The following is a 72089-nucleotide window of genomic DNA, read 5'->3' as shown; positions in this document are numbered from 1 at the left end:
ATTCAAGTAGTGCAGAAAATTATAAAGAAAAAATTGAGAAATTGATATGATTCTAACCCCATCAGCAGTGACTATCTACCCTTTGCTTCACACACATACGTGAATATACTAATGTGGGTTTTACAAACATACTTTAAAAATCCTTAACTGCTGGACATACGAATGAATATAAAATAGAGGTCCCTTTGAGGTACTCATGCATTAAACCACTATTTATTGAGTATCTAGCATCTAACATGCAGTAGATTAGGTGCTGGAGTACAGATATGAATAAGTTACAGTTCCTTTCCTCAGGAGGCTTATGGACTGGTAGAAAAATTTCCCTTCGAGAAACAGGCAACGGGAAAGGTGGGATGTGGCTTCAGTGTGGTACAGATTCGGGAGTTGCAGGCAGGGAGCAGCAGTGATGGCCGGAGAATGATTGATTTTCGAAGAGAAAGAGGAAGAGGAAGAGAGAGAGGAGGACAGGGATTAGAGAAGCTCCGAGTGGTGAGAGGGGAGCCGGCCCGTGGGGAGGAGAGAAGAAAGGGCGCAGAGCTGCACTTGATCACCGCGCGCCAGATGAAGGCATCACCCAGGAAGTGATGTTCGGAATAGAGAGAAAGAAGTGTGTTTGGGGGATGGAAGGAAGATGCTCCTGGGGGGACGTGAAAGGTGCTAGCGAGGGAAGTTGTAGTGTAGGAAGTGGCTCCCTTAGGGGTTCGTCCGTCGGGAGGTTCAGTCTCCTGAGAGCTGCCTGGTTTGGTGCCAGGGTGCAGTTGGAATTTAAGGTGCTTAATCCCTGAGGCCTTCCCTTTCCCAGGTTCTCGTCCTTGACTGTGTCTCTTTTAGCTTCTGTACTGAAAATTTCCTCCCATTGTGTGCGCTTAGCTGAAACCACCTCCCACCCGCAGAGACCCTTTTGTCCCCGGTGTCTCGCAGGGCATGGGGCAGGGGGATGGGAGGACATCCTTCTTCTACGCCATCGTTTTCCACCTTCCCAGAAGCATGCAGTTCGAACTGATGGCCACTGGGTTAACGATGCTAACACTTTGGGCCGCACAATATTTTATAAACTTTAGCCAATTCTTCATAACTGGGAGAATTCATATAAAAGTGGGGATTTCTGGCTTCCCTTGGAAAAACCAGTTTTGATGACAGAATTAACCTTCCCGCAGGCAACCGCTGGTTCAAGGTGCGCTGAGGCAGCCACTTTTCACTCACCACAGTCCCCAGGGCTCATCCAACACGCTCATATGCACCCCCCGCCTGTCCAGCTGTTTATGTCAGCTGCCCACTCCTTGTTCCTTTGAAGCTCCTTCTCTCATGAAATCACTGCCACGTCTGGAGCTGTCTGACCGGCTCCTGCTCTTGCATTCATGAATTCATGCAATCCTGTGCCTTGTTAGGATTAAAACAGTACTTACTGTGCCCCAGGCAGTGTTTTCATGGCTTTACAAATATGAGCTTATTTAAACTTCATAATAACTCTCTGGGCAGGTACTAGTATTTCCCTTATTTTCTAGACAGGGAAACCGAGGCATCGATGTTAATAGCCAAGTCACACAGTTAGGATGAAAAGTGCTTATTTTATTCCAACCTCTTCTAGGAACTTGAGGTACTTCGAGGTCTACATAGACCCACCCCCGCCCAACCCGAACCCCAACCTCACTTACTCGTCTCTAGTGGACGTTTCTGTTCCAGCTCAGTCACTCACACGTGGACACCTTGGACCTTGTCAAAAATCACTAATAGATATGCCTCTGATATTTCAGTGCTGAATCCCATTCTGTGACTTCAGGCACCTGTTTTTCTAAGTCTTGAATATTCAACCGCACAGAAGTCTGCAGCACCTGACACACTCCATTTTTACCTGGTCTGTCTGTTCCTCTTGTGGTTTCATTTTTCCCTCCCACCAAGATGGGTTTCCATGGTGACCACATGAACCACTTTATCACTAATAACCACCCTCTCATATACCCCCCCTTTTCCAACATGCTTGTTCAGCAAAACTTCAGTCAATTCCACAATCCCTCTGCCTCAATAAACCAATGAAAAACACGAGGCTGTTTTCAATTTAAGGTTTGTTGTTTCCACGGGACCGTGAACACGTCGTTCATTTGCTCGTTCAACAAATATTTATTAAGTGCCTACTGTGTGTTCCCACTAGGATACACTAGTGAATAAACCAGATAAAAATTCCTGCCCATGTGGAGCTAATATTCTACAGGGGACAGATATATAATAGACAAGTAAATGCAATTTACAATAGAAAAGATGATAAGTGTAGAAACCAATGTGGAGAAAATAGGGTGACAAGGGGTAAAGGGAGGGCTGGGGATGGATAGAAATTTTAAAGAGTGCTGACTGAGAAGGAGTTGCTGGAGTGAAGAATTGAAAGGTAAGTACATGGTGCAGGCCATCCGGGGGAAGAGAAACCGGCAAGGGCAACATCAGGTGCCAAAGGTCTTCAGGCAGAAGCATGCCTGAAACAGAATGGAGTGACGGGGTGGCTAAGAGCAGCAGGTGGGGTCCGAGAGGTCGTGAGTGTCATTTTGTGCAGCACCTTGGCAGCCGTCGTAAGGAACTTTGATTCAGCTCTGAGATGCAACATCATTTAGAGGGTTTTGAGCAGAGGTATGATTTGATCTGACTTACTTTTTCATTTTTATTTTTATTTTATTTATTTATTTTTTGGTCTTTTTGTCTTTTTAGGACCGCACCCATGGCATATGGAGGTTCCCAAGCTAGAGGTCCACTCCGAGCTGTCGCTGCCGACCTACCCCACAGCTCACAGCAACGCCGGATCCTTAACTCACTGAGCAAGGCCAGGGATAGAACCCACATCCTCATGGATGCTAGTTGGGTTCGTTAACTGCTGAGCCACGGTGGGAACTCCTTGACTGACTTTTTAAAATGACTGTTTAGGCTGCTGTGTTGAAACTAGTCTTGGGATATAGGGCAAAGTTTTGAAAGAAAGAGACCATTAAGAGGTCATTGCAAAAATCCCAGATAATACTTTTCTAGGTTGAGTGGGGTGAAGGTAGTGAGAAATTTCTAGTTGTGGGTATGTATTAGAGGTAGAGCCAAGAGAATTTTCTCATGTGGGTCTAGGAAAGAAAGAGGACTCCAGAATGAAGCCAAGGATTTTGGCCTGAGAACCAGGAAGGGTGGAGTTACATGAACTGAGATGGGGAAGGCTGAGGAAGAGCAGGGTTTGGTGGAGACCTCAGGAGTTGGGTTTTAGATCTGTAGTCTGACAATTTTAGACTTTCCAGTGGACTTCTTGGGCCTAGAAGAGAGGTTCTCATGAGAAGTACAATTCTGGGGGTTTTTAGCATGTGAGCTGTAGTTTAGAACGACAAGACTGCATGTGAAGCCTAAGGGAACAAAGAGGCGAGAAGAGAAGAGATCCAAGGATTGAGCTTATGGGCACTGGGCCATTTAGAAAACAGGAGGTTAAGTGGGAACCTTCAAAGGATCCCAGAAGGAGTGATCAGTGAAGTCGAAGGAAAACCAGGAGAATGCGGGGTCCTGGAAACCAAGCAAAAAAGGACTTCAGGGAGGAGGATGACCTGTGTCAAATACTGCTCGCAGGTGAGGTAAGACGAGGCCTGAGATGCTGTCACGGGATGTGGGATAAGAAGAGGACTGACTGATCACAGCAGTTTCAGTACAGGCAAAAGCCGGACTGTAGCAGTCTCAAGTGTAGACTGGGAACTAAAGTGCTGATGTTTGCTACAACGTAGAGACGTCCCCAAAACATTACACTAAGGAGCCAGACTTCAAAGGCCTCATATTATATGATTCTGTTTGTATATAATGTCCAGAATATACAAATCTACACGAAGGTAGGTTAGTGTTTGTCAAAGTCTAGGAGGAGGAAGAAATGAGGGGTGACTGCTAACGGGTATGAGTTTTTTTAAAAAAATTCCAAAATGTTTTGGAGTTAGATAATGTGATGGTTATACAACCTTATCAATATACTAAAACCACTGAACTGTATACTTTAAAGTGGTGAATTTTATGGTCAGTGATCGTATCTCAAAAAGATAATAGGAGTTCCCGTCATGGCACAGTGGTTAACGAATCCGACTAGGAACCATGAGGTTGCAGGTTCGGTCCCTGCCCTTGATCAATGGGATAAGGATCTGGCATTGCCAGGAGCTGTGGTGTAGGTTGCAGACGCAGCTCTGATCTGGCTTTGCTGTGGAGCTCTGGTGTAGGCCGGTGGCTACAGTTCCGATTCGACCCTTAGCCTGGGAACCTCCATATGCCTCAGGTGCGGCCCTAGAAGAGGCAAAAAGAGAAAAAAAAATGAAGTTTGGGGAGACACAGATGTATTCAGACCGTAGTACTGAGTATGGAGGAAGGCGAGGGCATGAAGATACAGAAAATAAGATCTGGGCATGGTCCTGGGGGATTGGAATGCTGTTGGGGTTGGGTTTCCTAGTGAGCAGGAAAGTGAGGGGTGATGGACAGGGAGGGGATGGTTGAGGCTGGGATAACGGAATGATATCTGTTATCAGTATTGCCAAGGTCCAGGCTATGACCTTGGCCGTGGATGATTAAGGTGGGGGAGAACGGGGAAGGTCATGGAGGGATGAAGTAGCAAAGCACCAGGCGTTAGTACATTGTCCACGTGGAAAATGAGAAAATGAATTGCAGTAAGTTTGGCTTAGAGGGAGCAGTAGTGAGCGAGGAACCAGAATCTTAAAAGACTGAGAAAGAATGACCTAGAAGGGAGGTGATAGTCTATTGACAAGAGAGCAACAGATCAAAAGATGCTGGTTTTTGTCTGTGTGTTTGTTTTAGGGAAGAGGGAGAATTGCGGTCTTGGGGCAGCAAGAAGAGAAAAGAGAACTGACAAAGGGCAGGGGCGTGAGAGGGCAGCCGGGCTGGAGCAGGTTGGAGGAGCAGCTCTTCAGGGGAGAGCCGGTTGCAGTAGAGCAAGTGGTGAAAGAAATGCTGGGATTTTGATGACTGAGGGTGGGTGAAAAGTCGGGGTAGGCGCAGCGACACATTGGAGATGGAGTCGGAACGGGGGTACTGAGAGCTGTGTGGGGCATGAGAGTTCAGAGCCTGAGGGATGCCTTGAGCGTCCCGGATGGACTTTTGTGGCACCAGCTGCAATCAGGCAAAGTGAGCATACCTGCCAGTCAGGGCTGTGTGTTTGTGGGTATGGTCTTACCTAGAGCTCTGCAGTTTTTTAAGTAATTCTGTTTTTGCCCATGCTGCTTTTTCTTTCTCATCTGTCTGTTACAGCCTTCCTCACTGGGTCAGTTCCTGTTCATCCTTCAGCTACAGGAGATCTGTAGGAACCCCTTCAGTGCTCCTGTAATACTTTGTAAATAACTCTCTTAAAACTCTTACCACTTTATTCAATTTTCTTTTTTAGGGCTGCACCTGTGGCATATGAAGTTCCTGGGCCAGAGGTCAAATTGGAGCTGCAGCTGCTGGCCTAGCCACAACCACAGCAACGCTGGATCCTTTAACTCACTAGGCGAGGCCAGGGATCAAACCTGCATTTTCATGGATACTAGTTGGGTTCTTAACCCACTAGGCTATGATAGGAACTCCAAAGGTGACTGTTTTTTAATTTTAATTTTTTTTTTGTCTTTTTGCCTTTTCTAGGGCACATGGCATATGGCAGTTCCCAGGATAGGGGTCCAATTGGAGCTGCAGCCGCCGGCCTACGTCACAACCACAGCAATGCCAGATCTGAGCTGTGTCTGTGACCTACACCACAGCTCATGGCAATGCCAGATCCTTAACCCACTGATCGAGGCCAGGGATGGAACCCGCAGCTTCATGGTTCCTAGTTGGATTCGTTAACCACTGAGCCACGTCGGGCTCCTATTTTTAATTTTTGGATATACTTGCAGCATACAGAAGTTCCTGGGCTAGGGATCAAACCTGCACCACAGCTGTAACCAGAGCTACAGAATGGCAATGCCAGGTCCTTAACCTCCTGAGCCACAAGGGAACTCCCACTTACCACTTAACTGTTTATTTATTTATATATGTCTCCATAAACAGACTCTATGCTTCCTGGAGTCAGAGCTGGTCACTTTTACCCTTACGTCCTCTGTATGCTTCTTGGGGTCAGAGCCGGTCACATTCATGCTTATGTCCTCTGTACCTAGAACAGCACATAGCACAGGGTAGGTGAAAGGCACCTGCTTATTGAACTGTTCTCTGCATCCTTGGGAAGAGGTGTGGTTAGAGAGGAAGAGGGGAGAAGAGTGGAAAGAGAACGAGGTGGACACGTGGTAAGGAAAAGATGAAAATAAATGAGAGACTGGGCCCGATGATGAATCACTTTAATATTCTCACTAACGCAGGAGGCAGCGCCATCCATTTGGAGACTAAAGGGGGCCTTGGGAAGAAGGAGCACATCTGACGTCGGCACCATGGAGAGTTGGCTTGGGGGTTAGAGACAATAAATAGCAGGTGGACTAGATCTGCATAAGTGGCATTTTATGGCCTGAAGGAGAAGCAGAGAGCTCTTTGCCCAAGATGGAGATAAGCGTTCGAGACACTGACTCATGAGACCTCATGTGATCAGGGAATCGGAATCAAATTGAAGCCTGTCAGAGCTGTTAAAAATAGGGGGCTTCCTAATTGAATCACAGAGCTCAGGCAATTAAGGCCCTGAAGGGGGTGGCCCAGGTTCCCACAGCTTGTCGGTAGCAGACCAGGTTCTAATGTTGACGGCGTGTCAGAGTTCTATTGGAGCAACGGGAATGGACTCTGGCTTTGCCTAAGCGAAAGGAGCAGACCGGATGCTGGGAACACTAAGAATCAAAGGGAAACCTGCAGAACCAGAGCAGAGCAGACTCTGATTATTTAGATGCCACTTTGTGGTTTTGTCTCTTTTTTTTTTTTTTTTTTTTTTACATTTTAAAAATTAAAGTATAGTTGATTTACAATTTTGTGCCAGTTTCTGCTGTAGGAAAAGTGACCCAGTCACATATAGCCATATATACATACATATACACACGTATATGTATGTATATATATACACATTCTTAAAGAAAACTTTGATAGGTGGTCTTACCAAAACTGCATACGATGTAGGAGAGGCATTTTTTTCCCCCAGAATGGCGCTATTTTCGGAAGGTGATGAATGCAGAGCTGTGAAACTAGCAGGTATGCTGTTCTTGACAGTCATGACCGCGCTACAGCATAGCAGCTAAGATAAAGGACTCTAGAGCCAGACTCCTTCTTCTTCCTTAAGGAGCTTGGGGAAAGTACCCAAAACGCTCCATCCCTCAGTTTTTCCTTTTTCTTTAAAAAGGGTATTGTGGAATCTTACCCAAAAGGGTTGTTGAGATTAAATGAGTTAATACATGTGAAGTGCAGAGAGCCTACCCATTGAATTACAGTCGTGTTTAACTGAACACATACTCTTCCCACCCTGCCACGCAGTGGACAGAGTGTGGAGGCTACTTCTATGGCCACTGCCCTTTGCAGATGCTTGTGCTCATGTAGCTTTTCATTCATCACCTGCTCCTTCCCCTACTCTCCCACCCCATCATGAGCAAGATGGTTGGTGCAGGCTAACGCCCAATGTTTGGCTAATGACAGTATTTCCTTCCTTCCTCCCTCTGTCCCTCCCTCCCTCTCTCTTTCCCTATCTTCCTTCTCTTTTCTTTCTTTCTTTCTCTTTCTTTCTTTCTTTCTTTCTTCCTTTCTTCCTTTCTTTCTTCCTTCCTTCCTTCCTCTCTCTCTCTCTCTCTTTCTTTCTTTCTCTTTTCTTTCTCTCCCCTTCCATTCTTCAACCTCGTAGCAAAGAATATCCCTTAGGCAACTGTGGTTTAGAGCTGTGATGGGAAAATATATAGATCTTAGAGTTTGAGGTTCCCTGGTATTTAATTATCCTTCCATGAGATCGTTCCCACCGGAGAAGCCAATTCTGCTCAGGCATAGGAGATGCAGGTGGTGGGGCCTGCATGCCAACTGGATACATCCCTGGAAGCTGGTATTTTTGGTGGCCTCCGCAGAGGAGAAAACAAGAAAGGTCTTGCTGGTCAGAATGTGCTCACCGTCGTGGTCAGTTAACAAGCAGCAGTCTGCGTTTGCACATGGGCTAGGTAAACGAAAGCAGCCGATGGTCACAGTGCCCGGGACCCTGACCGCGCTCCGTGTACTGGGCAGTTACAAAGGAATTACATTAGAATGTCATTGTGACATTTCCTAAGAATATTTCTATAATGTGTGAATCAGGACTATGAATAATTTGGTTTATAATAGTCTGTATTTGGATGAAATGTAGTTTTTTAAAGTGAAGTATAATTGATTTACACTATTAGTTTCAGATGTAGCTCATAGCGCTGTAGTATTTTCACAGGTAATACTCCATTAAAAGTTGTTTCAAGATAATGGCTATAATTACCTGTTCTTTACATATCTCGATTATTTTATATGCAGTAGTTTGTATCTCATACACTTATGCACCTGTCGTGTAAGTCCATACACCTATCTTGCTCCTCCCTCTTCCCTCTCCCTTTTGGTAACCACTTGTTTGTTCATCTATGAGTCTGTTTCTGTTTTGCATACACATTCATTTGTAATATTTATTGAGATTTCACATATAAGTGATAGCATATGGTATTTATTTTTCTCTGTCTTATTTCACTAAGTATGATATTCTCTAAGTCCATCTATGTAGCCAATGGCAGAATTTCATTCTTTGTATGTGGCTGAGTAGTATTCCATTGTGAATGTGTATATATATAATATATATATTTTGATTGCTTCCATGTCTTAGCTATTGTAGATAGCACTGCTATGAACATTAGGGTGCATGTATCTTTTCCAATTAGTGTTTTCGTTTTTGGGGGGAATATACACATATACCAGGAGTGGAATTGCTGGATCATATAGTAGTTCTATGTTTAGCTTTTTGAGCAACTTCACCTGGAGGGCTTGTTAAACCACAGATTGCTGGCCCATCCCCAGAGTTTCTGGTTTAGGAGGTGCAGGTTAGAGCTGAAAATGGGCATTTCTCACAAGTTCTCAGGTGTTGCTAATGCTGCTAGTCTGGGGATCACACTTTGCAAACCAGCGTCCAAGACAGTTGCTGGCGGACGGTAAGTGCACAGTAGGTGCTTTGGATGCATGAATTCATGAATGAAGGGGAGGCAGATTCTCTTTTATATGACCCTGGGAGACTGGGGGAGGAAAAGGGGATTGTTTATCTGCCCCTTCTGCTTCCCTAGAGGGATGAGGAGAAAGTGAGATTTTTACTGAAAGCACGTGGAAAGCTGCCGCACCTTTGCTGGTCATGGCACTGCCTATTCCTTAGTCCTGAGGCTGTCGGGGAAGCAGGTTCAGGGCTTCCTTCATATGGGAACAGAGGAGACCAAACTTCAGTTTCCCTACTTGCTGTTTCGGGGCAAAAACAGTGAAACTTTGTATTTCCTATTCCAGAGAGAGCTGCAAAGCTGGTTTTCTGTTCTCTTTACCGGCACAGGTCTTTAAGTTCAGTCTAGCCATTTTAAGGGGAGAAATGACTTCTCAGGTATTTTTCTAGTCTAACAAAATCAATCATAAATTAAAAAAACCATAAGCCAAGGGGAATAAATTAGTAGCTGGTTGAAAAAAATTTAAACTCTTTGCTTAAAGCCAATTGAATTAAAAAATTACATTGATGCAGTCATGTGTTCTATAGAGTTTTCCATGATAGCTTCTGATTAATTTCATGGACCAATAGAAATATGGTCTGTTTCAAACACGTTATCAAATGTATATTGATTACTGTAACTGTAGCATTGTGTTAGCAATTTGTTTGCAACACATGGGATTTTTTTGTTTTGTTTTTAAGTTTCCTGGAGTCTGTGATGAGCCGTCAGCTCTCTTATACCTGTTTTTCCAAACCGCTTGAAAAACCGGGGTGGTTGCAAATGGATCAGATGCAAAAGAAGGGGCATTGAGTCAGTGAGAAACCTACTAACTGAATTGTGGAGAAGGAAAGCAGTTGTTGGTTGGTTCTTAGCAATAAATTGGTAGTTGGGCTTTTGGTAGAAAACAGAAAGAAATTAATGGGGAAAAAAGGATCAACGTGTCCAGAGAAAGAGCTACATGTTGATCGAAGCCACGAAGGGGGAACTCAGAATCTCAAGTGGAAGGGAGGGTATTTGGATGTAGAAGGAACCCTTCTTTTGAGTCAAGAGGAAGTGAAAGTGGGCAAGGAAGATGGCAACAGACTGTTTACCTTGTAAAAGTTGAGAGACCTCATCTTAACCTCATTTTATGGCAGAGGAAACCAAAGCCCAGAGAGGGGAAGTGACCTGTGCAAGGTCACCTCACACAAGGTCGGTCCCAGGTTTAGTCCCAGGTCACAGTGCTCCTTCTTCACCCCTCTTAAAATTTCTGAGTCTGGCTGAAGTTTTATCAATTTTGTTTATCTTTTCAAAGAAACAGCTATTAGTTTCACTGCTCTTTTCTATTGTTTTCTAGTCTCTAGTTCATTTATTTCTGCTCTGATCTTTGTGATTTATTTCCTTCTACTAACTTAGGGTTTTGTTTATTCTTTTTCTAGTTCCTTTAGGTGTAAGGTTGGGTTGGTTGTTTGAGATCTTTCATGTTTCCTGAGGTGGACTTTTATTGCTATAAACTTCCCTCTTGGAACTGTGTTCATTTCTGACCGTGTGCGTATTTTTTAAATATTTTCTATTTCCTGAAATTATTCAGTGTTAAATCAGTTCTTTCCCCTAATTCAGTCGACATTTTTATTACCAATGTTTTGAATTCTTTATCTAGTAAACTGCTTATTTCTGTTTTTTTTTCTTATTTATTTTCCCAGGTGTTTCTCTTGCTTTTTCATTTGCGAGTAGTTCTGCCTTTTCATTTTTCTTAACTTTCTCTACCTCTGTGACTTTAGGTAAAGTAGTTACCTATCGTGGTCTTGAAAAGATGTCCTTATGTAGGAGAGAATCTGTACAGTCTGCATGTGCCCAGTGCTTTTGGTGGAAGAGCTGGATTTGATGTGGATACAAGTCCCATCTTTTTCAGGATGTGTTGGCAGCTAACACTGGTGGGGAGTGGGGCTGGAGATGGAAGGGCTGGAGCTGGCGTGGGGTGTGAGGGGTGGGTGTCCTCTGCTCAGGGCCATCCCTGTCCGTAGAGTTTGATCCCAAGTTGCTGGAGCAGAAGCCCTGAGGGTTGTTGTCAAGATGGCTCTGTTTGCTTTAAGCATGTGTTCTTCCTTCTCTCTGTACCAGGACGTTTGCCCCAGAGGAGGGCAGTGTGAAGCCAGCAGGGTCTGTGTGCAGACAGAGATCCCGTGGGCTGTCTGTGTGCGCATCTGTGGCTCTGCTCAGATGCAGCCTCTGGTGCAGGTTCCACCTGTCTCCACCTGTCTCTCGGCTGATGGCCGCCTGCCCCTCTGCTGCCCCCACCCACTGTGGAACTTCTCTGCAGGGCTGGTGGGCTCTGGGTGTGTGTTGGGAGACTGGCTGTGGCAGAGCAGCTGCCCTCAAAGATCTGGGCTGCTTCTGAAGTGCCACTCCAGTAAGTGCCAGCAATAGCCACTGCTTCCCTACCCAAGTTCTGCCTGAGGACTGGCTCACCTCTGTGTCCCATGGTTAAGTCTTTTCCCCCGTTGTGGCGCCCCCAGATCTAGTGCCATGCTGTGTGTGGTGCGGATTGAGTGGGGCTGGGGTGTGTGTGTGAGGTGGTCCCTGGAAACCCAGCAGCCGCTAGATTATACCTCTCTTTGCCGTGTCTCCAGGGCTAGCCAGCCTTGAACACACCTCACAAGCAGGGTCCAGGCTTCCCCAGTCCTTCCCTTTGCCCCAGCAGTCCTCCAACCAGCCCCGGGGTTTGTCTCCTCTGAGGACTGGGATGCCCAGTTTGTGGCTTGACCGGCTCACTCCTCCGGGTGGAGTCACCTGTACCTGGGTCATCTCCCTTTTCCTCTGAGTCTCCTCCAGGGACACAGAGCCTGACTTGACTGCTTTTCTTTTTTATGTGTGTGTACTTCTTACAGCCTTGGTTGCACAGGAATCCGCTGCCAGCTTCCAGTCAGTTTTCAGGGAGAATTTTTCCACATGTGGATGTATTTTTGATGTGTTCACGGGGAGAAGTGGGCTCCATGTCCCCTTTACTCCACCATCTTGTTCTCTCTTTGGATCGAATGTAGTTTCGATGCATTTCCTTACTTCTCCAATGAGGAGATTGGATGGGGTTGTATGTCCTTGGGTGAGTCATTCCACTGCTGAAAACACATTTCCTGATCTGTAGAGAAGAGGGGGACCAAGCATCTATACGCTTCTTCTGATTTCTGAACCTCTTCCTTGTCCCTTTTGAGGTACTTGTGGTTATTTTGTTTTCTCTCTTTCTTTAATTTTTGGATTATCACACTCACTTGAATGTAAGTTCTGTGGAAATTGGGACCATGACTTTTTTGGTCCGCATTCTATCTAGCCAATGCTTATCACATAGTAGATGCTCAATTATTATTTCATGAATAATATTTTTTGGGTCTAATGAAGAGGAGCTATAAATTTTCTGGAGGTTGGTGGGTTTATGACTATTTCGTGCTCATGGTCTTGATATTTTCTGGTACACATGGTACTGCTCAGCAATGGTATTCACTTGATATCTTAAAAAATACCCAGCCCTGAGTCTGTGAAGATACACCATGATTCAGTGGTACATTTGTAGAAGGCCCGTATTAAAGATAAAGACATGGAAATATACATGTCTTAGCCTGGGTGCACTTTGCTGAGCACATGCATGTCAGAACACTTGGCTTCTGCACCTGCGCTCAACCACTAATATTTGAGAATGTTATATTCAGCTTTTATATTTGGCATTTGATGTATGTGTGAGTACTTGAGCTTGTGCCATTGCGTGGTCTGTAAGAGGAAAATGAAATATAAATACATTGACTCTGACCTTGAGTTCATCAATGAAGCCTAAACAGGTTTGCAAAAGAAGCTTTTAGTTTCTTAAAGATATTAAGCTTGCTTAAAGCACTAAAACAACAGAGGCCCAGACCAATTACATCTTATTTTATGAGTCCTGGCAAAGATATATATTTGATTTTTGTTGTTTGTCCTCACAGAGTCCTTTTTTTCTCATAAATTAAGACTGATCAGTCATAGGAACATGAAATTCCATTTATATTCTTAGAATGGCTTGGCTTTTGGTCTTTTAGTTCAAGTTCTGGTGAAATAGAATGGTAGCTATATATAATTAGCAAGTGGACCTTGTCAGGTCTGGTCACGTGCACATCCACAGGGGCTGAACCTGAGCCCCAGTCACCACTTTACTTTTTAAAGGAGCTAATAATAACCCTGGCCATGACTGGGGGAGACTGGGAGGCTGTCCCTGACTTCCTAAGGTGCACCCCAAGCCAGCAGAATAAGAGTCTCTGATGCAGAGTGACAGCGGTGGGACTCTGGCAGTCTATAGTTTGTAGAATAGACTTTTTCCAAAGGAGGGAAATGTCTATTGATGTTCTGTCTGATGTCTTAAAGCCTATATCCTTCTTTTCAATACCCCTCATTCCAACGTCAACGTTTGTGTAATGGGTTTCTTAATATAATTTGTGTAGATGGATTCCAAACCTGGAATATTCCAGATAGACCTTTTGAGCCCAGGGAGGAAAAACAGGAAATACGTAGTAAGATGAAAAGACAATCGGTTGCAGGGCATTAAAGGTTAACATGAGAAAACAATCATCTGGAAGTAAACCCATACTTTGTTGTTGGGTAGTCAAGGCAACAGAATTGCATTTTTTGAGGTTAACCATTCAGTCATAACAGCTTTCTAAATTGTCACAGTCGGAGTTCCCGTCGTGGCGCAGTGGTTAACGAATCCAACTAGGAACCATGAGGTTGCAGTTCGATCCCTGCCCTTGCTCAGTGGGTTGCCGTGGCTCTGGCATAGGCTGGTGGCTACAGCTCCGATTGGACCCCTAGCCTGGGAACCTCCATATGCCGCGGGAGCGGCCCAAGAAATGGCAAAAAGACAAAAATAAATACATAAATAAATAGTCACAGTCTAGGAACCTCCAATCCCAGCTCTATTTCTTCTGCTCTCTCTTGGCAGGAAACTTCTTTAGGATGAGAACAGAAAGGCCCTGGCTCCCGGGGCTGTACCTGACCAAACAGAGCTGGCTGGCGGTGGGTGTTAGCAGAAGAGATGTAAACATTCTTTCCTATACTTTACAACCCAGTACCTACAACGTACTTACGACTTCTTAGGTTCTAAATGTTCTCCTTACACTTGCTTGTGAGGATAGGTCAAGCTAATTGTCATATTTATTGAACACCCTCTAGGCATAAAACAGTTTGTGGGAGGAGGAGATGACATGAGGAAGTTCTCTAGAAATGATCCATTTTGTTGAGTGAAACCGATACGTAAGCCTGAGTAGGTCTACATTTCAGAAGGTCACCCTGGAATAGAGGTGAGTTCAGAAGCATGAAGACTATGTCAGAGGCAAGAATTAAAGGTGATTTGAATAACTCGGCAGCACAAGGGTAGATGGTGGAGCAGCCTGATGAGAGGCTTTTGGGATGGACTCACCAGATGTGGTGATTCAGTGAAAGTGAATCAAAGAGAGGAGTCAACTGAGCTTTCTAGCCATGGAGCCGTATTCCAAAAGGATGAGCATGGAGCCGGTTTAGGAGAGGGGACTTGAATTTTGATTTCAACATGACTGTGGGACATCCAGGTGGTGCCAGAAAGGCAGATGGAAACAACTATCCAGAGCACAGAAGAAAGTTAGAGGTAAGAGAGAAAGATTTAGGAGTCATCAGAGCAGGGCAGAGCAATGAAATAACCATGCTTAAAATGGTTGTCACTGGAGTGTTTTCCCCAAATGGTGGCTGTGCTCATAAATTTTTCCCTTTGTCACTAGCTACTTCTCGCTAAAAGATTATGAAAAGGGGGGACACAGAAACAAATAAGCCAAAACAATCAACAGCAGAAGTTGGAGTTGTGATTATTATCCATGCATGATGGCACTGGAACTGATTCAGCAAGCGTAGCCTCTGGCTGATGAGGACACTGCAAAGTGTATGCTATGCTGGAATCTGCTCTGGATTAAGCCCACATCTGTGGAATAAGTGTCTTGTAAAAAATGCTGCTGCTTTGACCATAGTCTCTATTATTCCAGGAAGCTAAGGCATTGGGAACTCAACTGGTGAGAGCCATTTCCCTCCTCCTGCTTGGGGCTCTATTGTCCTTCTCGGGAATGCAACCAGGTGCTGAGATTCAGTGCTGATGTGCTTGTGGGGCATTCGGGCATAGGGTGTCAAAGCATTTCTACATGCAGCAACTTTCTGGAGGTGGGAATGCTATCAAAATTTTAATAACCCACAACACTGGACCCCAGTTGAAAGTGAACAGTCCTCTCCTATGTACCAGGGACAAACAGCTGAATTCCCTCTCCATCTTAGACTTGAAGTTCTCTCAATATGTTTTCAAAAGAAAGTAAAAGATTGCTTTGGGGTCTGTTAGGATTTTCAGGTCTTCAAACCTATTTTCTGAGATTCATATGATGTGAGGTTTATTTTAAAGGAGTCTTGGCAAAAGGGTCCTGCTATTCTGACAATACACAGTGCCCTGAAACTTGCCATGCAGCGATCCCTTGCTGCTGCTGCTGACCTTGAGGGACACCTTGGATGAATGCATAGAATGATGGACCATGCATCCCTCAAAATCGTAAGCATTGTTTGGGGTTTAAGCGACTGCTTTGAAGGATTCACTGATGAGGTAGCATACCACCTAAAGTTCCTGAAGTGGTTCTCCAGTAGGACTGAACGGGACTCTCAGGGGGGCCTCCCAAATGACACTGCTCTCCTCAACAAGAGGGCATCTTCATGTACTGCAGAAACTCAGGGGCACTTCTAATCCAAAGGCTGTCCACCCTATACAGCTTACAAAGCCAGAGGACTTTGGAAGTACTGCTGCCGATCAGGTTCCACGAAGTACACTTGGTGACTCTCGGGGCTGCCTCAGGGCTCTGGGTGAAGGTGACTTGGTTCCAGGGAACTGGGGCTGAGGAGCACATTTCAGCGTTGTTTCCTCTGAGGGACCCAGGCAGGGCTGCCTCAAGGGTGACCTTTCTGAGACTGCAGACAGCAGAGAATCTGTGTGGCTCCCAGACCCTGGCTCTCTTCAAAGGTTAAAGAAGAAACAGGAGACGGGGATCAATGTTTATAGGGTAGAGCGCGTCCTGTTTAGGAGGGGCATCAGAAATCTCCTTGTCTTAACCTTTTCATTAACCAGAGAGATAAAGTGACTTGCCTGATACTGTCTAGACAGTGGCAGGCCTGAGACTAGAAGTGTAAGTGGCTCCTTTGTCAGCTGAAGCTCGCCTGCTCTTCTAAACCTGATTACAGCAAGAGAGTAAAGACGAAGGCGTATAGGATTGGAACTGGGAAACGTGCATAAAGTTCTGAGTTACTTCTAGCTAGACCTGCTGTAAAGGTGGGTCTCATTTGACTTGCGGAGTTTGTACCTCATAGATTCACCAAATGGGGACAAGGGGCTTATTTTGGAGGTGCCATTTGCTGAATCTCTCTCAGATCACTTATCATGGGCATTATAACAAAGTGTTACAAAGCGCACTGATGGTATCAAACCGCTTGCTGCCAAGAGCCAGGGTACCACTGCCCAAGCAGCTTCCAAGGGCTGGCAGGGATGGGTGGTAGGATCTGCTTGGAGTCTTCTGTCAGGTGGATGCTGCTCTCACTGGGAGGACCGAAAAACCAAATGATTGTTCTGACTCAGTCACTCTTGCTGCAGGGTGTTTCTGTTTGTTTGTTTTGTAATTAACCCTTAGGAAATGATCAAAAAAGTTCTAGAAAGAAAACCAAATGTTTTCCTCTTTCACACTGCATTTGTTTGGAATAGTTGGAGAGACCGAACTATGGTAAAAATAATTCAAAGTATTTTATTTATTTTCCTTCTTTCTTCTTAGGGTTGTACCTGCAGCACTTGGAGGTTCCCGGGCTAGGGGTCGAATCGGAGCTGTAGCCATTGGCCTACACCACAATCACAGCAACACCAGATCCAAGCCGTGTCTGCGACCTACAACACAGCTTACAGCAATGCTGGATCCTTAACCCACTGAGCGAGGCCAGGGATTGAACGAGCATCCTCATGGATGCCAGTCAGGTTCGTTTCTGCTGAGCCATGACGGGAGCTCCAGAATCAGAATATTTTAATGCACTAGGACCTTAGGGGACCCTCCAGGATACCTCTGAACATGACATCAGTGGTTTTGCGTTTTTTGTGTCTCCACATGATCTGCTTTCGCTCTCCCAACAGGCTTCGTCAAAAGCTGTCCTTTGTTACAGGGGCTGAATGCTTGTTTCTAAATGATATCTTTTCCCCCCACCTTATCCATGCTGACTATGGCTATGCTTGCATGACAACACTTGTGCCAAGTTCGGATGTGCTACTTACCAAGCTACTTAGGAAAGCCCATCCGTTATCTCCATGGATGCAGCCTGAACACAGAATCCCTTAAAAACCTGTATTTTTGTGCTCAACTTGCCATCAGACAGCTGCCCAGATCTGTGCTGCTTCTGATGGTGGGTCAGTTGCACCAGTCTGCAGCCGGAGAGAGGCTGGCTCTTGGGACACAAGGACCTTGTGTTGAATTGCACCTGGACCTTTATGAATTCACGTTATTGGAACCGAACTAGTTCTACCGCTGTTCTAGAGATCATGTTTTCATTCTTGCCTAATGAAACAAGCTCTCAATTGCCATTATTTTTCAGCTTTAGGTTTTGAGGTATTTTATGGTAGTCTTTAAGGTGTATTTAGAATTTATAGCAGCAAAAAGGGAAGGAAACTAAAAATCATTGTCTGTCATTTGCTAGTTCACAGCTGTTTAATACAGGGCATAACTACTACTGCTTTCTTTAACTTTTCCTTGGCAGACATTGCTAATCGATCCTAGCACTCTTTCACTGAACCTGAATAAGACTTCACAGTCTTTCTCAGACCAGGAAACCACTGGTCTGAATTGAACATAAAATGAAACCCTTTGTTATTCCAGTGTGAGGTATTTAGTATGTATTTCATTTTGTTCTTGCCACAAAGATTCAAGCAGCCCATATTACTCCATACAGTTGTACAAATTGAAGCTAAAGTTATTTATGTCACTCAATCACATTTATCTTATCTAAATCTAGGTTTCTTAGACAAATTCCATGTTGTCTGTACTACACTATACAGATTCTCATCCAAAGACATGGTTTATGGGGCTTCTGGATCAAAACATATTATCAAATACAGACATCCCCTAACTTTTGAGGAGGTTTTGTTCCAAAAGTTCAGGTAGTAATGGTAAAAATCAACTCCTGTACCCCACTTGGTATCTGTGTTCCCCGAGCTCTGGGAACAGGCAGTTGCAGAAGAAATCAGCCACATCTCAGCCTCTTGCTCCTTGGCTTGTCTGTTCATTTATTCCATAAATATTTACTGAGTGCTTAGCACCATGGCAGGTGTTAAGTAGATAGTAGTGAATGAAATAAGCATGATCTGAACTTGCACAGAACTTACAAGCTAGTAGGGCAGACATTAAAACAAACAAATAAATATATAATTTCTAACCGTTGTGTATTGCAAGAAGATGAGCAGACCTGTGATAGAATATACAGAAGAGAAACTTAAATTTCATGGAATGATGGCTTAACATAGCTCCATGGCAAACACATTTAAGCTGATCCCCAAAGGACTGGCAGGAGTTAATGAGAAGAAAAATGGGGGACACGTATTCCTGAAGAGGCAACCGCATGTGGGAAGACCCTGAATTGGCAAAGAGTTTGGCTTCGTCGGGAGGGTCTTGTTTGTTTCTCTAGGAATCTTGTCTTCGTCTTGCTAGTCCTTGGTAGGGGAGAAAGTGATAAATCTACTCAGATATTTTCACAGATGTTGGCAGAAAATGTCAAAGGCAGCCATGCTTAGAAAACACTCATGACTTCACGTAACACTCATAGCCTGCGGAGGTTTTCTATAGAATGACTTCTCAGGAATGTGGTCAGATAATCCAAACTGAAGAAGACGTTTTGAGCCATGCTGCAGTCTATCTGGTGCCCCTTTGTAAATAACAGGGTACTCTGTTCCAAATTTTCAGGAGCCGATCCTATAAAGTGGTTCAACAAAATCAGAGAGGAAGAAGTAACTCTGACTGTCCACAGCCTCTGTTCTCTGTTCATTCTGCTTCGTGTACCAAATGGATGGAGCAAACAAACCCTCTCTAGCCCTCCACGATAAAGACCAAGGGGTGGGATGGATGATGCCCTAATTAGCAGGGAGGAAAGCTAGAGAGCCAACCAATGCCATCTTTTTGTGTGAGGGGAGGTGCTAGTAACAGACCTTCCTCTGAGCACGTGTGAGTTAAAAGAGGGCAAATATAAAATATATGCTAGATATTTGAAAACAGTAGATGACAGCATACTTTTGAAGACTCATGTCATGAAACAGAATGAAATCAGAGGGAACAGCTAGAAAGCATCCCATAGGCAATGAAATAAGGCAATTAAATAAGAGGTAAGCTAACTAAATAATTCAGCTAAGTCATTAAATAAAATATAAAAAACTGATAAAACTAGAGATATAGATACAAAGGAAGACTTCAGGGCTTAGAAAATCATCTAAGGAAGCAGTACCATTTGTAGAATTTAAAATGGCAGCAGAAGCAATAGAAAAAACAAAATCTGATCTTCTAGAAAACTATATGCGGATACTAAGTTTATGCCCAGGGATGTATTTATCACCTGGATGCTGCCAGTTAAGGAGTGGTGCCCGGGAGAGTACCAGGTATGTGGAGGTGGGAGAGAGGCTTCTCTAAAGATGGAAATATCCAGAGCCCCAGAGACTCTGGGCTCAGAAAGTGAAGGATTGCTCAATCTGTGTTTATTAGCGAGCATCACACGACAAATATTAAGGTAATAACCATGTAGGTAAAGTGGATTTTAGCTCGTTGAAATTTTAACTTAGATAATCCATAAGCAACTGTAAAAAAAAAAAAAAAAAAAAAAGAAGTAGTACAGAGAAACTTTGTGTCCCCAGTTCTCCCCATTGGTAGCATCTTATAAAGTTCAACCAAATATTGACTTCGATACAATACACTGATCTTCCCTGTGCTAATGTGGATTTAACGGTTCTGGAAGCAACACATAAAAATGAGGCTCCCTTTCTTGGACTGGCTCCAGATCTAAGAACCTCCACTGAGTTGAGCATCAAACAATCCTGTCAATATACAGATTCATGATTGTGAAAGTGCTTTGGACAACACCGGCTTGGAGAAGGAACTTCACATGTATCAGCTCAATCTCAGTCTGAAAACCCCTTGGGCATGAAAAATATGCTTGATAACAGTTGTCAGCAAGGGTTCCTCGAGCCTCGAAACCGTACACATTGTCCAAAACACTGTGAGACCGTTGTGTTCTGTTCCCTATTCAAAGTAGATCATGGGATGGAAAACAGGGTAGCATAATTTTTCCATTCCTCAGAGAGTAACTAGCTGTTTAGTATGGCCCAAAGCAAGGTATAAACACTGATCCAAGACTAATTACCCTCACCTTCGAGGGGCATTAAATCATTGTAATCAAAGGGCACAACAAGAACAGAGTGGTCAGCTGCTTAGTCGTATCACACAAACAGGGTTAAGTGGTAGCTCGAGACACAGTGTGCAGTATCGGGAGCTCTTTACGACGTTCTGCTGTGGCCCCACCAAGAAGAAAGATGGAAATTGAATGTTCGCAAATGGCCTTAATTCATTCAGGTGCTCAGTATGACTCGTTCTGAACGTTGAAAGGAAGGGAACATTGAAAATAAATTTCCAACGCAGGAAATCGCAAATATGCTGGGGAATTCACGGATTCTGCATACAGGAAGGCATTGTTAGCAACCAAGCCCTTGATTCATGTTCTTGTGAGTTGATTCACTGGTTTCCAAGGTGCATCTCTGCTTGGTTGAGGGACCCCCTTTTGAGAGTTGCACATACTGAGTGTGGGCTGTTTTTCAGTGTTGGGTCTGTGACTGGTAAAAAATGCCAAGCCAAGTTTAACCGAAAGCCTTTAAGGAATAGTTTCTCTCTTGAAAGTATTGTTTCTCTCAACCCTTTGATTTCACCATCCCTTGTGATAATCACAAAAAGCCTCACTTCCGACGGCATCCACCTAAATCTGATGGGAACCCCCTCCTGCTTTTCCCCTTTCCCTGCCAGTCAAGAAGATTCTAATTGCTGTTTGTATTATAAAAAAATAGTAATTTTTTTTCATTTGTAGACCAAAAAATTACATTACAATATTGCATGTGCTCCTTGACTCAATTCCAAAATTATGGTTTAGGCTTTTGAATCCTGGGTTTTGTGGTAGCCTACAGGAACACAAGCATGAGCTGAGCACTCCAGGGTAAACTTAAGCAGGTTGTTTCCACTTGCCTTGTTTGGCTGAGCTAAATGGTAATATTTCAGCTCACATCATCTCACTGCATTTCCCAGGAGCCCCTCTCTGATCAATAGGCAGTTCCTTGACAACAAGGTTTAATGTAATATCTCACCGTGGCCATTATTCTGGTGTCAAAGAAAATATGACAAAAAAATACAACCCACTGTGGTTTTTTTCAGTCTTTTTAGGGCCGCACCTGCAGCATATGGGGTCAAATCAGAGCTGCATCCACCAGCCTACTGCAATGAGGGATCTGAGCTGTGTCTGCGACCTGCACCACTGCTCACAGCAATACTGGCTCCTTTACCCGCTGAGCAGGGCCAGGGATCCAGCCCTTGTCCCCATGGATACTAGTGGGGTTCATTACTGCTGAGCCACAACGGAAACACCGGAACCTACTATTTTCATTCATCTGCATAAATTTTCTCTCTGGCTGGCACTAACACAAAACAAAAACTGCAGTATCAGCTTCAGGTCTATAGTCCATGTGGGTAGACTCAGAGGGTTAGTCTTGGAAGGGCCTTAGGAATCTATTTGAGTTTCCTCATTTGACTGATGAATAAATGAAATTAGAACCCATGTTTTCCTGACTGCCAGTCCAAAAATATTTCCAATATATCAAGGATTTCCATGTGTATTTTTGATGGTTCATTTTATTTAATAAACAGATAAAATTGGAGTTCCTGTCGTGGTGCAGCGGTTAACGAATCCAATCCAACTAGGAACCATGAGGTTTCAGGTTCGGTCCCTGGCCTTGCTCAGTGGGTTAAGGATCTGGCGTTGCTGTGAGCTGTGGTGTAGGTCGCAGACTCAGCTCAGATCCCGCGTTGCTGTGGCTCTGGTGTAGGCTGGTGGCTATAGCTCCGATTGGACCCCGAGCCTGGGAACCTCCATATGCCATGGGAGCGGCCCCAGAAAAGGCAAAAAAAAAAAAAAAAAAAAAAAAAAAAGACAAAAAACAAAAACAGATAAAATTGAAATGGATACATAACATTTCAAAACATGTCCATAAAAGTGCTTTCACGAGACCTCTGTAAGGTAGAGACTATCATTTCCCTCATTTTAAAAATAAGAAAATGAGGCTTAGATGGTTTATGAGACTTGTCTAAGATTCAGCTCTCCAGGAAGTGGCAAAGCTGAGACTGACCTGAGGTTTTTGACTCCAAAAACCTTAGTCTCTCCACTGGAATGTGCAGGAGAAAAATCAAGCAGATCGTTTCAGGCATCTTGGAACACGGTCTCTGTTTTCATTTGCAAACCATTTGCATTTGTCCATGAAGTAAGCAGCAGGTCTTGTTGTCCATGAAGGCAGCAACATGACTTTGTAGGCAATTCCACCTCGTATTATCACTACAGGTTGCGAAGTTGCCATAGACTCAGTGCTGTCACTTACTAGGTCTGTGATCTTGAGCAAGATCTTTAGGCCTCAATTTCCTAATTTGACAAAGTGGGACACTAACATCCAGTGCACAGGGTTTTTATAAGGACAAAGGAGATGACACGTTTAAAGAACTGGCACAGTGCCTGCCCCGCAGCAGACTGCAGCAAACGGGACTTATTTCCGATTCTAAGGGAGGGAGGGAAAGGCAGTACTTCCGGAGTTTCAGGCTGAAACTGTGCTTTGGAGCAAACTTTTTCTGAGGTTATGAATTCTTAGTTACTAACCCGAGTGGTAAAAGGGCCAAGAGCAACCACCCTAAGAATGTAAACAGGACTTGTAAACATTACATCAGCAGACTAAAGGTTGATGATCCACCAAAGGCAAGCAGGTATAGCAAATGGAAAATATGAGGACAGCACATTCAGGAAAGTGGAATAAACGGAAACTATGATGCTAGAAAGGAGGAATAGTAGGATGGTGATTAAAATCAGTACAGCTGGGTTAAACTCACGGTGGTGGGGTGAAAATTGTACCATGAAGATATTCACATCCTAATGCCTGGAACCTGTGAATTTTACCTTGTATAGGAAAAAAAAAAAAAAAAAAAAAAAAGATTTTTGCAGATGTGGTCAAGGATTTTTCAGAAGGGATTACTGTTCTGGATTATCAGGTGAGCCCTAGGTGCAATCATAAGGGTGCTCTTATAAGAGAGAGGTAAAGGGGGAATTGATACAGAGAGAAGGGGAGAAGGCAGTGTGACCAGGAGGCAGAAATTGGAAGAGTATGGCCATAAGCCAAGGAATGCCAGCAGCCCCCAGAAGCTGAAAGAGGCAGGGACCATCTTAAGAACCTTGATTTTAGTCAATGAAATTGATTTCAGACTTCTAGCCTCCTAAACTGTGAGATAATAAGTTACCATGTTAAACCACCAAGTTTTTGGTAATTTGTTCTAACAACCATCAGAAATGAAAACACTCACAAATTAGAAAAGAGAGTATCTTAGCAAAAAGTTAAAAGTTTGAATTCATAAAAATAATTTTCAAATTTGAGAGTATAATAGACTTGATAAAATTCAAAGAATCAACATTGTGCAGTCTATTTTTGTTGATTGCAATGCAACAAGAATAGAAACTAATCAGACAGATATGGCTAAAAATATTTCCTTTATCTGGAAACTAAAGAACCATCCCCAAATAAGCCTTGGGTTAAAAAGGAATTATAAGAAAAATGACAGAATAGTTTGAACTGAAAGACAATAAAAATATTGCATGCTAGCTTTTGTAGAACATGACTAAAGGAATCCTTACAGAGTAATCTATAGTTCTAAACATTTTTATCAGTAAGAAAAACATTAAGCTAATCTAAGCTGAAAATTCAAGAATTTTTGAAAAGAATGAAACCCCCAAACCAAAAAAGAAAACAAGGGTAAAAAATGATGAACAAGAAAATAGTAACAAAAATAAAAATAGAGGAGTTCCCATAGTGGCTCACTGGTAATGAACCCAACTAGATCCATGAAGACACAGGTTTGATCCCTGGCTCCGCTCATTGGGTTAAGGATTCTGTGTTGCTGTGAGCTGTGGTGTAGGTTGCAGATGCGGCTGTGGCATAGGCTGGCACTATAGTTCTGATTCAGTTCCTAGCTTGGAAACTTTCATATGTCATGGGTGACCTAAAAAGAAAAAAAAAAAAAAAGAGAAGATTATCAAAATCAAAAGCTGTTTCTTTGAAAGAATTAGTGAGTGAATGGATATGGCAACTTCGATCAAAGAAAACAGAAAGTAAAGTTGAGGTCTGGAATGTTCCAGGGAAAATAACCACAGACAGAACAGACAGTAGAAAAATAATAAAAGAATTATGGACAACAAAGTCAATAGAGAAAAAATCAATTGTTTAATAAATCATGTTAGGAAGCTTGGCTTACTATTCGGAAAAAAAAAACAACAACAACCAGATCTCTCCTGACACGTTTGGACTCCGTGTTTCTCTGACTTCACATTAAGGTAAAACTGTGAAGAGAATACAGATTATGTTTTTATAACCTAAGGATGGGAGAAGGACGTCTCAAACCCCCAGGAGGTAATTCATAAAGCAAAATTCCCGTAGGTCTGATTATATTTTTTAAAATAAGGATTTCTAAGGAGGAAACTATGGCCAGTGTTAACAAAGGACAGATTTGGAGACGATATTCGCAGTTTCATCAATTGACAAGCAAAGGCAGTAACCTCAAAGGAAAAACGGGCAAAGGTTATACACATGCACTTCACAGGAGATGAACTGCTAATGGCTGAGATGCTACAAGGAGATGCTCAAACGTGTGTTTAGGGAAATGCGAAGGAAGGTAGAATGAAATACTGCTTTACGTGTATCAGAGGGGCAATAACTAGAAAGTTGGATTATGTTAAACATGGGAAGGAATGCGGAGCTATAGGACCCCTTGTACACCACGGGTGGCTGTGTGAGCGCAACCTGGCAGACTGAGCCGCGGTAAGACGTGTATCCTCTGTGACCCAGGGGTGCTCTTTCTGATTAGACAGCACTCCGGGAAGTGAGAGGTAGTCTAGTGTTACTGCATCAGGTCTGGCTGCTGGCCACTTGGAAATCAGGGGAGAGGGGGGGAGAGGGGGAGGGGAGGGGGGAGAGGTTGGTAGAAAGGAAAGTTGCTTTTAATCAGAATGCTGGCCATCTGGGGAGACGGTGGAGTCTCTGTGCCCCAGAAACCACCTCTGAAGATGCCGCTCGGCTGTGGAAGTTTTTAAAGGGAACAAGGGCAGTGATCTCACTTGATCGTTGAACTATAGGGGGTCAGAGTCATCGCCGACCCTCTCTGTGTCCAGGCTCACGTGCAGGCTTGTGGACTTGTGATTTTTCTTTAGATGCTGTCTCATTCACAGTTTGTTCATGAGCTTCCTGAAGGGGAAGCTGGGGAAGAGACCCGGTCCTCTGTTGGTCATTTATGCTTCATTTCTACTACTTTGATCTGCAGGAAGAGCCGTCAGGTTAGGCAAGATATTGTGTGATCGAAGGATCTGAAGAGTGTGCTAAGGGCTGAGGGTGAATAGAGTACGCTGTGTGTATGTGTGTGTGTGTGTGTGTGTGTGTGCGCACACGTGCGCCTGGGTTACAGTTATAGCGACAAGACCAAAGGGGTGTCCTGCAGAGAGCGCTTTCCCACAAAGAGCTCCTTCCTGCCCAAAGCTGCTTCCACCCCGTAGCCCTCCCTGGGGTGACAGGCGAGTAAAATGTGCCTCGTGGGCAGTAGCTGCACATGCGCAGACCAGACGCCGGCGCAGAAACGCGGATAAGCCTTCCACCGAATTCGCTCTCCCTGGTGTCTTCACGGCTGGCTGCCTCTCCTGGTTGGGATTCAGTATAAATCCTGCCCCCTCAGAGAGGCCTGCTGCGGTGGATTGAACACGGCCACGAATGCTCTGCTTCTCCCCTCCCCGAGCCGGGAGCTGCTGAGTAACAGGTCCCACTCGGCGGGAACACATGCTGGGGGGGAGCCCGCCGTCTGTCCATCATCTCGGAGGAGCTCCCGCCTCACCGGCCAGCCCCCGCTGCGCTCTCATTGCAGCCACAGCGGGAGCCTTGCTGAGCCCATGAAATACAATAATGCCGCCTTCTAGGCTGCTGACGTGGGGCGTTTGTTGTGCAGCCGTATCCAGCGGGATACGCTTCCATAGTCTTTACTTAAATGTACACCCAGGGCCTAGCAGGGCGTCTGCTTCTGATATAACATTTGTTCAATAATTGAGAAAGGTTAGTTGGCCAAAATTGTCTCGAACCTTCTTCTCTGATCTCCCAGTTCTGAGGTCTGACTCTCACCTACAACATCGGCCCCTTCAGACACAGAGGGAGCACTAGCCACATGCATTCTGGAAACTCAGGGTTTTCTGCAGTGTGGTCACATCCGTGCAACTTGGGGTCAGGAAACTACCAGTTCTGCTAGCGATTTGCCATTGCCCCCCTTCTCCCCACTCACCCTCCTCCCAAGCCCATCATTCTTTGCTGCCAGAAGCTGAGGAGAGGCTTCCCTTGCTTGAGGTGTCTCGTGGATGCCATGCATGGTCTCTGATGGCAGGGTCACTCACTGTGCTGTCTGCAGCTGGTGGATGCGCCTCAGCTACGGGCAGTTAAGGGACAGTTTGTCGGGAGGAGTTGGTGATGACTCCTCACCATTTTGGTGGACCCCTCTCTTGCTTGACGTGTATTTTATTGAGTGAAATCCCTTGCATTCATGGGAACAAATGTAAATTCCATTGTTCTCATCATTTGGTGACAGGCAGTTTCCTGCTGAACTGAAAAGTTATTTAGAAGACTCAGAATGTCTCTAGGCGTGACTCATCCCTCGCTTTGGTTTTGCACATCCCTGACATGCACTGTGCTTGTGTGTGCACATTTAGTCTCTGCTGGATGACAGAATCTTGAGGGCAGATTCCAGGTTTTATTTCTTTTTTTTTTTTTGTCTTTTGTCTTTTGTCTTTTGTTGTTGTTGTTATTTCTTGGGCCGCTCCCGCGGCATATGGAGGTTCCCAGGCTAGGGGTGAATCGGAGCTGTAGCCACCGGCCTACGCCAGAGCCACAGCAACGCGGGATCCGAGCTGCGTCTGCAGCATACACCACAACTCACAGCAACGCCAGATCGTTAACCCACTGAGCAAGGGCAGGGACCGAACCCGCAACCTCATGGTTCCTAGTCGGATTCGTTAACCACTGCGCCACGACGGGAACTCCCCAGGTTTTATTTCTTTTTGCAATCCTCAGAGCACCAGCGAGCCCTGTCAGCATAGTGGGTACTCTACAAATATTTGTGGATTTCAAAAGCATAGCTTATCTTTCATCTTTTGATGTCTTTCACATCTATGGATACAGGGAGTGGTTTTCCTTTTTTTTTTTTTTAATGAGAGTTTTGAAGAAAGAGAATTATGGAGGCATTTCTGGTATGTATGAGAAGGTGATGGGAAAGGAAAGAGGATTTCAGGGTTTGCTGAGGGCTCTGCCTTCTTTGCAATTGAAAGGAAAACTCAGAATGTAAACAAAAAAGTATTCTGAAATTACCTTTTTCTTACAGCACATTTTCTCTTGACCCTCTAAGATGGGGTTAAAAGATGTAACTTAGTTTTAAAAATTAATTTACTTATTTTTATTAAAGTATAGTTGATTGGCAATGTTTCATCAAGTTCTGTTGTACAACAGTGACCCAATCTTGCTCATTTCCCTGGGATTCCATTGCTCATCCATCCCAAATATAACAGTTTGCATCCTTAAAACCCCAAAGATGCCCATCCATCCCTCTCCCTACCCTTTCCACCCGGGAACCCCAAGTTTGCTCTTCTTGGGCATAATCTGTTTCTGGTTTTTTTTGCTTGTTTTTTATTTTTAGATAGGATCATCTGTTCCATATTTTAGATTCCACAAATAAGTGATAATTGTCTTTTTCTTTCTGGCTTGCTTTACTTAGTATGAGAGTCTCTAGATCCATCCATGTTGCTGCAAATGGCATTGATTTGTCTTTTTCATGGCTGTGTAAGATTCCATTGTGTGTATATACCACATCTGCTTAATCCATTCCTCTGGCGATGGACATTTAGGTTGTTTCCTTTTCTTGGATATTGCGAATAGTGCTGCTGTGAATATAGGGGTGCGTGTATCTAAAAAAAATGTAACTTAAATGTTAACAGAGTTTGCTAGAGTGGTGTGTGAAATGAATGACTTAGTTTTGAGGGGAACCTGTGGGGCTGTGCTATGCACTAAGTCATGTGAAAAAATCCCATGAAAAAGTTCATTGACTTTTTGTCATCCGTTTTAGCTTTTAAAGAAAACTTACATCCAACTTATGGGTAGTGTTCTAGGTAAGTTTCTGGATAAAACCTTACGGAGAAGTTATTGTATCATAGTTTTCCATTGCTCCTGAAAGAAGTTTCTTTTCCAGATGGGTAAGACTTTTTGTTGTCACATGGAACCACTGGTGAGTTCTCAGTGTGTGGCAGGACCTGCACTGCTGTTGTAGTAGGTGAAGGCTCTCCCTCCCCGCTTCCTTTTTTTTTTTTTTTTTTTTTTTGTCTTTTTGCTATTTCTTTGGGCCGCTCCTGCGGCATATGGAGGTTCCCAGGCTAGGGGTCGAATCGGAGCTGTAGCCGCCGGTCTACACCAGAGCCACAGCAACGCGGGATCCGAGCCGCGTCTGCAACCTACACCACAGCTCATGGCAACGCCAGATCGTTAACCCACTGAGCAAAGGCAGGGATCGAACCTGCAACCTCATAGTTCCTAGTCGGATTCGTTAACCACTGCGCCACGATGGGTACTCCCCTCCCCGCTTCTGATTGGCCCTGGCATACGGTGTGGAGAGAACTAAAGGCGCAGAGTTAAGAGCTGAGTTTTACTCCTGTAACATAATATCCATGTTGTGTGCAGGGAATCACTCTTTCTCCCCTAGTGTTGCGGGAACTCAGCCTCTGCTCACTGGTGCTGAATAGAAATGCGGAGACAGAGTTTTGGGTGAAAGAGGAAAAAATAGCTTTATTGCTTTGCCAGGCAAAGGAGGGTCACAGCAGGCTAATGACTTAAAGACTGTGCCCCCACCCCTCTTAGGAGAGCTTGGAGGTGGTTTTATAGTTTTGGGAGTGAATAGGGCTGCCGATGATAGGGATGAGTAGGCACAGGTCGTTGTCAAAGTCCCAGTAAGGGACCGTAGATAAAGAGGGGAGCCTGGGGGACTTGGGGAGACCACTGTGAGTTAATAATTGCTCAAGAAAGTCATCAGAACCAGGCAGGCTTGCTTGACTAGTGGCGGTGCCTCAGGTGGGGGATGGGGTGAGGTCTGCATTTATGTTCAAACCAAGGGCAGGAGTTTGAGTTCTGCCTTTCTGCTGATTTGAATACACATCTTACCGAATACCAAGGAGGAGCTACTATTCCCAGAAAGGAAGAGGCGGTCTCTTCCAACCCCCGACTCCCCTTGGATGATAAAACTAGCCCACCAGATCCTGGGGCAGAGCTTGCATCACTCACAAGCGTCCTAGCCTAAGAAATCTATTTCTTGCCGATCACTTTGTCTCTTGCTGAATTCCTTCTGCGTGGAGGCATAAAGAACCTGAACCTCAGTGAGTTCAGACATTGGAGGAGTGATTCTAATTTAAAATGTGGGTTCAAGTCCCAACCTGGGTTTAGGCTGGGACCCAATCAGAGTCCTGGCACCTTGGTTCAAGTCCCAGTCTGGGTTCTGGATGGGTTCAGGCTATTAATGCTGTCAGTTTCACAGGTAAGGATCGGTCGGGGTAGAGGCGAGCTTTAATTGTTTTCAAAGCTGGTGTTCAGTGGTCTGGTGGTCTTCTTTCCAGAGTAAAGACTGTTTTATTAACATCTTCCATATATTGGGGGTTTGCCTCTACAGGAGAACTCAAAGATACCGTTATCTGTATTCCCTGAGGAGGCACCAAGACCCTGCCCCCAAGCTGCACTATTGTTTCTTGATCGCTCCTCTCTGGCTGATCCCTGCATCTCCTCCTTTCTCTGATTAGTAACGGTTTGAACCGGCCCTTTGAAACTCAGGGAAGGTCATGGAGGCTGAGGTTTATTCCCTAAAAACAAGCAATGAAGGACCTAGAGAGGCTTGTGTGCCTGGGAGCACTGCAGGCACTAGCTCGGTTACACCAAATGGTTTATTTATTTGTAGAAAGGATGGACGATCCAGGAACTGTATGCTTGTCGTCAGAAGAACATATAATGTGTCTTAATCTCTCTTTATAGGATACTGACACCTGTCCTGGCGATGACAGGCCAGGCCTGACATTGGCTGTGCACGGGACTTGTTGACTGGCTGAACTCCTTCCCTGACTTAACCACCTTGACAGCAGGAACAGAGTTTTGTTCAGAATTTTACTCTTGGTGTTTAATGCCACATCCAGGAAATAAGAGGCATTTGATCATGATTTGATAAATGAATGAAAGATGTGCGGACTTGGTGGGAGACTATATGAGAAAATTGCTTTGGAGAGGTCAGGTGTTTTAGTTAAGATCCTTATTCAACTTCTCTTGTGAATTCTAAATTTTGTCCTCTGTCTTTATAACTAGATTTTCCCAGCTTTGCCAGAATAATCAATGTTTCTTACAATAAGATTGTATGCAAATTTCACATTCAGAAAATTTTGAACTTTTATCAGAGGCCTAATTCTCAGTTTAAAAAAAAACACAGTTGAGATCAAAACCAAAGTTCCTAAATGAACAGATGACTAGCCCTCGGCAAGAGCCTTATAAATTAATTCAGTACATGTTAAGCCCTGAATTAAGTACTAAGACTACAACAACAAATGGGGTGCATTCCTGACTTTTAGGTACCTAAGATCTGGAATTTCGGGATGAATTGTGTTCCCTTAAAATTTGTATGTTGAAATCCTAATCCTCAGTATCTCAGAATGGGACTTGTTTGGAAATAGGGTCTATACAGATATAATGAAGAGGGGGCCGTAAGGGCAGCCCCTGCTCTATTATGACTAGTGTTGTAAAAAGGGTAGTTTTTCAGACACACACCTGGAGGGCAGACCATGCAAAGACGGGAGAAGAGAGCCATTCAAGGCCAAGAGAGAGGCCTGGAGCTTTGCCTTGCCTCACAGTCCTCAGGAGAGCCAACCCCACCTGCACCTGAGAGAAGGGATGGCGATAGGTTTTCTGAAGAATGGGATTTGCTCTGAGACGGGAATGATGAGAAGGAGCTCCTGTGTGGAGCTCTGCCCTGGAATGGAGAGCACAGAAGCCCTGGGCAGAGAGTGAGGTTGGAAAACGGGAGAAGGAGAAGGCAGGCCAGTGTGTTTGGAGCACAGGGACCAGTGAGGAGGGAGCACCTGTAAGATGAAGCTGGAGGGAGAAGAATGTCCCGGGAAGATGCTGACTCATAAGTCAGGGTCTATTCCTGTATATTTGTGACAAGTTCCTTTCTGGTACATGTGAAGGCATTTTATGTATGTGAGAAAGTGGTTCCTCTCGTGTTTTGTTGTTGTTGTTGTTTTGTTTTACTGGTTTTCATAGCTATTTTTCCTTCCTTGGTTTTTATTTGGATGATTTAAGGCTAAACCATGTTGTGACTTGGTGGCTTAGCAGAGCTGTCTGCGGAAAGCCTGTCATTGTGAACGTCTGCAGGTCGAAGGAGTGAAAGGAAGGCCCTCAGCTGGCGGACGCCCTCGGGAAGCGGAGGCTGCGGTGACATCAGAGGTCTCTGCTGCTCTTGTAACTTAATGTTCTGGGCAGCCCAGGTTCCCATTTATCAGGAAGGACAATAAATTGCTAATGACTGCTGGCCTCTGCCTATTCTTAAGTTATCCGCTAACACAAAGAGACGGATTCATTCAATTTGGAAAATGGTTGCAAGATGGCAAAAATGTGTTTCAGGGAGAATAAAGGGAAAGGTTTTTCAAACAACGGTATCATCCTTTCTCAAATTGAATTCCAGCTGTCCCTGTCTGTGTAGGTGAATTAAAAGACTATCAAAACCTGACATGTGTCTATTAACCCAATTAAACAGTGTCTGAACAGAGAACTGGTAGAGATGAAAGGTGTTCATAATCTACCAAATGAACCTCGATGACAAAAGATAATGAAAAAATTGCTCCCTTTCTCCTAAAAATCAGTTCCAATACTTCGATTCGACACTTTGGCTAATACTGATTTTCTAGGATTTGGGGAAGCTGCTCTAAGTAAGTTGGGCTGATTTTTTTTTTTTTTTTTTTTTTTTTTTTTTTACTTTACAGGGATGGATTATAGTATTTGCAATGTCTAGATTCTTGGTGGTGCTTCTGTTTGTCTCACCACCCTACTCCCCCCCCCACTGCCAGAATTTGTGAGCCCTGTCACTCTGTCACCACTTACTGAGAGCCCACTACGCAGAGGGAGGAAAAGCTGCATAGTGGGACAGAACTCAGTTCTTTTTTAAAAGTTTTTTTTTAAATTACTCAATGAATTTATTACATTTATAGTTGTACAATGATCACCACAATCCAATTTTATAGGATTTCCATCCCACACCCCCAGCACACCCCCCCACCCCCTGAACTGTCTCCTTTGGAAACCTTAAGTTTTTCAAAGTCTGTGAGTCAGTATCTGCTCTGCAAAGAGTTCAGTCTGTCCTTTTTTTTTTTTAAAGTTGTAAGCGTTTCACGTTGTTGCAAAAAGAATGTTTGCCATAATTGCCCAAACTGAAGTTTGGAGGTTATAAATATTTCAATGATTTCCTTCAGGCCCAAGTAGTAGTGACTATTCTTACAGAAAAAGTCTCCCAGACGGTGGATCCAATAAGAAGGATGTTGAAGATACTATATTGTGTCATGGCCTTTGGGTGAGGATCTATGCGGTAAATTATCTTTTGGAATTTTATGAAAGGAAAATGTTCTCCTCTCCCAAAGAACTTATTTCTGTAAAGATTTATTTTATTTATTTATTTTTTGGTGCTTTTTTAAAATTAGGAAGTGAGCCATTTGTAAAGCATCTTATTCTCTTTTGCCTTCGCTTCTAGTGCCGTAATTAATGCTTAACAGGTGGTTTAGTGATTGCTTATACGTTTATTAATTTCTCTCCTTTTCTACACAGGTGTTTATATGTATGATTCTTATTATAAACTCCTTGACATAGTTTTTGGAAGTTGACCAGAAACAAGTGAAATAAACACGTGCATATGCAGTATTCGGGCCCATGCCTGCTAGAGAGACTTTTCTACTGGATTTGTATTTTTTTTCTAATACAGTTCACTATGGTAGTGATTTGTTGTGCTTGTTGTACTTGTTTTCTCTGCGTTCTCACATTTGTAGCATGATTCCTTCTTCATCCTGGGAGAACCACTCGGGATGATATTTCCAAGCAGATTATTTGATGATATAGACATCAGTCATAAGGACTTTAAAAATACCCTCATTCCTTTTGATTTCGTACTGTACATTATCACGAGGAGAATTATGGCCATTTTAGTGGGCATGCTGGCGATCAGATAAGATTTGGCGTCTTGATTCAGGCAGTTGGGCCATAGCAAAGCTTACTTCTCCTGACAGTCATGTAAACAACTGGGTGAAATAATGCAGCGCTTTAGCTTTTCTGTACATTGATTTTTTTAAAAAATGGAGATGTCTCGTAGGTATCAGATAGCATAGTTCTGATAACTCAAGTGTTCAGTGAGTCAAGTGGCAGCCCCTCTCTATCAAACTACAGGAAGTGAGTTTAATTTTTATATAACGATTTGTATTTTTTTTCCACTCTGTCTGGTTTACAGTGTTCTGTCAATTTTCTACTGTACAACATGGTGATGCAGGTACACATACATGTATACATTCTTTTTTCTCACATTATCATGCTCCATCGTAAGTGACTAGACAGAGTTCCCAGGGAAGTGAGTTTAGAATGGAGCTGAATTTGTTATGGCAGCTGCCTAACCCACTAATGATTCATTGGCTAAATTGTGATCTTATAGTTTATTATTGATGTTGAGAATTCATGAAATAAGCTTACAACTTGTGACAACCCAAACAGTGGTGGCTCAGCTGCCTCAAGGGTTTGGGGGAGCATAGCAGAAAATTGTGGTTACTTTTTCACTAAGAGGTCGGATTTCTCACTGGATGGCTCCCTGATAAAATATGTTCTAGCCTATGAATGATGAGACAAGAGAAAGTTTGGGCACATTTTCCTAGCTGGAGGTTAAGCTGGAGGAATGGTCCCTCTCTTTGCGTTTTCGTACTTTGCTTCTGCAAACGAAAGGCACCTGTTTTTGAATACTCTCACCCAGCTCTGCCTAGAGGTTTCTGTTCCTTTCTCTTTGTCTCTATGTGTGTACGGGTGATGTGTGTGTGTGTGTGTCTGCCTTCTCTTCATGCTTCCTTTCCCATGCCTTCTCCACATCTTCCTATGCTGCTCTAGATCTTTCTTTCCTTCTATCTCATTTCTTAGTAAGGCAGCTGAGCTTCTCTAAGATACATCACCTTATGTGCTCAGCCAAAGAGCCAGCATCCTCTGCAGCATCTCCCTCCCTCAGACGGTGAGGGGGGACGCATGTACATAACTCGCAACTGAATTGCAGTCTTGAATATTCTTCCTTTATTTTTTGAGCATCCTGAAAGGCCTTTAGCTTCTGACTGTATCTGTAAGATAAATTTTTAAAAACCATCTTTCTCTATTCAACAAGTTGTCTCTTATTCACAAAAAATCTCAGAGAAAAATTTAAAACCGTATGTTCTTTCTTTTCCTCCTCTCAGTCCCTGACCCACTTTCTCCCCAGCTCCATATCTTTCAGGATGTGTGTCTCTTTCTCATACTTTCTTCCTCACCTCTTATCTTTACTTCATCTTTCTCTCTTTTTAAATGATGGAAATTACAAGGCTTTCTTTCTTGACAGTTGTGATTAAAGGACTGTGCACCTGCGCAGGTAGAATAAGTGGGGAAATGCTGAAGCACGTATTTATGCTAATATAGTCTCCTTTTTTGCCTTCAAAAGCAAGCCAGCAACTCAGAAAACCCGCCCCTTAAATAAGCACACAGAAACCTTTTCCATTCATGCTCTCTGATGTCAGGAGAAGTCCTTGCATCTCAGCTCCATGAGGCTTGTTGGGGCACAGGTGTCATTTCCTCAGAGGTGAATGGATGCTTAGCTCACAGGAAAAGGGAGAAATTTTCTCTTCTTTGTGAGAAGGAAACAAGAAGAAAAGCAGAGGAGAGGGCAAAGACAAGAAGGGTTTAATAATAAATGGTTTAGAAACCCTCCTTTCCCTGCAAGAGCTTGCAGACTGCAGGGTTTCTAGGTTGGATTTTAAATACACTTTAAAATTAGAGTGCCAAATGCTCTTTAAGTTTGCATTCTCATTTGCAAAGCCCTCTCTGACTCCACTTCTTATCTCGTTTTCCTACTCTAAGGGGAAGAAGCCGTTCTGCTATGACAACTAGTTATTTAGTAGGTAAGTCTCATTGAATAAACACAGCCTTTTCTTTAAAGGACAAGTTACTTACAAAGAGGACAAAGATCTCATCTCTCTGTTCTTCCCTCCCCATTTCTTGCCACTCCCTCTCTTTCCTTTGCCCTCATAAATAATCCAAAAAAGTTTCATCTTTCCAGCTGGTTAATGTGTCTCTTAAGTCTGATTCCCCTCTCTATTTCTTGTTTTTTCTTGCAATTTTTTTTTTTTTTTTTTTTTTTTTTTTTGTGAAGGACTTGCTTGGTTTGTCCTGGAGAGGTCTCACAGTTTGGATTTTGCTGGTTGCCTCCCTGGAGTGGATTTTAATATATGCTTTATTCTTTGCATTTCCTGTAAACTGATAATAGGTCTAGAGGCTTGATCAGATTCAGCACTGAATTTGGGGGGGACAAACTATGCCATAGGTGGTGGTGTGTGCTTCCAACAGAAGCTATGTCAGGATGTCCGGTTGTCTTTCTGTTTTGAAGTTTAAAGCCACTGATGATCATTGCTTAGATTCAATAATTCTTTACTGGCTGCAAATGATGATATTTAGTTTGATCATTTCTCCATCTATTAGATGGAAGACTTCTATAAAAAGACTTCTTGTCAAATTTTTGTTAAGGTAATTTCATCTTATAGAGGATAGGCAGGATAAATGCTTATTTCTTTCTTCTGGGCTATAGGTTTTTAAAGTAATGAGCTGTACCATATGACCCAGCAATCCCACTCTTGGACATATATCTGGACAAAACTTTCCTTAAAAAAGACACATGCACCCACATATTCATTGCAGCTCTATTCACAATAGCCAAGACATGGAAACAACCCAAATGTCCATTGATAGACAATTGAATTAGGAAGATGCAGTACATATACACAATGGAATACTACTCAGCCATAAAACAATGAAATAATGCCACTTGCAGCCACATGGATGGAACTAGAGACTCTCATACTGAGTGAAGTAAGTCAGAAAGAGAAAGACAAATACCATATGATATCACTTATATCTGGAATCTAATATAAGGCACAAATGAACCTTTCCACAGAAAAGAAAATCATTGACTTGCAGAATATACCTGTGGTGGTGGGAGGGGGAGGGAGTGGGGTGTTTGGGTAGCTTGGGGTTATTAGATACTAACTATTGCCTTTGGAATGGATTAGCAATGAGATCCTGCTGTGTAGCACTGGGAACTATGTCTAGTCACTTATGATGGAGCATGATAATGTGTGAAAATAGAATGGGTCACCATGCTGTACAGTAGAAAAAAAATTGTACCAGGGAAATAACTATTAAAAATAAAAATAATAATAACATTCTGTTTACACACAAAATAAAATAAATAAAATAAACAAAATGTAACATCAAAAAATAATAATAATGAGTTGTTTCCTAGCAGCTTTGAAGGTGACCATCTTAGGTAGGTTTCTGGAAAACCAGGTTCAGAAACAGGGATTGGAAGGGACAGGAAATGTGGAAATAAGACAGAGACAGAAGGCAGCCCAAACAGGGCACAATACTGAGTCAGCTAGCAGAGTGTGTGAGTGGTGTGAAACCTGCCTGGGGGACTGTGGTGGCTAGAATAGACTGCTTCCATGTTGTCCCTCTTGAGGGGCTGGGTGGACGGATGTGTCATACCCTGTCTCTTCTATCCTGTCCTGAGCTCTAGGAGCTGGACAAGCTCTCAGGAAAAGAAGCACCTGGCAGTTGAATGTCAAACCACTATGCCCTGATACAATAATGGTGAGGGAACGTGGATGAGGCACTGACAGAGACCACTACAGTCCACCCCTTTCTGCCTTCACACTGACCCCGTTCAGTTTAGTTGGCCCTGCCACAGAGTCTTCAAGGTGGTATGACTGAAAAAACCAAACCCTCAGCAGGAAGGTGGGAAGTCTACATTTCTACTGCTACGGGAAGACGCGGACACTGTTGATGAGGGAGCAGAAAAATAAAAAGAATGGAGGTCCTTGACGGCGCTAGGGAATCAACCAACACTGAAGTCCGCCTAACCCTTGAACTACCGAGTATGTGAGACAATAAATTATTTTATGTTTAGTCATTTTTGAGTTGAGCTTTCCGTAAATTGCTTTCAAAAGTACTATCTACTGTAGAACTAGTATCAACTCTATTTAACAGATGAAAAAATTGAGTCACAGGTTAAAGGAATTTGCCAAAGATTGATAAGGACAGTTAGGTGACTCAGCTGGCTGGTGCTTGAGCTCAAGTGTGTCTGCATCTAAAAATGTAATTATGTAATCACTATGTCCTTTATAGCAAGATGCGAATCTCTAAGAGGAAGATAAGGCCTCTCCGAAGGCATTTCCTTGCCTCTACAAGCACTCCCAGGAGCCATGTGCACGAACAAAACCAGTGAAGGATGAAGCCTGTCTACCCAGCCAGATTCTAGTCGTGTGAAGACATCCATGAGTCACCAGCTAAGAATCCTGAGATGACTTTGTTGATGGGCCGAGGGTGTGCACAGGGTCATGTGTAAGACGTGCATGGAAAATGCAGCTTGGACTCAAAGCCGAACTGTGGTACCTGCCCTACTCTTACCTCCCCAGAACTCTGGCCTGAGAGGCTCGCCAGTGGGGAGGGCCGACCTGGTTGAGTAGAGCCTTGTCCAGCATGCGGCTCATAAACTCACCCGGCAAAGCAGGGCCTAGACAGGGTGAGGGAGAGAGCTGACCTCTCCCTTTGAGGCCACGTAGTGCCCGCCAGCTCTCACTATGTGGGACGGGGCCCAACCTAGGGTGCTTCTCACCCATCGTTAGCCATTTGTGGCCCAGGGCGAAGAGTGAGAGAGAAAGTGAAGCTCTTTACCCAGCTCTTCTCCAAGAAAGGACCTGTGTGGCTGGGCTGAGGCGGGAATTTAAAGGAAGTATTTTCCCTCAGGTCAGCAAGTTTTTTTCTGTAAAGAGCCAAATCGTAATATTTTAGGTTTGGGGGGTGGGGTCACACATGGTCTATGTTGTATATTCTTCTTTATTTGTTTGTTTCCCCACCTTTAAAAATGTAAAAGCTATGCTTAGTTGGTGGCCAGTCCAAAAACGGGACACAGGCTAAATTGGGCTGGGACTGGGGAGAGTCTGTCCCCTTAACCCACTCATCACCAAACCTGGGGCCGATGTTTGATGCCCTCTGACATGGCTCAGGATGGGACTCTACTTCAAGCAGCTCCAAGGCCACCCTGTACCCTAGGCCAGAACTTCATTCTCTTTTTCTATATCCTAAATGCACTCACTTCTCTTGCCATGCAGTTAAACCTGGTTCATCAGCGATGATTGAAGGAACTTAATTGCCAGTCAGCCTAAATGTAGCTCAGGTGCGGCAGTACGTCAGGGCCTCAGATTTGAAAATGTATTCTCTTTTAAAGTTCAAAAACCCTTCAAAATTAATCTTTGGTTTGTGAATTGAAGCTCCAAGATGAACGCCCCAATTCCTGCTTTGCTGTTTTGCTTTCTCTATAGTAAGAGGAGTCTCCTTCTGCAAAGGCTGGCTTCCCTCTGCAGCCCTGACACCCGGGGCACACACCAGAATGCCCTGTCCTTTTCAAAGCTGACTTAATGTTATGCAGTCGGCAGGGCTCACAAGATTCTCATGGCACCAGCCCCAAGCTCCAAATCTAGAGGAAACACTTGCATGAGAGTCGAAACTTTTCTTTCTGCTAATGAGCACATCCCTCCTTTCAAGCTGGCTCAGGGGCCCCACAGGGGCTCCATGGTTGAAACAAATCCTGCCACTTTCCTTCTCCAAGGCAGGTAGTTCCACCAGGAGGTAGGCTCAGCCTCTAACCCAGACCAGGACTCAGCCTGTCATTATCTGGCCGGGCTGCACTTTATCAGGTCAGCTTTCCTTCCCCGTGTATCTCAGGCACATTTTCTCACCGTGCAGCCCGGGTCGGCCTCCAGACCCTGAGCTTCACTCACTAATTCCCTAATACTTCATCCTGGTTTCCCCGGTCTTTCCTTCTCAAAGCAATGCAAGTGTCCTGTGTGTCTCCTGTTCGTGTCCCCGTCATCCCCTTGTTCTTGTTAATTTGCCACCTGCCCCTTGGAAAAGGTGGCCCTGCAGAGGGTCCTCAGCCCACTTTCCCTCACCCGCTGTGGTCCCCCGTCTTCCTCTGCTGGGTCACCCATCACCCCCTCTGGACTCTACTCATAACTCAAATGTCCCACTCATCTCTGACTGCTGCTTTTCAAGCACTTCGTTCAGAGTATAGCTTTTCCTCCTTTCAAATCTGTTTTGAGATCTCCAGGCTTGTGGTCTCTCACTTTCTCTGACTTTTCTCCTAAGGCAAGCTTTCATCCCTGGAGTTTAATCAGTATGTCTTTATTTTTTGTTTTTCTTTTCCTTTCCCACAGCCAGTGTTCTGACTCAAAGCCTTAAAATTTGTTTCTTAAGCTGATCTGATTCTCCCTTGAGTCCCTGAGTAAAGCTAATTTGTAAAGACAGCCTGTTCCTGCTAAAGTCTTTTTAATTCCTTTCTAAGACTCTGCGTTTGAAATAAGTTCCATGGACTTCCCTGCCCCCTGATTTTCTTTTTAAGAAGATGACTTATTTCCTCTCTGATAAACCATTCCACCCCTCTCGTGTTAGCTGTCCAGTTCCACTGTACTTGCTCGTTGATAAAATCTCCCACTTCTCGTAGACTTCCTGTAGAAGGCTTGCAGGACCTAAGGTGGAGGGACATAGTTTGGGGCAGCTGGTCTAGTGCCTTCTATGATGCCCAGCACTAAGGGTCTGAAGGTCAGAACAGTGATACTCTGTGGCTCGTGGGGGAATGTGGGCGCTCTTCCTAGTTCACAATGGTTCTGGCTAAGACACATTTAAAAGGAAAAAAAGCATGCTCCAATCACAAAAATTATTCCATATAACCTGTAGTTAAAAAGGCTGCATATTATTAAAGCTTCCCTGTTTGGAGGTAAGCCTCTGCCCCAGGGACATACCTCCCCAGCTGGGTCTGCAGTACCCGGAGCCAGGTCCAGCTTCTCTCCAGACACAGACGGAATGTCCACGTGCTCTCTGGTCATCTGCTCTGGCTCCAGCTTGGCACTTGGTATCTCAGAAACTGGCCCTTGTATTTGCTCATAAGATTTCCTCCATAGGTTGGATTCTGGGCTGCCAATCACAGGCCTCCTCCTCGTTAAGTTTTGACCAATTGAGATCAGACACATGGAACCAAATGAGGAACAAACAGCAGCGTCAGCTTGCGTTCTAGTGTGGCAGGTCCCTTCAAGTTCATAATTGATGTGCCACTTCCCACTTGACATGGTGCAGATGCAAACCTCTGCAGGAAGCCAGTGAGAAACAGAAAAGCAGCCTCTGGATCCTGGATGCCAGGCTGGTACTACTGGTTAGGTCTTGGTGTTCTCCTGTTGAATGTGAACAGTGTCGGAAAGTCAACAGCAAGGTGAGGCCACTCTGGTTGTGATGGATCAAGACAAACACAAGACCACTCTACAACCAGTCCAGCTCCTGAAAAACACGAACATTGTCCAGACCACACAATGTCAACTTCCCCTCTTCGGGCTCATATAAGTGATGGCAGTTCTTTACCCAGTATGACTTTAGCCTTGGTCTAGGCGTCCCTCTTTCCAGATAAGATTTATTAATACACCCTAAGATAGGATTGATTCACTTCCACTTCCAGCAACAGCCAGTTCAGAGAACTCTGCTTCCTTAAACCCTCCTCCAAATCAACTAACACAAACCAAAATCCTACAAGAAGTTCTTTATAACCCCTATTTCTGAGATGCATCATGCATAGTGGTTTCCATGCCTTGGCTATTGCCAGTAGCGCTGCTGTAAACATAGGAGGGCATGTATCTTTTTGAACTGTAGTTTTGTCTGGGTATATGCTTGGAAGTGGGTTTGCTGGGTCATAAAGCAACTCTATTTTTAGTTTTTTTAGGAACCTCCATACTGTTTTCCATAGTGGCTGCAACAATTTATATTCTCACCAATGGCATAAGAAGGTTCCCTTTTCTCCAAACCTTCTTCATCATTTGCTATTTGTAGACTTTTTAATGATGGTCATTCTGACAGATGTGAGGTGGTAGCTCATTGTAGTTTTGATTTGCATTTCTCTAATAATTAGGTGTGATGAGCATCTTTTCATGTACCTATTAGCCATCTGTATGTCTTCTTTGGGGAAATGTCTGTTTAGGTATTCTGCCTATTTTTCAAATTGAACTATAAGAGCTGTTTGTATATTTTGGAAATTAAACCCTTGTCAATTACATCATTTGCAAATGTTTTCTCCACATTCTTTGGGTTGCCTTATCATTTGATGGTTTCCTTTGCTGTGCAAAAACTTATAAATTTGATTGGGTCCCATTTATTTTTGCTTTTATTTCTGTTGCCTTGAGAGATTGACCTAAGAAAACACTGGTACAATTTATGTCAGAGAATGTTTTGTCTGTGTTCTTTTCTAGGACTTTTATAGTGTCATGTCTTATATTTAAGTCTCCAGGCCATTTTTATTTTATTTTTGTGTATGATGTGAGGCTGTGCTCTAACTTCGTTTATTTATATACGGCTATCCAACTTTCCTAGCACTACTTGCTGAAGAGACTTTTTCCTACTGTAAATTCTCGCCCTCTTTGTCAAAGATTAATTGACCAGAAGTGTGTGGGTTTATTTCTGGGCTCTCTATTGGATTTTATTGGTCTGTATGTCTGTTTTTGTACCAGTACCACACCGTCTTGACTTCTGTAGCTCTGTAATATTGTCTCAAGTCTGGGGGCGTTATGCGTACTGCTTTTTTTTTTTTAAACTCAGGATTGCTTTGGCAATTCTGGGTCTTTTATGGTTCCTTATAAATTTTAGGACTTTTTTTTTTCCTAGTTATGTAAAAAATGTGGGTAATTTGATAGGGATCACATTAAATCTGTAGATTGCTTTGGATAGAATGGTCATTTTAACAATATTAAGGGATTAACCTTCTGCCAATGACTTTTAGTGCTTCTTCCTTCCCCTTTACCTTCTTGGCCTCCCACCCTCTATGGTTCTGAGTGTCTCCAACTTATGAGTCTTTCTGAAGGTCTGCAGTGTGAAGTGGCTTGATTCCCATTTCATCTCTCTCTGATGACGACATTCATATTTACTTTCCTGTCTCTTCTAATTCCTTGATCCATATTCCGGCTTCTTAGTTTTGTGGACGTCTCTCATCTTCTCTTCCTCGTTATCTTTGATAAGTGGGTTCAACCAATCATCTTTCATAATTGAAATTGAGAGCCTGATTCTTCCTCCTTCTTCTCAAAATTTTATTTTAAAACTAAAGTCTGCTTTGGGTTTTCTTCAGCTCCTGTGGTCCACAGGGTCTTAAAAGGGTCTCACAGGGACCCTTATGGACTCCTAGTAGCACCAGTAGAAAACTCTCATCTACTCAGGCTCCTACCAGCAAGTGTGTCTGCACCTCCTGGAAAGGGCATCCTACCTGTCCACCCTCCATGCCCTGCAGAATAATACAGCTTGAGACGTTGCGGGCTGCAGTTTTAGCAAAAGTACTTTGGAGGGTGGGAAGACAAGAGGAAGGGGGCTGGCATGCTCCAGGAAATTAAAGAATGTCTGAAGAGTGAAGCGACAAGATGGTAATCACCAGCAGGCTGGCTAATTGAGACTTGGCTTACTGGGATGACAGCAGAGGAAGAATCAAGATTAACGGGAGAAAAAAAGATCTAATTGGCAGCTGCATTAACTTTTTGAAAACACATAATGGCTGAGAGACAGGGTGACTCTGTTCATATAGACAGGCTCATAATGGAAAGGAAATAGAAGATTAATCCACTGTGGATTCTCTTCGCTCGGGCTGGTTTAATATCCAAAGACCTCCCCTGAGCCTGCCTTCTCTTTCCTGCCTCTCAGGGTTGTTTTTGAACTGGAAGGGAGGCATTTATGTCGAAAGAAGCTGGTGGAGCTGAAAAGGGGTGATAACTTGGTCGTGCCAGAGAGATGGCTGCGTGTTACTGCCAGGTGCAAACGGCAGAGGCTCAGAGCTCCTCAAGCCTTCCTAGGACCTTGGAGCAGACATTCTCACGGGCTATAAAGGGCGATGGCCTACAGTTACTGCTGAGCCAGGGTCATGGGACCTGAAACAGGTTCACAAGGAATTTGTCAAAATCACTTCGCAGGAGCTACAAGTAGAAGTGTCGGGATTTTAAAGATAGAGGGAAACCACAGAGACGAAAGCATTTAGAATAAGACAAGAGCTTACTTGCAAAGAGCCTTTGCAAGGGAGTCCTTTTAAAAGCCACTCTCCAGTAAAATACATTAACAGTTATGAAAGGAAAAGAAATGTTACCAAGACTACCATAGTAAGTTCATGATGGGAAAACAGCATTTGTCTCACTTGACTGTCAGGTACTCAACGGTGATCTTGTATCTGGAAACTTCAGGGCTTAAGAAGTTGGGAATAAAATCTTTTGTTTTATATATATATATATATATATATATATTTTTTTTTTTTTTTTTCTTTTTGGTTGCTCATGTGGCACATGGAAGTTCCTGGGCAGGAACTGAACGCGCACCACAGAAATGACCAGAGCTGCTGCAGTGACAAAGCTGGATCCTTAACCCACTGCATCAGAGGGAACTCCTGGTTGGTGTTTTTCAGGAGTCATGACCTAATGGCTCAGGGTCTCGCTTATAGGCATACTTCAGAGATATTGCAGCTTTGGTTCCAGACCAACAGAGTAAAGCACACATGACAATAGAGCAAGTCACATGAGTTTGGTTTTTTCCTCAGTGCATGTGAAAGCTATGTTTACACTACACTGCAGTCTATTAGGTATGCAATAGCATTACACCTTTAAGAAGTTACATACCTTAATTTAAAAAATACTTTATGGCTGAAGTTGCCATTGTGGCTCAGTGGGTTAAGAACCCAACTAGTATCCATGAGGATGTGGGTTTGATCCCTGGCCCCACTCAATGGGTTAAGGATCCAGCTTTGCTGCAAGCTATGGCGTAGGTTGAACCTCGGATCCCACATTGCTCTGGCTGTAGTGGAGGTTGGCAGCTGCAGCTCTGATGGGACCCTTGGCCCAGGAACTTCCATATGCTGCAGGTGTGGCCCTAGAAAGAAAAAAAAAACAACCTTTATTGCTGAAAAGTGCTAACCATCATCTGAGCCTTTAGTGAGTCATACTTTTGCTGGTGGAGGGTCTTGCCTATATGTAGATGGCTGTGGACTGACCAGGATAGTTGTGGCAGTTTCTTAAAATAAGAAAAAGTTTGCTGCATCGATTTTCTCTTCCTTTCACAAATGATTTCTCTATAGTATGCGATGCTTTTGGGTAGCATTTTATCCTCAATAAAACTTTCAAAATTGGAGTCAGTCATTCCAAATTTTTGCAGCTGCCTTATCAACTAAGTTTATATAATAGTCTAAATCCTTTTTTGTCATTTCAACAATCTTCGCAGCATCTTCACCAGGAATAGATTCCAACTCAAGAAACCACCTTTTTTGTTCATCCATAGGAAGTAACTCATCTTTTATCATGAGATTGTAGGAATTCCGTCACATCTTCGGGCTCCATGTGTAGTTTTAGGTCTCTTGTTATTTCTACCACATCTGTAGTTACTTCCCCCACTGACGTCTTGAACCCCTCAAAGTCATTGATAAAGTCATTTCTTTCCAAACTCATGTTAATATTGATATTTTGATCTTTTTTCCCATGAATCACAAATGTTCTTAATGGCATCTAAGAACAGCGAATCCTTCCCAGAAGATTTTCACATTACCTTGGCTAGATCCGTCAGAGGAATCACAATCTACGCCAGCCATTGCCTTGATAGGTATTTCTTAGTAGGACTTGCAAACTGAAATTACTCCTTGGTCCTTACACTGCAGAATGGATGTTGTGTTAGCAGGCATGAGAGCAACACTAGTCTCTTTGTAAATCTGCATCAGAGCTCTTGGATGACCAGGTTCCTTGTCAATGAGCAGAAATATCTTAAAAAGGGATTTTTTTCTAATAGTAAGTCTCAATGGGGGGCTATTTTAATATTTTAATAAATATTCACCAAACCATGTTGTAAATGGATGTGCTGTCATCCAGGTGGTGGTGTTCCATTTGCAGAGCCCAGGCAGAGTAGATTTAGCATCATTCTTAAGGGCCCTAGGATTTTCAGATGGTAAATGAGCCTTGGTTTCAGCTTAGAGTTATCAGCTGCACTAAGCCTTCAACAAGAGGGTCAGCTTGTTCTCAGAAATTTTGAAGCCAGGCATTTTCTCTCTGCTATGAGAGTCCTGGATAGCATATATATATATATATATTTAAACCAAGAAAGGCTGTTTTGTCTACATTGAAAATCTGTTGTTTAGTGTAACCACCTTCATTAACGATCTTAGCTAGATCTTCTGAGTAGCTTGCTGCAGCTTCTATATCAGCACTTTTGACGTTTCCTGGCACTTTTATGTTATGAAGACACCTGCTTTCTTTAAACTTCATGAACCAACCTCTGTTAGCTTCAAACTTCTGCCTCTTCCTTATTTCTCTCAGCCTGCACAGAATTGAAGAGAGTCAGAGCTTTGCTCTGGGTTAGGCTTTGACTATAGGGAATGTTGTGGATGGTTGGATCTTCTATCCAGATCCTAAAGCTTTCTGCATATCAGCAATAAGGCTGCTTCGCTTTCTTTATCCATGTGTCCAGAGGAGTGGTGCGTCTCATTCCCTGCGAAAACTTTCTTGACATTTACAACTTGGCTGACTGCCGCAAGAGGGCTAGCTCTCAGCCCATCTTGGCTTTTGACGTGCCTTCTTCACTAAGCATAATCACTTCTAAACTTTGACTTAAAGTGAGAGACGTGTTACTTTCCCCTTCCCTTGAACACTTAGAGCCCATTGTAGGGTTATTAACTGGCCTAATGTCAATATTGTTTTGTCTCAAGGAATAGGAAGGCCTGGAGAGAGGGAGAGAGATGGAGGAACAGCTGGTCACTGGAGGAATCAGATCACACACAGTATTTATCAAGTGTGCCCTCTCCCATGGCTGTGGCTCATGATGCTCCCAAATAATTATAATAGTAGCATCAAGATCACTAATCCCAGATCACCATAACAAATAGAATAATAATCATGAAAAGGTTTGAAATATTGCAAGAATTACCTAAATGCGACACAGAGACAAAAAAGCGAGCAAACGTCGTTGGAAGTATGGCACCAGTAGGCTTGCTCACCACTCAAAAATGCAGTATCTTCAAAATGCAATAAGGCAAAGTGCAATAAAATGTGTGCCTGTATTTTTAGGATCTGAGCTAAAAAGGGCAATCCTGGTTTCTGGTTTTGTTTCTTGTTTTGCTGTTGTTATTGTTGTTCTCAGGTGCAAAGTACGTTCTGGCTGGGGTGGGGTGGGAGGAGGGCATGGTTGCGGTGACTCTTGAAGGAGGGGCCGAGCAAGACGTCAGTTTTGCTTTCAGACCCTCCTAGTCCTTCCTTCTCCCGCAAAGTTCCTGATTTGATCACATATGTTTGCTTAGCAGTTTTTTTTCACATCATTCATCTGCTGTTTTCTTTTCTCTGGCTGCTCCTTATGATGTGGTTAAGAAAACTAGAGCCATGGGAGTTAGTTTCTGTCTGAAAGTTGTATAAAGACTTCAGGGCTGAATCTTTATCCTTTTTATGTGCTGAGTGTTTTTATTGCCTTTACTAATTTGTCTGCTGAAACCCAGAGCCGTCCAATTCTCCTTTCCCAGGTTTCGTCTGCAGTGCCGATGACTGTAGGGCCTCCTGCAGTGTCTCACTGTTCCTGGCCAGCCAAGACATGACATTCTTTGTCATAAATAAAACTAGGACTTCACAAGCCGTTAAAGAGGTTCCAGGCGAGTGTTTTTTGTAGAAAATGTATAGGCATCATTTTCACATAGGATGTATAGTTCCTACTCCTTAATCATAGGCTTATCATACCCAATTAAATGAAATTGGTTTCTCTATGTTATACCACGGTCAAGATTATAAATTTAGTTTTTCCATTATATTCTGGTAGAAAGGAGGGCATATTCTTGCTAAAAAATATGTAAATAACATGCTCTTAGTTAAAAAAAATTAGTGAACACTTTGCAAAATATTTACTCATTGTTATGCCCAAATGAGTTATTTTGTAGGAAAGGCTGATCAATTTATTTTTTCCGGAATCACAAATCTTAGATTTTCAGAATATTTATTACCTTATAATCTCATTAAGATCTTTCCTATAACTTTTTTCTGCATCTTGAGCATTTGGTTGAAATTAAGATACCATTTGAAGAGTATTTCATTCTAATATATGCATGTACATATTTTTATATATATAGCCTGTTAAATTGAGGTTTAGAGAGCGATCAAGAAGAAATAAAAAGGATTTTCTCGTATGCTCATTAAAAATATGTTCTTAACCATGCCTGAGTCAGTTTCATTGGTTCCTAGGCGATTAATTCTTGTTCTGCTGATCTTGGGGTAGAAGCCTACTTTTATGAATTTTCTGCCTCTGGACCAAGAGTCCAGACTTAGGCCTTTGGTACAGACTGATGGATGTCAGCTCCTGATGACAGTGTCAGCCTAACCTGGGAAGCCTGCGCTCGCTAGTCTATGACTTTAATATTCCTAGAGACCATGGGACATCCTGAGGCTCTCTTAATATTCCTCGCAGAAGACTCAAAGTTCTCATCTGTAGTTTGTAGCAGGGGCCTTAAGGAACTTTGAGGAAAAGCAAACACTCCCGGTCAGTGGGATAAACATCCCTGTCGGAAAGAGGGCTGATGGGCTCCTCTCCTGGTGTGTGTACGTTATGGAATTTACAAGGGCTGATCAGTGACCACCCTGACACTAAACTGTACTGTGGACAAGGTGGACATCGACCAATTTCAGGGCCTTTTAAGTCATACCATAACGTGGGTTTATCATTGTTCCTGATGAGTAAGGATATTTAAACCTACAAATGAAATTTTATTTTTGGAAAAAACACATTTGTTGGGAGTTACTGTGCCAGTCTTTGAACATGACCGTCAGTATATTTCTATCTAGTCTGAAAGATATTCAATTCCAACACACGTTTGTATGAATCACATTTTATGTGTATATAATTAGCTTAGGAAGGTTGAGCTTCCTTTTTGATGTGCTAGCGCTTTTATTACTGTGGGCTTTGATAAACAGTGTGGAGGTATGTAAAAATGTGGAGATCATCTGACATCCAATTATTTTTAGTAATTCTTCTTTTATAAAGAGAGGGGGAAATCTTTGATATCCTCCAATGGGAAAATCCCAAAAGTTAGTATAGGTTATAAGGATGAATTTTTTTTTTTTGGTCTTTTTTTTTTTTTTGCCTTTTCTGGCGCAGCTCCTGAGGCATATGGAAGTTCCCAGGCTGGGGGTCGAATCAGAGCTGTAGCTGCAACCTACACCACAGCTCATGGCAATGCCTGATCCTTAACCCACTAAGCAAGGCCAGGATTGAACCTGCAACCTCATGGTTCCTAGTTGGATTTGTTAACCATTGAGCTACGACGGGAACTCCGGGATGAATTATTTTGAATGTAGGGCCTGAATTGGGAAAGGCAATAGCCAAAATATTTGTCAGATGAAGTAAGATATGAACTTAAGTCATAGGTAACTAAAGGCAAGAAATGGTTAGTCTTAGACAAAACAGAAAATAACCACAACAAACAATAATAATTATTAGAAATGTTAGCTTTTTAAAAGTAGACTTTTGTTGAAATTGATTCAAAAACAAACTAAGCAAATGCAGAGAGTTGAGAGGCTACTGAGTGCGAGCAGGTATAGAATGTCTTTATCGTTGCTTGTTAAGAGCAAACAATTACTCAAAGATCAATCTGTCATTTTCGCAGCAAGAGTACTAAATTCTAGTTTTACTCTTTTCGTATGCTACCCATGTCATATTTTTTTCTTTAAAGAACTGAGAGTCCTTTATCTGTCTACAGGGTCCACAAGCTGGGGCCCAGGGGTCAGATCTGGTCACATCTATTTGTGTACTCATCTCTGGTTTCTTGGAGGCTCCAACAGGAGTTGAATAGTTGCAACAGAGACCTGTGGCCCACACAACTGAGTATGTTTACTATCTGACCTTTAATAAAAAAGGTTATCCTTGAATCCTACCTTACAAATAAATCCATCAAAATTAAGCCAATTTTGTTAAATATGTTATTTTATTTTATTTTTGTCTTTTCAGGGCCACACTGGCAGTATATGGAGGTTCCCAGGCTAAGAGTTGAATTGGAGCTGTGGCTGCGGGCCTACACAATAGCCACAGCAACACAGGATCTGAGCCGCTTCTATGACCTACTTACACCACAGCTCACGGCAATGCTGGATCCTTAACCCACTGAGCGAGGCCAGGGATCAAACCTGCGTCCTCATGGATGCTAGTCAGATTCGTTCCCGCTCAGCCATGACCAGAACTCCTTGTTAAATATTTTAATACTTCTTACAAATTCATTATTTGCAAATAGTATGAAACCAAGGCAAATATAATTCATTTCCCCTCTAATCTTTCACATCTCATTGTACACCTCAAAATTTGATTTTTGCTTTTTGTATGCTACCCATGTAAAATTTTTGAATGACCAAATTTTAGGACAAAATTAATCTTCTTTTTCCTTTATAAACCAGCAGGCAAATCACATCTATTATTTATAAATGATTTCATCTTGCTTTGTAATGGTTTTGCCTAGTGTAGCCTCAATCTCTTATACTGGTTTCAACATTTTTTTTTTTTTTTTTTTTTGCTTTTTAGGGCCACACCTGGGGCATATGGTGGTTCCCAGGCTGGGGTCAAATCGGAGCTACAGCTGATAGCCTACGCGACAGCCACAGCAACACTGGACCCGAGTCACGTCTGCAACCTATACCACAGCTCACGGCAATGCCAGATCCTTAACCCACTGGGTGAGGCCAGGGATCGAATCTGCAACCTCATGATTCCTAGTTGCATTCTTTTCCGCTGCACCATGACGGGAACTCCTGGTTTCAGCCTTTAACAGAGGTAATTGACTTCTTTCTACAGGTGCAGAGGCTTCTGGGAAGCAGAGAGCCGAGACTAGTTCATCAGCACAAGCACCTTGCAGACCAGCAGAGCTCCAGCCTGGACCATGGTGCCTCATTTGCCTGTCATCACTGGCATCCATCTCATAAGGTAGGAAAAACAAAACGTGTGTGTCATCACACAATCACACACAGCCTTGTCCACCTGTCGACTAATAGTGTCTCTCATGTATAAAAAGATATATGTGTATGTGTATATATATAAACTATGCTTGGTATTTTTGCATTCATGTTATTTCTATGAATTTTAATTTTTAAAAGGTTTGTTCAAGTACCCCAAAATTTCTTAATTTAATATCAGTCAAAAGTCCCAAAGTTAAATTGGAATTTTTGGAAATTATGTTTATACATTTAAAATAAAGAAAAACACAATTTCTATTGATATTACGAATTTACCAGAGAGTTGACATTTAAATTTTTTGGTACAGATGCATAAGAATTAATTTTTTTTTAAAGACATGGCTTACTCTAATTCAATTTAGAATTTATGCTTTTTTATTTTCTATAATTCTAAATATTTTGTGGAAATGATGTCTTTGACCCATAAAATTATTTTAGGGATTCATATAGCTTAAAATATTTAGACTTTTCATGGGAAAATAAAATCGAGTTTTTTGTAAAGTAGATTATTATGTTAATATTTTTATGCCGTGATAAATCTGGTAAAAGTTTACTTTGTCAAAGATTCACCTTGATTAGAAATATTGTCTGAACTTCATCTTATACACATATTTTAAAACTCTTTAACTTTTGTTGAAAGTACTGAAGTTACTTTAGAATTATTTGCCACCTGCAACTTATATTACTTTGCTTCTTATTTTGGAACTCGGCAACCAAGGGGAATAATTTAAATTAAAGCTAAACTCTTTGCCTGCCACACATAATTTTTTTCCCCTAAGATACTGTTTCATTAAGTGTCTGAAGCTTTCTCAACAGACTAGAAGATTTAAAACATTAGAAGTTCCAATAATTGTTTATTTTCTGGAAAACCTTAATTTAAAAAATTTTAAATGTATTTATGTGCTTATTACTCTTTATAAGCCAGTCAAAATGGAGAGCTGCTTAATTTTAGTTTATATCCTAATTTATCGATTTCAACTGGAGGCGGACAAGATACCCCAGAATGTTTGTTCAGAAAATATTTCAGTTACCCGACTAAAGAATATTGTAAACTCCTGGGCAAGTTAAAGTTTATAGCTGGATTTCTCTTTGTTTTATTGTATTCTATATTCTGTTTTTCATGTTCCCTCAGATTGTGAATGAAGTTAAGGACTAAACTCTAAAGTTAATTTTTTTCTCTCTTTACTTGGTTCGTTTGGGTTTTTCTGTGTAATTATCTGTATTCTTTGACTGAGGAGAGAAGAACGTGTTCATGCAGAACCCTTCTGTTTTCTCTGGATGCTGCAAAGCATCAGACAAGCCAGGAATTGTCCATTCCAACCCAGATTCTGGTTCATTCATGTAGTTGTTATCAAAATTGTACAAACTACTCAAAGCCACACAAAATAATTTTTGTTCATTTAAATCCTTGTGTGCATTTTCTTCCCTTGATGGTAGAGCTGTCTGGTTGAATTATATACCCTACAGTTTGCCCACCTACAGATTTTGATGTCCACTTACTTTCCTAGGTTTTGAGAAAGAGGGCAAGGGAGCAAGAGAAAGCGCCATTACTACCAGACGGATGTAGAAAGGATTACATTTATTCATAAACCATTAAAAAAGAGGATAATTACCCTCCCTTTGTGAAGCAGGGAAAAGACTATTCATGTACACACACAGCCAGAGAGAGAATAAGCAGCCTCCGTGTCACACCTGCAGCCTGGGTTTATAAAACTCACTGGTAACTTGCAGCTGAGTGATAAGCAGGGACACACATGGATTTCAAAGCCACCGAGTTAGCCGTTCCTTGATTCAGAGGTTACTCTCCATCTAGTGGAGTTAACATTTTTTTTCCTTCTTAAGTGACTTTAATTCGTAATGACGCAAACACGCAATGAACCACAAGGAGATAGCCAGGAGATGTCAGAATCCTCAAAACAGACACAGAGACAAGATTTCTTGTCATTTGCCATTGAACAGACAGATTGTTTATCCTCTGCCACTCACAAGAGACCAGATTGTTGGACCATATAATCAAACCAGGCTTCCAATGAAGGTCAGAAAATATGATACAACCTCACAGAAACATCAAAAAAGAAACCTGAATGCAAGAGACTAAAAGCAGTATCATGGCACAAGAGTCTCCACAGGAGCTGGAGAAGATGTGCTTCCCATAAAGGTCCCACTTAGGATGCACCTGTCCAGCAGGGCAGTTTAGTTGGTGCTCTCGAATGATGCTCCAGGGCGTCTCCGTGAAACCTGCAAATCATTTGTACATTGTATGTATTTTTATGAGACTTTAAATTTCCCATGCATTATCTGGGACCATGCTTTTAAAATACGAGCCTAACATTTCCTGCTACAGGGGATAATTTTCAATTCACTGTTTTAGAAATGTTCCCCAGAACAGCGATTCCAGCCTCGGGATGGGATGAAGAATCATTGGCACAGACATATATCACATGTTGGCTGTGAATTAAGTAAATAAGAGGCCACACATGAATTAACCAACATTTTATGCTGACGTGATGAATAAAAACCAAATTAACTTAGAGACTTACTGACTTCACAGACCCTTTTGTGGTCGTCATGTATTTTGACGCTCAGTGAATATGCTGCAAGTTGATGTCACAATGCAGGAGTAAAGGGGCGAATAGGGCTGTGAACAGTTTTTACGTGAAGATCTTTATACAGGCGTTGAGAGAAATTAATTGGGGGCAGGGAGCTATCATAAACAAACCTCTCTTTCTTCTCTTGTTGCAATAAAGATTGGAACAGGAACTGATCTGTTGCTTACTGAGGTGGCTCCCCTTGAAAAGATGAGGCCCTGGGGGAACTTTGATTTTCCCATGCGAAATTTCTTGTGCAGAGAGCGAGGGTCCTGGGGTAGAGAGGTAGCCCTTGTTCTTAGTCTGGAAGATGAGGAAGCCAGCTCCAGTTCCGCATGCCTCATGTTCTGGGAGGGGCTGCCTGTCAGCTGAAAGGATGGTCTCTGGAGTTTTCATCATCCACGGAAGAAGCTCAACCCAGATGGGGTGCAAGGACCCTGTGATTAGGTTTGGGGTGAGATTAGTCTTTCTCAGAGGATTTCCTATGAAAGAGCTTGCTCTCTCCATGGGAAATACATTGGTAGTGGATGAAATCTGAGTAGAAAAGGAAAGAAAAGGAAGGAAAGTAGAAAACGAGGAATAGGGAAAACGCACCAGGAAGTGGCAGCTTTGAGAAGATGGAGTGGAATTAATTGTGCTGAATAAATAATGAGAGAATAGATTACTAACTTATGAAGATTTATGCTGATGTTCATGGGAAGGAAATTAAAATACCCAGGGGATATTTGCATATAACAACACTTCTAAACAGTCTTGCTTTCGTACTTCATTTTCCCAGCCCTTTTAGGAAATTTGGTATTTATGTTTATAACGCTCTCTTGGAGCCTAAAATGGCTTCATTCCTATGGCATCATCCCAATTTACTTTGCAACTCCGACTTTTCCTATCCTTCTGCCTAGCGCTCCTTCAGGGTCAAATACCCACTTTTGAAGAGCTCCCTGTGGTCTCAGCGTATTTTTCCTTCTGAGCTTTCTACCAGTCTTTATCTGTAATGCACTCTGCGGGTTAGCAAAATTTCCTAAATGATCCAAGTTGGAGTTTAATCCAAATGGACACTTAATTCCTTTGATCTAAGGGAAGGAGAACATTTTTCTGAAGTCTTAACTAACTCACTGTGTATATCCACTGGGGAAAATAATTTTTACCTTTGGAAAAAATTTGAAATCCAGAGAAAGACTTTTTTTTTTTTTCCAGAGAAAGCATTTTTGAATTGTGGACAGTTGTTTCAAATTAAATTGAGAAATGATGTGCAAACATTTAAATGTATACAGTATTAGAGCTAATGAAGCAGTTGATTGCCATACAATTTTTTTTAACTTAAACGCTTTAATTTGTCTAACAGTTTTATGTTGGCTTTCTTTGAGTGTACAAATTATAGACATTTTAATTTGGACCATGTAATTTTCTAGACATAACTTCCTTTTCTTATTATTCTATTAATAAAATATCTTCATTTACATATACAATTTAAATATTATGTATGTTAAATATGCAATTTAATCTAAATAGAAGTTTATAAGTGAAGAAAAATAAACCTCCCATTGATATTTAAAATTTAAACTGGGCAGCCCTCGTCGTGGCTCAGCGGAAACAAATCTGACTAGCATCCATAAGGACACAGGTTTGATCCCTGGCCCGCTCAGTGGGTTAAGAATCCGGCGTTGCCATGAGCTGTGGTGTAGGTCGCAGATGCGGATCAGATCGCATGTGACTGTGGCTGTGGTGTAGGCCTGCAGCTACAGCTCCGATTCGATCCCTAGCCTGGGAACCTCCATATGCCATGGGTGCGGCCCTAAAAAGACAAAAATAAAATAAAATAAAATTTAAACTGAAAAAGCTACTGTTCAATTTTTGCATGTGTTTGTGAGAGGGAGAGGTGGGTGATACAAATGGAAATAGGGGAGGGTTTTTTTCTCTTTTTAAAAGCTTTTTATTTTTAAATAATTGCATATTCACAAGAAGCTATAAATACATATAGAGGGAGGTTCTTTGTATCCTTTAGCTAGCCTCTCCCAACATTGATGTTTTGTGTAATTATAGAATAATATCAATACCAGGAAATTGACATTGTTATAGTGGGTAGAGCTTATTGTGATTTGACCAATTATACAAATACTTATGTATGCGTGTGTGTGTGTGTGTATCTCTATGCAGTTTTATTATACGTATCACCAGCTCCATGTAACTGCCAGTACAATCAAGATTCTTAACTGCCTCATCCTGTAAAACTCTCTTGTGATATCTCTTTACAGCTCCTCTCACTCCTTCCCTTGGGAATCCCTAATCCCCCGGCAACTGTTCATTTGTTCTCTATGACTGTAATTGTGTTATTCCACGGATGTTACATTAATTAATCATGCAGTATGTATCCTTTTGAGATTGGCTTTTTCTCACTCACAATTTCCTTGACTTTCATCCAGCTTGTTGTGTGTGTTAGTAGTTGTTCCTAGGTAAGGCTGCGTAGTGTTACAGGTAGGAGGTACATGGTTTACTTCCCCATTCCCCTGTGGACAGGCATTTGGGTAATTTGTAGATTTTTGGATATTGTGAACAAAGCTCCATGAACATTTGCATACACGTTTTTGCATGAAAAATAAGCTTTGATTTTGCTGGGATCTATACTTGAGTACAATTCTGAGTTGTATGGTAAGTCCAGTTTTAGCTTCCAAAGGAAATTGCCAAGCTATTTTCAGAGTGACTGTACCATTTTACATTCCCAACAGCAGTGTATGGGTGATTCTGTTCCTCCACATCCTTACTGGAATTTAATGTTGTCACTTAATGTTAACGATATTGTTTTTTTTTTGTCATTCTGATAGGTGTGTATTGATATGTCACTGTACTTTTAATCCTCCAATGGTTAATGATTTTGAACATCTTTTTCTGGTTTATCTGCTATATGTATATCCTCTTCAATGAAATGTTTGTGCATATCTTTTACTTGTTTTCTAATTGGATTCTGTCTTTACTGCTGAGTTTTAAGGGTTTGCTATGTCTTGCAGATAGTAGTACTTTGTTGGATACATGGTTGCAAATACTATCTTTCACTTTGTAACATATATTTTTGTCCTTTTAGCAGAGTTTTTTTGTAGAGCCAAAGTTTTTAAGTTGTTGAAATTCAGTTTATCAATTTTTCCTTTTATGGAACTTTGTTCTCCCCCCAGAATAATTATAGACTAAAAGATCTTGAAAGGGCTTTGTAAAGATTCTTCAGAACAGTGTTTTGTAACTTTTTAGTAATATTTTAAACTTTTATTTTGAAAGAAGTATAGATTCATAAGACATTGCAAAGATATTACAGAGAGCTCAGGAGCCCTTTATTCAATTTCTAGCAATGGTTACATCTTATATAACTGTAGCACAATAACATAACCAGGAAATGGACATTACTGCAATGTGTGTGTGGTTCTATGTCAACTTATCACATGTGTAGATTTGTATAACCACCACCCTAATAAGACATAGAACTATTCCCATCACCAGAAAGATCTTCCCCGTGTTACCCTGTTACAGGCATAGCTACCTCCTCCTGCTTCCTCATCCCTAACCACAGGTAACCACCAGTTTGTTCTCCATTGCTATAATTTTGTCATTTCAAGAATGTTCTATAATTAGAATTATACAATATATGAATTTTGGAATGAGCTTTTATTTCACTCAATGTATTGCCATAAAGACCTATGCAAGTCATTGCATGTATCAGTATTTCATTTCTTTTTATTGTTGAGTAGTATTTCATGGTATGTATGTACTACGGTTTCTTTAATCATTCACCCATTGTAGGACATTTTGGCTATTTCCAGTTTTTTTTGTTTTTACAAATAAAGCTGCTGAGAACAATTATACAGTGCAGATTTTTGAGTGGAGATAAATTTTCATTCTGTGAGATAAATTTTTTTGTGGTTGCTGGATGGTTTTATAAGTGTATGTTTAATTTTTGAAGAAACTATCAAACTCTTTTCTGGGGTGGTTGTAGCATTTTATTTACTTATTTTTTTATATAATGGTTTTAATTTTTTTCCATTATAGCTGGTTTACAGTGTTCTATCAATTTTCTACTGTGCAGCATGGTGACCCAGTTACACATATGTGTATACATTCTTTTTTCTCACATTGTCATGCTCCATCGTAAGTGACCAGACATAGTTCCCAGTGCTATGGCTGTAGTATTTTATATTCCCACTAGCAATGTATGAGGGATTTTGTTTCTTTGCACTCTCGCAAGCATTTTATGTTTTCACTATTTTTTATCACAGCTTTATTGAGACATAATTCACATACTATGAAATTTACCCTTTTAAAGTATACAGTTCAGTGGTTTTCATTGTATCCATAGAGTTGTACAACCATCACTACTATTTAATTCTAGAGCATTTTCATCCCTCAGAAAGAAAGCCCCTACCAGTTAGCAGTCACTGTTCATCCCTTATTCCCCTCTCTGTCCAGAGCAAGAAGTAATCTATTTGAATGACTTTTGCTGTTCTGAATATTTTATATAACTGGAATCATACAATATGGCATTTTGTGTCAGATTTCTTTCACTTGGCAGACTGTTTTCAAGGTTCATTAATGTAGTATATATAAGCACTTCATTCCCCCCTTTTTTAAAATTTTTTTTATTTTCCCACTGTACAGCAAGGGGGATCAAGTTATCCTTACATGTATACATTACAATTACATTTTTTTCCCCATCCTTTGTTCTGTTGCAACATGAGTGTCTGGACATAGTTCTCAGTGCTATTCAGCAGGATCTCCTTGTAAATCTATTCTAATTTGTGTCTGATAAGCCCAAGCTCCCGATCCCTCCCACCCCCTGCCCCTCCCATCAGGCAGCCACAAGTCTTTTCTCTAAGTCTATGATTTTCTTTTCTGAGGAGATGTTCATTTGTGCTGGATATTAGATTCCAGTTATAAGTGATATCATATGGTATTTGTCTTTGTCTTTCTGGCTCATTTCACTCAGTATGAGAGTCTCTAGTTCCATCCATCATTCCCTTTTAAAGCTGAATAACTTTCCATTGTATGGATATACTATATTTTGTTTATCCACTCGTCTGTTGATGGACACGTAGGTTGTTTTTACTTTCTTGCAATTATGAGTGAGGCTGCTGTGAACATTCTTGTAGAAATATTTGTGTGGATGTATGTTTCCACGATCTTTGGTATATACCTAGGAGTAGAATTGATGAGTCAGATGTACCTCCATGTGTAGCATTTTGAGGAACTGTCAAACTATTTTCCAAAGTGGCTGTGCCACTTACACATTTCCATAGCAATGTATGAGGGTTCCTGTTTTTCTACATCCTTTTCAGCATATATTACTGTTTTTTTTTTTTTTAATTCTAGCAGTCCTAGAGATTGTGAAGTGATAGTGTGGTTTTGACTTGATAGCCCTAATGACTAATGATGCAGGGCAGTTCTTCATGTGCATGTTGCCCATTGTGTGTCTTATTTGGGGATGTATCATTTAATGTCTTTTGTACATTTTATAATTTATGTCTTTTTCATTGTTGATTTATAGGAGTCTTTATATATGAATTCAAATTCCTTGTCAACTATGTTATTTGCAAATATTTTCTCCCCATTGTGTAGGGTGTTTTTTTTCTCTCAGAATAAATGCTACAGATTATACCAGTGTCAAGGTCGATAGTGTCCTTTGAAGCACAAAAGTTTTACATTTTGATGAAGTTCAATTTATCTGTTTTTTTCTTCTGTTACTCGTGTTTTTGGTATCCTATCTAAGAAATGATTGCCTAATCCTAGGTCATAAAAATTTATTCCTGTGTTTTCGTCTAATAGTTTAATAGCATTAGCTTTTATATTTAGGTCTATCATCCATTTTGAGTTAATTTTTAGTGTATGGTGTGATGTAGGGGTCCAACTTCATTCTTTTTTATGTTGATACCTAGTTGTCTCAGTATTGTTTGTTAAAATGACTACATTTTTCCCCACTGAATTCTCCTGGCACCCTTGTCAGAAATCAATTGGCCATAGATGAGTGAGTTTATTTGCAGATTCTCAGTTCTGTTCCATTGATCTATCTTTATCCTTATGCCAGCACCACCCATTCTTGATTCCTGTAGCCATACTGAAAGTGTTCGAATAAGGAAGTGTGACTCTTCCAATCTGTTCTCTTTCTAAGATTGTTTTGGTTATTCTGGGACCCTTGCATTTCTATATAAATATGATAATCAACTTGTCAATTTCTGCTAAAAAAAGATGCAGCTAGGATTTTGATAATATTTCCTTAAATCTTTAGATCAATCAAGACTATCAAGTCTTCTGATGCATAAACATTTGATGTCTTTCTGTTTATTTAGGTCTTCTTTAATTTCTTTAAATAATATTTCATAGTTTTCAGTGTACAAGTCTTCTTTTGTTAAATTTGTTTCTAAAGATGTCACTATATTTTGTGCTGTAGCAAATGGAATTGTTTTCTTAATTTGATTTTAGATTTGTTAATTGCTAATGTATAGAAATACAATTGATTTTTGTATGTTGGTCTTGTACCCTGCACTTGTTTAGTAATTTTTGGGAGGATTCTTTAGGATTTTCAATATAAAATCATATCAGGGAAGGCCTCAGAGATAAAGTGGCATTTGACAAAATTTATTTCAAGTGAGGACAAGGAGGGGAAGAGGAAGGACTTGAGATGGAGCACATTTGATGGCTCTTCAAGGCACAGTGAGAAGACCACGCAGGTAAGAGTGAAGACTTTGGACTTTATTCTGGGGATGATGGGAGGCTGTTGGGGGGTTTTGAGCTGAATAGTGGCATGAAACGATCCTCTCTGCCTCATCCTTGCCTCTATTTCAGCCACACCGCAGTAGCCATTTCCATCCCAAGTTTCACCACAGGTGCCTCACCACAGGCTTATGCTTCATACCTAGTGTCCACTCCTCTGAACCTGCTGTATGGGTTACTCCATCAGAACCCCCTATGTGCAACCCAGCAGGTGAAGTGGGCTGGGTAGGCAAAGGGCCCTTGATCATGGAGGGGCAGAAGCCAATGCTTCTTCCCTCCTTCCCTCCCAGCTGCATGGCTTTGAGACATTTCTCGGTGCTCCTCACAAGGTCCCCAGAGACCAGTCATCCATTGTTTGAGTTACACTTTCTCGTATTGACTGTACCTCCTTTCCCATTTCAATGGCCCTCTCTCATTCCTGCTCCACGGGACCACATTCGCAAATGAAATGTACACACAGAAGTTTTTGTCTCTAACTTTGCCTTCAGGGACTGCAGGCAGAGACATACAGGTTTCAGAAGAATCTCTCCAGTTGCTATACTGGGGATGGTGGAGGAGCAAGAGGAAGGAGAAAGCAATTAGAGAAATGATTCAGAGAGATGATAGCAGCTTAGCCTAGAGAGGTCTGTGAATGTGGGAGGCATGGTTGGTGGTAGAGCCAGCAGGATTTGCCAGTGGATTGGATGTAGGACATAAAGAGCTGAGTCAAGGGTGACCCAAGTGACCGGTGAGCCATGGCGGCATGGGGTTGCCAATGCCATCGATAGGACTGATCTGGGGAACTTGGTTCAGGACAGTTAGCCTTGAGAAGACAATCGGGCATTCAAATGGAGATTCCTTATGTTACCAATGCTGTAATGGAGACCAAGGAAGGTGAAAAAAAATCACTGAGAACTATGTCTAGATACTTACATCGCAACACGACAGTGGGAGGAAAAATTATGTATACATGTATGTGTAACTAGGTCCCCATGCTGTACAGTAGGAAAAAAAACAAAAAACAACCACCACCACCACCACCACCACCAAATCACCTGGTGGTCATATTGATAAGGTATCAAAATAAAAACAGGAAGTAAGGCAAGGAAAAGGCAAAATAAGAACCTTGTCTACATATTATATCAAAATATATCCTCACTGTGTCACCTCCTCTTTCATCCAACCTTAATCTGTTCCTGGAAATGTGGGGGAGAGATCAGTCTTCTGGGGCAGATGTGTGCTCTGGGCGTGAAGCGGTCTCAGGGGCTGATGGTAGGAGAACGTGTGTGGTGATCCTGGCTGTCATTTCACATCCTCCTGAACATCCTTTGATTATACTGCTTATTTCTCAGAACAGCCGAGAGGTGGTGGTCCAAACCCTTATTACCACTCAAAGGAGAGAAGGGAGGCTCAGGAAGGCTGAAGTGGTTCGTCTGAAATTGCATAAGTAATTCAAGTTGCTACCTGGGATTTATGCCTTGGAGCTCCTCCAGGCTGGTTGCTCCGCATCCTCTCCTGCCTGCTGGAATATTGCAGCAGGGTCAAAACCCTTTCCTGGTCGTCTTGCCTGGCTCCTCATGCTGCTTCCTTGACAGACTCCTGAGCCACCATGGAGCCCCAGGACCCTGGGCTGCCTTACTGAGAGGGATGGTGTCCACAGATATTTGTAAACTGCGATCCTCTGTGTAATGTCTTGACGAAACCCTGCAACTAATGGGGCAAAAGACCCTTTCATTACCTTGATATTAACTGAATGAATGAGTGAGTGAGTTCATGGGCCAAGGTCAAGTTTAGCCTCAGGTGCATGAAAGCTGTGAAGAGAAGATAATGCATTCTCGTCTTCAGGAAGAAGAGGAAACGTATTTCTCTCTTTCATCGGTAGCAAAGTTATCAACTTGGCAGTTGTCTGATCTTATAAAGCTGAGTTGAAACTTCAGTGAGCATTTATTGCCTTTTTAATTTTTGGTACAATAATGCATTTTTATTTTGTTCTGTAAAGGGTTGGATGTCTTTGTTCATCACCTTCCATATATGAATCTTCTGTCCTATATGCATTACAGAATGCTTATATGATATGAAGTGCCTAGCTTAAATTTGCTGTTGATAAATGGTCAAGTGTAAGGATGAATTGCTTTACTCACCAATGAGAACTAAGACCTTGACACCATCCTGGAAAATCGTAAGAATGAGATTTGGCCTCACAGGCAGGGTAAAATTCTAAGGAATAGAACTAACCATGTGAGCATAGAGAACAGAAGGGGAAAAGGTATTTTAAAAGTTTCTCTATCCAAGGAGTTCCCGTCGTGGCGCAGTGGTTAACAAATCTGACTGGGAACCATGAGGTTGCGGGTTCGGTCCCTGCCCTTGCTCAGTGGGTTAACGATCCGGCGTTGCTGTGAGCTGGGGTGTAGGTTGCAGACGTGGCTCGGATCCCGCGTTGCTGTGGCTCTGGCGTCGGCCAGCGGCTACAGCTCGGATTCGACCCCTAGCCTGGGAACCTCCATATGCCGTGGGAGTGGCCCAAAGAAATAGCAAAAAGACAAAAAAAAAATAAATAAATAAAAAATAAAAGTTTCTCTATCCAAAGTATTAAGCACCTTGATAACTCCATCCAATGAAGGACTCAAACACTAGGCTTTTTATGTTCAGTGAAAATGTACACCCTGGTGCAGAAATCCTTGACGGTTTCAAAAGTGACAATAATTATTGTGTCCCCTCACCACCTGGGGATCTGTGACCTGCTTCCAATACCAGTGACTTTCCATGATGGGGGCTTGGTTTTGCCTCATTCATAAAATAAGGTGATCAGCGTTAACTGTTGGCAGAACTGTGGAGAGGTGGACAGACACACGGATACTTGGGTAAATGTATCCGTGTGAAATAAACCTCGGGTATGGACGTTACATTTGAGGGGTCGGAGGCCTGAACTCACCCTTCGTATTTGGCAGAGGTGGAGTTTAGACTCAGGACTTGTCTGCAGCAAAGCCTGTGCTCTCGATCCCAACTCATTCTGCTGCAACAGTCTTCGGTGCTCACTCTTCAGAAGAAGTGAAAACTGGAAGGTACACAGCCTTAGCTTTCTCTTAAGAGGATCATCTTTAAACAAAAATGTGGCTAAGGTGCACATGAGACAGGACTCCATCCCATCTAAGACTCACGTGGGTTGCAGAATCTTCTAGGCAGATAAGACTTTCAATGTCACCTGTCCTTCCTCCCTCACTTAATGATGTGCTGAGGCCCAGAGAGAGTGACTTGTTCAGCCACCTTCAGCTTGGCAGGGGCAGAGCTGGGTCTAGAACCAACATCCCTTCAGGGTCTCAGTATCTAAGATTGGGGGGGGGGGTCACTTTTTTATAGAGGTGCGGGCAAAGTTATGGACATCTGCAAAGAAGGCACCCCCAAACGAGTGAAAGTAGGAAGCCATTGCCTCCTCTAGGCCTGAAGCTGCACAGGGCATGACCAGTCTTAAGAATATCCATTGAGGATAGGACCTTGGAAAAGGAGGAACCTGACCCTCTATCTTGCAGGGACACAGTCATGGCCAGAACTGTGGCACCAGTACAGGGAGAATAGGAGAAAGACATCCTCCAACTTCTCTTTTTCTTGTGCTTGTATCTGTTGCCACTGCCTCCCATTGGGCAAACCCAACTAGAAGCCAACCTACAGAGAAGTCGGGGTGCTACAGCATAGAGAGCCCAGCCTCTTGGAACTTGGATAGGGCAGAGAGGGCAGAGGATAAAGCTGAGGTGGGGACAAATGGAGAAGAGTCAGAATCCTGAATATCTCAATTTCCCGTTTAATATTCTTCCTACATCATCTCCCCCAGACTCTGGGAATTGGGTAAAGTAGGTTGAATTTAATGCTCTGCCCTAAAGGGTAGGAAGCATTGATCCCTTTATTTTAGGAGTAGAGATTTTCTAGTCTTCCTTCCTGCAGTGTGAATTCCTTTCCGCTCACTAATGGATGAACCCAAAGTTGACTGTCCAGGTTTTGAAATTCGTACATTTAAATTCCATTTTTTTCTGAGTACTCTAAGGAGTTCTTTGGAGCTACAGACTGTTAGCATCCTTCTCAGTCTTTCTTTTTTTTCTTTATCTCACATATGGGTGGTCAAGGGTGTCTAGATATAGGGTTTGAATTTACCCATGTGACAGAGATTGGATAACTTTGTGGGATCCAGCTTTCTGGGCTCCTGCCTTCCCTGCTTATAGAATTTTGTTCCTGGTTCCTGAATTTCCCACTGGAGCAAGCCATATATAAAGACAGCACAGAAGATAGAGTGAAAGCGGAGTTGAGGGAAGAGTATATGTTTATTTATCTATTGCTTTTTAGGGTTGCACCTGCGGCATATGGAAGTTTCCAGGCTAGTGTGCCTACACCACAGCCATAGTAGCAATGCCAGATCTGAGCCACATCTGTGACCTACACCACAGCTCATGGCAATATCAGATCCTTAACCTAACCCACTGAGCAAGGCCAGGGATCAAACCCATATCCTCATGGATACTAGTTGGGTTCTTTTCTACTGAGCCACAGTGGGAACCCCCGAAGAGTATTTATTTTTAAAATTTATTTTTCTTTTAAAAATTTACTAGCTTTTTAGTGGAAAGATGATACACGTAACTTCTGTGCATAATATTATACCTTATACATTATGTATGGACTTGATTTTCTTTAATGCTTTTTTGAGGTTTATTCTTATTGATAGATGCATGTTCATCAGGTTATTCATTTTTAACTGCCATATAATATTCTAGCATATGAATTAAACCGTTTAAGTCTACATTCCCTCCCTAAGACAAGTTAAGTGGTTATTAACCTTTCACAATTATAAATAATGCTGCATTGAGCATCCGTGTGCCTGGCTCTTTGTGCAGGTATGAAGAGCTTAAGGGATGGTGGGGAAGAACAGGCAAAAAGAAGCGTATTCCGGCAGAGCGGGCCGCTGATAATGCAAATTCCTATTTATAGGTTCAGCAACATTGATCGACCAGTTGCTATGAACGTGGCATATTCAAAGGAAGAGGGAAAAACTGAGGTGAATAAAGAAAATGTGGGCTTTGCCCTTCCTGAGTGTACACTTTGTTGAAAGGGATATTAACTCCAAATAACTGGAATTCAGCGTAAGTTTAGATTGTGAATACTATAACGTAGTATGACTGTGGAAATAAGAAGAGAATGACTAAATCTGCCAAGGGAAATCTGGGCGACTACCTGGCCTGGGACAGGGAAGATTATAATAAGGAGAAGATGAAGCAGAGGCAGCAGCACAGATAGAAGTTACGAATGCATGAAAATGTTCAACACCTGCAGGGAACTAAGTCCAAGGGAATAGAGGCTGAGTAGAAAGGATCTTAGAAATGCTGTAAATTTTGTAGCCAATCAGTCGCCTTGGTGGTCTAGAATGCCACCTACCAAAACTCACCGTTTCACGTGTAGACCCAGTTTATAGCCATACCCCTGTTTGTTTTAAAAGAATTTCTTACTTAGGTCTGAGTTTTTATCTTCTGTATTTTATGTATCCCCATTGGGTTTCCAACATTTTTGCAGGGTGTTGGGGATTAGATGGGTTAAAAACAGCAACAGTCAATAGATGCTTAAGTAATAAAGACTAAGATATTTTGCCCATTGCTTTTGTCCTGTATTGGGCCCGTCTTTCCTGCTCCTCCTCTCCCTCCCCCTCTTCTTTTGCAATTGTTGTCACAGAGTGTAATGTACTTACATAATTGTAGTTGATTGCTTTAATTATGCCTATTAAATGAGACTCTTATTGCTCATCACCATCCAGCCTTCCCTACATTCCTCTTGCCTTTTCTACTGCCCTGCTGCTCCTGTGTATCTATGAGTGGTCCTCTTCAGTGGTAGAAGTTTGGGGCAATGCTCAATGCCAAGGATCAAAATCTAATTGGTTCAGAACTGACTTGACATTTTAAAAAGTGGGAATAGATTTAGGTTTCTGGAAATGTACTTGAATTTTCCCCGAAAAGCTAGTGTGGCAGAAATTATTCCTCTCTCCCAGTATCAATAGATCACAATAGATAAGAAGTATCCCCTTCTTCTTTTTTTTTCCTTCTTCTTAGGGCTGCACCCATGGCATACGGAGGTTCCCAGGCTACAGCTGCTGGCCTATGCCACAGCCACAGCAACACGGGATCCAAGCTGTGTCTGCGACCAACACCACAGCTCCACAGCTCATGGCAATGCTGGATCCTTCACCCCCGGAGCCAGGCCAGGGATTGAACCCCCATCCGCATGGATACTAGTCACAATGGGAACTCCACAAGTGTCCCCTTCTGTCTTTTGCTATTACAACCCCCTCCCTGGGCATTAGCGGCACCGATGGGCGCCCCAGTTGGACACCATGTCATTGAGTGGAAATGACGTGTACAACTTCTGGGGCATGTTCTTAAAAGGAATCAGTTCCTTGTCTTTCTCTGGTCTTTAGGGACGTTGTGGGGCCTGGAGCAGTCACTGTGATACACAGACGGAAACCTGTGTGCAGGAAGGCTGGGCCACCCCACCAGCTGGGACACCCGGGGTTACTCATGGAGCAAAGCTGCCTGCAGCCCTGGACAGTCCACCTATGTCTGGTCTCAGACAGACACACTTTGGTCTTATTTAAACCACTGACTTGTCAGGTTTTTTTTTGTTATGGTAGCTTAACCTAGAACCTAGCTAACACGTCTGGTTTTAAAAACAGAGGATCAAACTCCCACTGACTTGTCAGGTTTCTTTGTTATGGTAGCTTAACCTAGAACCTAGCTAACACGTCTGGTTTTAAAAACAGAGGATCAAACTCCCACTGACTTGTCAGGTTTCTTTGTTATGGTAGCTTAACCTAGAACCTAGCTAACACGTCTGGTTTTAAAAACAGAGGATCAAACTTGTCTTTGCAGAACATCAACGAAAGTGTCAGGTCAGCAGACTTGACTTTTTAGCAACTTTTAATGCCTTTTTTTCTTTTCCAGGCTGAATACGTTTTAATGAAAATGATTCTCATTTCCCCACAATCCCTACCACGCTCTATTTTCTTAGATCTTCTAGATTCACACATTTATATTATCCTCCTGACTTCTGTGGGCATCTGAGCTTGTTGTGCCTGGGAACAATCCTAACATTTTTTGGCAAAGCTAAAAAAGCCTCATTTTAGTATCTCACCATATGATAATAAGCAGGGTTGCTTTGCAGCTTGGACACGATAATGTAGATCAGATCACAACCCACTGACAGTCACTGCGGCCCGAAAAGTAACTGTTACAAGCACCGTGCTGCTGGCACTATCTTAGTGTTAGATACGCATGCCAGATCTCGCCCACGCGTGCGCCTGGCAGAAGCAGATAAGAAACCAGATTGAGTGGGGTTCACCCAGGGGTGCGGAGATAAAATATGCCACAGCTCAGGCTGTAGAAAAGTCTCAGGATTGCTCTCCGTGTGACATTACATTTAATGGGAGAGTGGGTAAGGAAGCTTGAGAACTCAGACATTCCAGCCCCTTAAACCAGCATGGAGTGAAAGAAGGCCACTTTTATACCCCCCGAAAGACGTGCCTTTTTCTTCCATGCTTGCATTCATCTTCCCTTCTTTGCTCAGCGTTTTAGGAAGAACTGTGGAAGCGAGGGAACACCTGGGGGAGGTCTTTGGGAGCCCCGGGTGGAGCGTGGTCTTCAAGGCCGGGAGGTCCAGGGGTTTCCTTTTGGGCAGTTATGGGGGTAGGGATAGAGCTGGATGTCTCAGATGGCTAACTGGGACTTGGGACTAGAGGCCTGAAGTATGGAAACTAAAAGGCAAAATAAGTATTAGTTGATGCAGGGCATAAATTCACATAAAATTTCAAAGAAGCGCTCAACAAAACAATTGCGGCCTCAATTCTCTGTGCCAAAGCAGCGAAGCACAACTGTGTGGGATATCTGTCTTACTTTGCAGAGATGAATGCACTCCTAGAGGGACCAGCCCAGACTGAGCAGAGGAGAAAGGGGCTGAAGGTTTAAAATGGCCAGAGCAGTGTTTCTCAAAATTTGTTCCAGAGTCACCAGGGATGTTTGTTCAAAATGCAGGTTTTTGGACCCCAACATAAAATGAATGAATGAATATATCCTGGAGCTTAGAGGATATTTTTAATATTTAATATTTTTCCTGATTTTTTTTTTTTGTTGATTTTCCAGGTCTGTCAAGAGTTAGTAGTGGGTAGTTGAAAAGAGGTTGACCAGAGAGTCCCGAGCTGCACTGAGGTTCTAGGATGTTGTCAGTCTTTATGGGGCTCCTAAGAGGTTCCAGGCACTGTGTAAAGTATTGAAGATACAGCAGTGAACATGAATGTTAACAGTGAAGAGGCCGGAAAAGAAAATGAAGAATTTCAGTATAACATGGGAATGGCGTCTACAGTAGACGTAGGTAGAAGATGCTATGGGGCCCTGCCTAGAGAGGAGAGGAAACCTTCACAGACAGGGAACATTTGAGCAGGGTCTTGAAAGATAAAACAATGTTAGCTGTGGGTTCATCAAACATGGCTTTTGTTATATTGAGGTAGGTTCCCTCTATGCTCACTTTCTGGAGAGTTTTTATCAGAAACGGGTGTTGAATTTTGTCAAAAGCTTTTTCTGCATCTGTTGAAAGGATCATATGGTTTTTATTTTTCCATTTGTCAATGTGGTGTATCACACTGATTGGTTTGCAGATATTGAAGAATTCTTGCATCCCTGGGGTAAATCCTGCTTGATCATGGCGCATGATCCTTTTAATATACAGCTGGATTTGGTTTACTAACATTTTGTGGAGGACTTTTGCATCTATGTTATAATATCACTTATATGTGGAATCTAAAATAGGGCACAAATGAACCTGTCTACAAAACAGAAACAGACTCACAGACATAGAGAACAGACTTGTGGTTGCCAAGAGGGAGGGGAAGGAAGTGGGATGGACGGGGAGTTTGGGGTTAGTAGACGCAAACTATTGCATGTAGAATAGATAAGTAATAAGGTCTACTGTACAGAGCAGGGAACTATCCACTCTCTTGGGATAGAACTGATGGAGGCTGGTATGAGAAAAAGAATGTGTATATGTATGGCTGGCTCACTATGCTGTAGAGCAGAAATTGACACACACTGTAAATCAACTATAATTTAAAGAAAAGATAGTGAGATTTTTTTTCCCAGATAAAGAAGAGCCACTCCTAGCATGCCCTGGGTGGAGGAGAAGAGTCTATATGAGTCTATATGAGGAGAAGGTCTATGTGAGTGGGAACAGCTGGGGACAGTGGGCCCAGGAAGCCAGATTTTGACAATGGTTTCAAGAGTGACATGTCAAATAGTGAATGTGTTTTATTGTCTCAGGGGAATCTGAAGAGTATGTGCTTAGGTCAGTATTTCGGTGGATTTGTGGGGTCTCTGGTAGCAGAGGTTCTTTGTGGCCATCTTGATTTTTCCCTGGGAGAGGATCCCATAGTGAAAAAGGCAGATGGGCCCTGCCCTCTTAGAGTTTTCAGTCTGGTGCAGGTGGACAGAAAGTAAACAACTATACAGACTTTTTAGGAAGTAGTAAGGGCTATGAAGAGAATAAAGCAGGGATTTCTCTTTCTGAGAATGTGGTCAGCTAGCTTATTTGGATAGATCCTCCAGTGAAAAATCTTGAAAGTGTGGAAGAGTTGCCAAGGTGGTAAAACCAAGGGAAAGAACCAGGAGAGGCAAGTGGAACAATGGAACTGCTGATGCTGGCAGACTTGACCTTGGGGAGACAGACAGACATGGAGGTTAAAGGCTTCCCAGGTAGAGATTCTAAGAGGTGCCTCCAAAGGGCTGCAGCCTTAGGAAAGGGTCGAACTAGACCTCCCAGTGCCACTTGCTGCCTGTCCTCTCTGAGGCTTGGTTATTATTCAGTCTTCTTCCTTCTATCCAGTCTCTTGCCAGTAAATACATTTCTTTATTTTTCAAGTTGGTTATTATCAGTTCCCTTGCTTTCAACCAAAGATCCCGAATCAGCACATTCTATTTCACATTTTCTCTTTTTATTCTGAAATCATTTTGAGCTTACAGAAATCTCACAAGAATAATATAAAGAATATTTATTCTCCTTAAATCATTTGTAAGTTGCAGATCTGATACCGCTCTCTAGAATAATTTAACATGCATTTGCCACATACTAGAACATTCTTCACATAACTATAATTGACCTTCAAAATCAGGAAAGGAACATTTGTCCATTACCACTATCTAATCATCAGACCTCATTCAGGTTTCACCAATTATCCCAGTAACGGTCTTCATAGCCAAGAATCCAGTCTGAAATCTTGTCCTGTATTTACCATCATGTCTCTTTAATCTTTTTCAGGCTGAAGCAATTTCCTGGTCTTTCCTTGACTAGTATGACTTGACCCTTTAGAAGATTATAGAACAATTAAATTGCAGAACGTCCCCAAATTGAGTTTGTTTGATGTTTCCTCCTGATTAGATTCAGATTATACATTTGGAGAGAAGGTTGTGAGCAGGAGTATGATAGAAATAAGCTGTGTCCTCACTGGGTCCCATCAGGTGGTACATGACTTTGATTTAGCCCATTACTGGTGATGTTGCCTTTGATCACTTGATGGTGTTTGTCAGGTTTCTCCACTATAAAGTTGCATTATAAGAATGCAACTTTTTGGCATTAATAAGAATTTTGTGAAGAGGTACTTATTTGAGGTTATGTAAGTATTCTATTTCTCATCAAACTTTCATCCAATAATTTAAGTAGCCATTGATGTTTCTTGGCTTAACTAATTATCACTATCATAGTTGTCATTGGTGATTTTCTAATTCTGTCATTATTGCCACATTTATTTATCAGCTGGCATTACAGCATAAGAATAGCTCTTCCTTCTTCCTATGGGTTTCTTTTATTTATATGTGGATTATGATTGTATTCAATAGGTTATAATCTACTCATTTGTTTTGATGCTGAGATCATTCCAGATTTGGCTTGTGAGATCTCCTTCAAGCTAGATCCTGTGTCCCTTGGGCATGTATCTATTATTCTTTAAGTTCTTCCTTACTTTCTGGCATAATACGATGCTCCAGACCAATCTAATACTTCCCTGACCCAGCCCTAGAATTCAACATTTCTCCAAGGAGCACTGACTCCTTTTAAGGAGAATGGTATTTAAAAATCAAGATCTGATCACTAGGTCTCATTGCTACACAGACACACAGACACACACACACACAACACACACACTCTCACACTCCAATTATCTCTTTACAGTGAGACCTATGAGTTCATGCTAATACTTCTAATTTCAATCTAACCCTGCGCTTGTAACTTCCTTATCCAAGAACAGGAAATTTGGCTTCAATTATCCTTAACATAATTTGGTAATTGGATCAACCCTCCCTGTGTGTAACCAATCTCCTATAGTCATCACTTTCTCTCACCCTTGCCCCAAGCAAATGCCATCCTGATCTTTCTCAGGCTCTAATACCAAACTCTGGGCTCCCACAGCCCTGTCCCACCTCAGAGACTCCTTCCCTACCTACTTTGCTCAGTCTCCAGGGCCCCACCCTCTAACTTGTGCAGGAGTCCTTGGCATCCCACTGAGGCTCTAACACCTGCCTTTGGCCGTGACAGAACCCCACCCTCAACACAGATGTCTGCTTTGTGTCATCTGCAATAGCTTTGGACTGTATTATTTAGAAAGGCAGGAATGTAGCCAGGAAAGACAGAATGTAGGTAGGCGGTCAGTAAGCTGATACGATCTTGTTGGAGATACTGTGTAAACTGGAGAATGGTCACAGATGAAGTCAGTGAAAGTACAAGGTGAAGAGGAAGTGAATATTTAATGAAGGCTTGGATGTGGTCAAGGATAATGGAGACAGACCTCAGAACTGTGCAGGGTGGGCCATCAGAGGAGCTGGGAGCTGGGCGG

This window comes from Sus scrofa, chromosome 18, assembly GCF_000003025.6.
Source record: "Sus scrofa isolate TJ Tabasco breed Duroc chromosome 18, Sscrofa11.1, whole genome shotgun sequence".
In the NCBI taxonomy this organism is placed as follows: Eukaryota; Metazoa; Chordata; class Mammalia; order Artiodactyla; family Suidae; genus Sus; species Sus scrofa.
This window is presented reverse-complemented; position numbering follows the sequence as displayed.